Here is a 60,948-nt window from a genome sequence, read left to right on the forward strand (position 1 = left end):
GAATATAACTACTATAATACTGCTCCTATGTACAGGAATATAACTACTATAATACTGCTCCTATGTACAAGAATATAACTACTATAATACTGCTCCTATGTACAAGGATATAACTACTATAATACTGCTCCTATGTACAAGAATATAACTACTATAATACTGCTCCTATGTACAAGAATACAACTGCTATAATACTGCTCCTATGTACAAGAATATAACTACTATAATACTGCTCCTATGTACAAGAATATAACTACTATAATACTGCTCCTATGTACAAGAATATAACTACTATAATACTGCCCCTATGTACAAGAATATAACTACTATAATACTGCTCCTATGTACAAGAATATAACTACTATAATACTGCTCCTATGTACAAGAATACAACTGCTATAATACTGCTCCTATGTACAAGAATATAACTACTATAATACTGCTCCTATGTACAAGAATATAACTACTATGGGGGGCGGAGCCTGACCGTGAAGCTGAATGGCAGCAGCTTCCTGAGCTCCTCACTCACACCGGTGATTTAACCCCTTTATAAGCTATAAAAGCGCACACTAATGGGGAAAACTGGCAAAGACCGACCCAAGGATCATCTGGAACTAACTCCTGCCCGCTCCAAGCAACCAGATATGGAGCAATACCTTAAAAAACAAGCGAAATCGCGCCCTGCCGAGATCTCCAAGATGGCGCCGCGCGCGCCACAGCCATCAGACGCTGAAGACCCGTCAGAGGCGGGAAGCGCTTCGGAGGCATCGGTTTGCAGACTCCCTCGGAGACGCTCGAATCTGTCTAAAGAAGTCCTCAAGGAATTGCTGGAATCCGCTTTGGCTCCTCTGAAGAAGGACCTGGAGGACATTAAGGACGATCTTCGTGGCCTAGGCCATAGAGTCATGGCGCTTGAAACCGCGCAAGACGCTATCCTTCAGCATGAAGGGAAAACCTGCCAAGCCCTACATACTCACCGGGACCTGATTAACGACGCTCTCCTCAGAATCGAGGACCAGGAAAACCGGAGTAGGCGCCGGAATCTGCGAATCAGAGGCCTACCTGAATCTATCGCAGCAGAGGCCCTCCGCAAAGTAGCTTCCGAACTTTTCTCCCAGCTACTAGGCCCAGACCGGGCAGCTGCAGTGGTGGTGGAGCGCATCCACCGCGCATTACGCCCGAGACCGAAGCCCTCGGACCCGCCGCGCGACGTGATATGCGGCCTACTCAGCTTCGTGGACACAGCGGACCTATTACGGGCAAGCAGAGAAGCAGAGGACTTGAGGTATGAGGACGCCCCTCTCCTGTTCTTTCAAGACCTAGCGCCCACTACGCTGGCAAAGCGGCGTATCCTCCGACCGTTGTTGGAAGCCCTTAAACTGTCTGCCACGCCATTTAGGTGGCTGTACCCGTTCGGCCTAGCCATACTGAAAAATGGAAAGCAGCTTACAGTTCGCACGCCGGCTGACCTGAAATCCATCTGGGGCCCGCTCGGCCTGTCCCCTATTGAAGTGCCCTCCTGGATGCCTGCGGACCAGGGGGACCCCTTACCGGTTCCGCCGAGAGTTGATGCCTGGGTCGATGTCTCCCCAGGGAAAGCTGACAGAGCTAGAAGGGTCCGGCATAATACCTGAAAGTAGCAGTTACTAAGCTTTTACCACGTTTGAAGGGATTAACCCTTCCTGCATTGCACAGTCGCTGTACCTGTGCTTTAGGCCATTGGGCCTTGTGTGCCCGTATCTCCAAGTTCTGCATATCCACACAAGTGGAGAGGCCCATACTTGTGTATTGAGTTCTACACCCCTTGTGGTTTCAGGGGCGCTGGTTAATAGAAGAACAATCACTATCGTTCCTGCGGACTGCTGCACTTACCAGTTTATGTCCTGTTGTCCTGGTCGGGACTTTTTTCTCCTGCATCGCTATTCCGCCCCAGATAGTCCAGTTGTGGGGTTTCACCGGTTCTTCAACATGTGATGTTCATCCCCCCTCTGAAAGCCTCTCAGTGGCTCTCAGCTGTCCCATGGGAGGCCCCCCCTGACGGATCCCGGCTTGACGTCGTTATGGAAAAGGGTCCTAATTACGTCAGGTGTCTCATGGGACTCCTTTTGTGTACCTTAGAATGTTGGTTGCCATCTAACATTCATTTGTTCTTAATATGTCTTTGTATTCTGTTGTTGTCCCTCCCTGTCTCTTTGTATGTCTCTTCCCTTTTGTTCTCCATCCCTGCTCTGTTGGACTCTGCCATGTATTCTCAGAATGTATCCTTCCAGGGTCATATGCTCTTCCTCCCGTTCTGTGATTGGTCACCATGACTTCCTTTGTTGTATCCTCACTAAATGTCCGGGGTCTGAACGAGCCATGTAAGAGATCTCAGGTATTGTCACTCCTGCAAAAAGATAAAACTTCCATAGCTTACTTTCAGGAAACACACTTTAAAACAGGGAAGATACCGAAGTTGCCATCCGCAAAATTCTCCCAATGGTACCATAGCACCCATTCGTCAGCCAGCAGAGGGGTCAGCATTGCAATACACAAAAGCATCCCATTTACTCAGAGGGCGACCTCTGCAGACTCCGAGGGGCGCTTTCTGTTTGTAAAGGGCCTCATTGCAGATACCCCTGTCACACTGGCGAATGTATATGCCCCCAATAGGGGTCAGGTCCCATGGCTCGTTCAGACCCTTAGACAGTTGAGCTCCTTTACTGAGGGATTGCTGGTACTAGGCGGGGATTTTAATGTAGCCATAGAGCCCTCTTTAGATTCCTCGTCAGGCAGGTCGTCTGTTACCCACAGGCTTCTGAGGCGCCTTAAGGTTTCTTTGAAGAGACTGGGGGTACTAGACATGTGGCGGATATTGCACCCTTCTGGAAGGGATTACTCGTTTTACTCTCATGCAAAGAATTCTTACCACAGGATAGACTATCTTTTCCTTTCAGGTGCCCACGCCCCATTAGTCTCTAGTGCTAGAATAGGGAACATTGTACTCTCAGACCATGCCCCAATCTTCCTAACCCTCTCGTTGACCGGCCTCCCAAAGAAAGACTGGACATGGCGACTGAATGACACACTTATACAGGACCCTGATCACGTTTCCAAACTTTCAGCCTCACTGTCTGAGTTTTTTAAGATCAATACATCTGGCCCATCCCCCCCGTCTATCCCCATTGTCTGGGAGACACATAAGGCCGTGATTAGGGGTGAATTTATTGCTCTTGGCTCTTATGTAAAGAAAAAGCGGTCTCAAGCTCAGAACCTGTTAATGTCCCGTATCGCAGCTCTTGAGCTCACCCACAAACAGTCCCAGGCTTCCCAAGTGGCAGAGGAATTATATAAAGCTAGGAACGACCTTAAAAACCTTAACTTCGGCCAAGTTACTGTTTCGGTCTAAGTTTAGGTCCTATGCCCATGGCGATCAGGGAAATAAGCTGATGTCGGCGCTCTGTAAACAGCAACAAGCAAGTTCCTTTATCCCGGGTATTAGGGATGCGGCGGGTAATGTGCACAAGACGACACCCGAGATAGCAAAGGCGTTTTGCGCCTTCTACTCTAACCTATATAACTTACCATCTCCGAACCAAGCCACTCCGGAGTCTATAGCTGCTGCAACTGATCAATTCCTTAAAACGCTCGATCTCCCCTCCATAAGCCCCACGCAAGCTTCCCAGCTCACCTCTCCAATCACAGACGAGGAGATACTTAAAGTTCTTTCATCCATCCCTTCAGGGAAGAGCCCTGGTCCTGACGGCCTGAACATCTCGTATTATAAAACTTTTAAGGATATATTGCTCCCACATTTTAAATCCCTTTGCAATTATTTACTAAACGGGGGGTCCTTGCCTCCACAATCCTTAATGGCCCATGTCACCATCCTTCATAAGGAAAATAAAGACCCTCTGGAATGTGGCAGCTACCGTCCCATTTCTCTATTGAATGTGGATGTTAAGTGGTGGGCGAAGATATTGTCCCAACGCCTTCAGCTACTGCTTCCTGACATAGTACACGGTGAGCAGGTTGGCTTTGTCCCTGGCAGACGGGGCAATGAGAATACAGTCCGTTTGCTGCACTTGATGTCTTGGGCGCAAACTAAGGGGCTGCCGGTAGCATTACTGAGCACCGACGCAGAAAAGGCATTTGACAGGGTGAACTGGTCTTTTATGGCCAAGACTTTGTCAAAGTTTGGTATACCTGAGCAATTTATCTCTGCCATTTTCTCATTATACCTAGCCCCTTCTGCCAGGGTCAAAGTCAATGGGACCCTATCCCCATCATTCGGCATTTCCAATGGTACGCGTCAGGGGTGTCCACTCTCCCCGTCTCTCTTCGTTTTGGTGATGGAGACTCTGCTGAGTAAAATCCGTCAGTCACCTGGGATTGAGGGAATCACCATTGGGTCTCAAGATCATATTACGGCGGCTTTTGCTGACGATCTACTGGTGATGACTTCAAACCCTAGGGTATCCTTCCCCACACTGCTTACCATTTTTGAAGATTTTGGTTTCATCTCCAACTTTAAAATCAATTATTCTAAATCTATGGCTCTTAATGTGTCCTGCCCTAGAAACATAGTGCAGCTTTTAAAAGATTCTACTCCTTTTAAGTGGGCCTCTAAAGAAATACCTTTTTTAGGTATCAAGGTAACTGCGGACCCTAAGGAATTATTTCCCTCCAATTACCTTTCTTTACTTCAAGCTGTTAAAACACAGCTCCATTCACTAAAAATGCCTTTCATCTCTTGGATTGGGAGGAAGAATTATTTAAAAACCTATATACTTCCTAGGTTCTTGTACCTCCTGCAGACTTTGCCGATTTGGGTACCGCAGTCATATTTCACGGAAGTGCGCCGGATGATGTCCCTCTTTCTTTGGAGAGGCCGGTCCCCGAGGGTGGCCTACGCCATTCTAACCAGGGAAAAAAGGTTTGGAGGGTTTGGGTTGCCCGATGTCCATTTGTACTACAAAGCTAATCTTATGTGCAGAGGCGTGAGCCTCCTCTCAGGACATCCTATGACCATTTGCTCACAATTGGAACGGAAGCTACTCACTGACAATGAGAAATTAATTCTGTGGGGTGTCCGCCCATGTTCCCCCACGGCTTCTAAATTACCTTTACTGTGGAGAGGGGTGCTATTCACCTGGTCTATGCTTTACAGTGCAAAGTCGCTTAACTTCCCTAGTCCTGAGCTCCCGTTATATCTATTACAACGTCATATTCACCCCGAAATACTTGGGGCCACAGGGGTTTGGGCACTGCTTAAGAATCATACGCTGCAAGATGTGGTGTCAGCAGAGGGGAAGCTGGATTGGAAAGGGATCCTTGAATTGCCTAGAGTTAAATCAGTAGCTTTCTTGCATCTCCATAGTTTTAAGAGAGACATAGGAATCCTGCAACTACAAACGTCTCATCTGGCCTCCCCCACTTGGTTGGAGCAGAAGCTGATGTCGGCCCGGCCCTCCAGCAGACCCTTTTCCACGATGTATAAGGAGCTACTATCCTTTACTTGCCCAGAACCTCATTTCCTGAGCTCATGGGAGAAGGAACTATCCCTCAAATTGTCAGAACCGGAGAGAGCTTTTATTTTGGCCCAATCTCATGGTTTTAGCCGATGCATTAAAATTCAGGAGAACTCGTACAAGTTGCTGACCAGATGGTACAAGACTCCTGAGTTTCTTCATAGACTCAACCCGGAAGTCCCTGAGGTCTGCTGGAGGTGCGGGGCGGGTATCGGCTCTCTTTCACATATTTGGTGGGACTGCATCAGTATGCGCCCCTTCTGGAGCCAAGTGGAGACTTTAACTAACAAAATCTGCTCCATCTCTGTATCTTTGGATCAAAAGCTGATCCTACTCTGGTGCCCCAACTCTTCATTTACCCCAACCAAATCAGATTTACCTACTATATTACTTACCGCCGCTAGGCTTCTAGTCCCCTTGCTGTGGAAGCAGACTCTGCCTCCCACTATTTCGAGTTGGCTGGAAAAAGTGGACCAACTTTATAGATTTGAGGAGCTGGCACACTGGGAGACCCACACTCGTACGAAGTTCCTTAAGGTGTGGCTTCCTTGGAAGAAATTCAGGTTTCCTGACAGCTAGAGCAGTTCCCCCCTTCCCCCCCCCCCTTCCCTTCTTACCCTTGTCTTTATGTCTTTCTTAGTTTTACTGTTATAGTAGATCTCTATTGGATTCAATTTACAGATGTCCATTTGCTTGGATAGAGATGTCGTACTTGCCTCTTATTGATGATACAGACTGTGGCGCAGGATTACTGTATTGTGCATTATAGGCATTTGTCATGTTTCTCCTTATCTGATGTACATTGTCAATTGTGCTATTCATGTATCTTTTTCATGACATAACCAATAAACAGAGATTTGGTTAAGAATATAACTACTATAATACTGCTCCTATGTACAGGAATATAACTACTATAATACTGCTCCTATGTACAAGAATATAACTACTATAATACTGCTCCTATGTACAAGAATATAACTACTATAATACTGCTCCTATGTACAAGAATATAACTACTATAATACTGCCTCCTATGTACAAGGATATAACTACTATAATACTGCTCCTATATACAAGAATATAACTACTATAATACTGCTCCTATGTACAAGAATATAACTACTATAATACTGCTCCTATGTACAAGGATATAACTAGTAAAATACTGCTCCTATGTACAAGAATATAACTACTATAATACTGCTCCTATGTACAAGAATATAACTACTATAATACTGCTCCTATGTACAGGAATATAACTACTATAATACTGCCTCCTATGTACAAGAATATAACTACTATAATACTGCTCCTATGTACAAGAATATAACTACTATAATACTGCCTCCTATGTACAAGAATATAACTACTATAATACTGCTCCTATGTACAAGAATATAACTACTATAATACTGCTCCTATGTACAAGAATATAACTACTATAATACTGCTCCTATGTACAAGAATATAACTACTATAATACTGCTCCTATGTACAAGAATATAACTACTATAATACTGCTCCTATGTACAAGAATATAACTACTATAATACTGCTCCTATGTACAAGAATATAACTACTATAATACTGCCTCCTATGTACAAGAATATAACTACTATAATACTGCTCCTATGTACAAGAATATAACTACTATAATACTGCTCCTATGTACAAGAATAACTGCTCCTATGTACAAGAATATAACTACTATAATACTGCCTCCTATGTACAAGAATATAACTACTATAATACTGCTCCTATGTACAAGAATACAACTGCTATAATACTGCTCCTATGTACAAGAATATAACTACTATAATACTGCTCCTATGTACAAGAATATAACTACTATAATACTGCTCCTATGTACAGGAATATAACTACTATAATACTGCTCCTATGTACAAGAATATAACTACTATAATACTGCTCCTATGTACAAGGATATAACTAGTAAAATACTGCTCCTATGTACAAGAATATAACTACTATAATACTGCTCCTATGTACAAGAATATAACTACTATAATACTGCCTCCTATGTACAAGAATATAACTACTATAATACTGCTCCTATGTACAAGAATATAACTACTATAATACTGCCTCCTATGTACAAGAATATAACTACTATAATACTGCTCCTATGTACAAGAATATAACTACTATAATACTGCTCCTATGTACAAGAATATAACTACTATAATATTGCTCCTATGTACAAGGATATAACTAGTAAAATACTGCTCCTATGTACAAGAATATAACTACTATAATACTGCTCCTATGTACAAGAATATAACTACTATAATACTGCTCCTATGTACAAGAATATAACTACTATAATACTGCTCCTATGTACAGGAATATAACTACTATAATACTGCCTCCTATGTACAAGAATATAACTACTATAATACTGCTCCTATGTACAAGAATATAACTACTATAATACTGCTCCTATGTACAAGAATATACCTACTATAATACTGCTCCTATGTACAAGAATATAACTACTATAATACTGCCTCCTATGTACAAGAATATAACTACTATAATACTGCTCCTATGTACAAGAATATAACTACTATAATACTGCTCCTATGTACAAGAATATAACTACTATAATACTGCTCCTATGTACAGGAATATAACTACTATAATACTGCTCCTATGTACAAGAATATAACTACTATAATACTGCTCCTATGTACAAGAATATAACTGCTATAATACTGCTCCTATGTACAAGAATATAACTACTATAATACTGCTCCTATGTACAAGAATATAACTACTATAATACTGCTCCTATGTACCAGAATATAACTACTATAATACTGCCTCCTATGTACAAGAATATAACTACTATAATACTGCCTCCTATGTACAAGGATATAACTACTATAATACTGCTCCTATGTACAAGAATATAACTACTATAATACTGCTCCTATGTACAAGAATATAACTACTATAATACTGCCTCCTATGTACAAGAATATAACTACTATAATACTGCTCCTATGTACAGGAATATAACTACTATAATACTGCTCCTATGTACAAGAATATAACTACTATAATACTGCTCCTATGTACAAGAATATAACTACTATAATACTGCCTCCTATGTACAAGAATATAACTACTATAATACTGCTCCTATGTACAAGAATATTACTACTATAATACTGCTCCTATGTACAAGAATATAACTACTATAATACTGCTCCTATGAACAGGAATATAACTACTATAATACTGCTCCTATGTACAAGAATATAACTACTATAATACTGCTCCTATGTACAAGAATATAACTACTATAATACTGCTCCTATGTACAAGAATATAACTACTATAATACTGCTCCTTTGTACAAGAATATAACTACTATAATACTGCCTCCTATGTACAGGAATATAACTACTATAATACTGCTCCTATGTACAGGAATATAACTACTATATACTGCTCCTATGTACAGGGATATACCTACTATAATACTGCTCCTATGTACAAGAATATAACTACTATAATACTGCTCCTATGTACAAGAATATAACTACTATAATACTGCCTCCTATGTACAAGAATATAACTACTATAATACTGCTCCTATGTACAAGAATATAACTACTATAATACTGCCTCCTATGTACAAGAATATAACTACTATAATACTGCTCCTATGTACAAGAATATTACTACTATAATACTGCTCCTATGTACAAGAATATAACTACTATAATACTGCTCCTATGAACAGGAATATAACTACTATAATACTGCTCCTATGTACAAGAATATAACTACTATAATACTGCTCCTATGTACAAGAATATAACTACTATAATACTGCTCCTATGTACAAGAATATAACTACTATAATACTGCTCCTATGTACAAGAATATAACTACTATAATACTGCCTCCTATGTACAGGAATATAACTACTATAATACTGCTCCTATGTACAGGAATATAACTACTATAATACTGCTCCTATGTACAGGGATATACCTACTATAATACTGCTCCTATGTACAAGAATATAACTACTATAATACTGCTCCTATGTACAAGAATATAACTACTATAATACTGCCTCCTATGTACAAGAATATAACTACTATAATACTGCTCCTATGTACAAGAATATAACTACTATAATACTGCCCCATGTGCATAAATATTATGCCTACCACGAGTGATGTGGTCTGCAGAACCGTGTATGTAAGCTCAGTATGTGTGATACTGCTGACTTTACATTGGTCAGGGCAGTTTGCAGGCTGTGTTTTTGGGTGTGATGACCCTGGGCCGTCACGTGGACACACAAGTAGGATGTAGATTTCTTGCAGGTTTATACTCATGACCCCGATGCTACGATACAAACCACTTAGTTTCCACAGGACTCTTAGAAACACAGGAAAAATCTCCTTTACTACCCCTGCCCCCATATTGTGGAGGGCTCCGTCGCCACCCCAGTGACAATATCTAATGCTGCCACCCACCGTAACTGCTGCTGCTGCTGCGGGATCTGCGCTCACATTTCCCAAAGGGGAATCGTTGTAAAGTCCTTCTGAAAATGCACTGCTTTCTCCTGCTGGGCGTCCGCTCTGCAGCCATCACTGGGATTTCAGGAGCTCTGCCGCCCTCTCTTCCTGGATTACAACTTAGAAGGTGGAGTCACATTGTGACAGCCGACAGGAACAAAAACACCCAATTACCTGCTCTGTTATTATAGAGAACAAGGTGTGGGAGACAGGGAGAGACACACAGGTATACTGGGGGGAGGTTAAGAGAGCACAACAGAAAGAGACCGATGTGGGCTGGAATTGGAGGTCAAGAATCAGACACCAGAGAGAAGTACTCAGACATCCCTGTAGAGAGACAGAGACACAAAGATGGAGAGAGACAATATACTCGGAAGAGACAGAGGGAGTTATGAATAAACTAAAAGAGACAACATGGTTGGTAACAAAACAGACAGAGGAGAAAATAAAAAATAATGGAGACAGGGGAAAAACAGCAAAAACTAGAAATGAGAAGCAAAGAAGAGGAAGGAAGTGACTGCAGGGCGAGAAGAGGAAGACATCATCAGCAACTCCATAGCAAAAATATCATCGCTATGCCAAGACCATCTCCTAGTCATGCACGCCTGTCACCCAGAGACCCTACCCCTCTTCTACATCATTGTTGGTGACACCATAAAAACCTTGACCAGCTGGGGCAGTTGTGGACCCCATGGCGGTACCACACCCAACAGTGTTTACTATAGGGTGCATGAACACTCAGCGACGCATTGGGGACGCTAAGGGGTTAATGAAATGCCAACTGACTTTGAAAGGACCTTACAGCAGGGACAGGAGTGTCCTGGAGGAAATCTGGCAGATAACAATGTTTACAGGGCGCCACAGACTCAGAAATCTACATGTACGGCTGATAAATCCACCCTGAATAAACACATCGTAAAGCTTTCTGGTGTGACAGAGCTGACAATCTAATAGTCCATATTGTAATCAATATCTCAAGGACATACACGGAACATGGAGCATCTGACATAATGTGAGGATTTATCAGACCACGTAGTGCACCTAGTCCCATCTCTCCTCGGGTACTTGACACACAGAACCTGCCATCCACAGTAATGTGATTCATCAGACAAGGCTGGTGCCATCTCTTCTCCAGGTAACTGATGAACAAGCACCCGGCCGTCCACATAATGTAACGTGATTCATCAGACCAGGCCATCTTCTTCCCATACTGCACCTGGTGCCATCTTTTCCCCAGGTAAGTGAAGCACATGTCCCTGGCCGTCCACATGATGTAATGTGATTCATCAGACCAGGCCATCTTCTTCCCATACTGCCCCTGATGCCATCTCTTCCCCAGGTAAGTGAAGCACATGTCCCTGGCCGTCCACATGATGTAATGTGATTCATCAGACCAGGCCATCTTCTTCCCATACTGCACCTGGTGCCATCTCTTCTCCAGGTAACTGACGAACAAGCACCCGGCCGTCCACATAATGTAACGTGATTCATCAGACCAGGCCATCTTCTTCCCATACTGCACCTGGTGCCATCTTTTCCCCAGGTAAGTGAAGCACATGTACCTGGCTGTCCACATGATGTAACGTGATTCATCAGACCAGGCCATCTTCTTCCCATACTGCACCTGGTGCCATCTCTTCCCCAGGTAAGTGAAGCACATGTACCCGGCCGTCCACATGATGTAATGTGATTCATCAAACCAGGCCATCTTCTTCCCAAACTGCACCTGATGCCATCTCTTCCACAGGTAAGTGAAGGACATGTACCCGGCCGTCCACATAACGTAACGTGATTCATCAGACCAGGCCATCTTCTTCCCACACTGCCCCTGGTGCCATCTCTTCCCCAGGTAAGTGAAGCACATGTACCCGGCCGTCCACATGATGTAACGTGATTTATCAGACCAGGCCATCTTCTTCCCATACTGCCCCTGGTGCCATATCTTCCACAGGTAAGTGAAGCACATGTACCCGGCAGTCCACATGATGTAACGTGATTCATCAGACCAGACCATCTTCTTCAAACAATAAAACTGGGAAATAGGGATTATACTAAATTAAAGTGGTATTATACCTACTATAAATGATAATACCACCACTTTTGCCCTGAACAGTGTAGGCTTAGGTCAAGCCCAGGAGAGGCAGTTCTGTTAGTGTTAGCTACCTATCTGCAGAAACCACCTTGACGCTGGTAGATGGGCCCGACACATGTTTGATCAAAAATGTGCGCAAAGAGCTTCTATTTTTTTCATTTATAGTAGGTAATTTAGTATAATCCCTATTTCCCAGCTTTATTGTTTCTATGTGAAATGTTGTGCTGCCATACCTTTCTATCATTGTCAGCATTTTGCTCTACACTAGCTCCTCTGTAAGATCGGAGAAGGTGGGCTAGCCGTCACTCCCCACACACATCAATGAGCCCTGGGGCCTCCTTGGAGCACTTTCGGTAGCCACTAACCACTACATACTGGGAACATCCCACAAGACTCCGTCCTCCGCACATCACTATTTGGCACTTGCTCAAATCCTTACGCTTGCCAATTTTCCTGCTTCCAATACATCAACTTCATAAAAGGGACTGTCCACCTGCTGCCTGATCCACCTTCTTTAGGCAGCAGTCCTGTGTGGTGACCAGACATGTCAGTGGCTTTTATCAGAGGTCTGGTAATTAGTAACCAGTCCTAACGAGCGTAGTATTGTTACCTCCTTACTTTGTGTACAATCCATCGGGAGGTTAATGAACAAACCTGAGCCTCCTGTTTGCTCTGGACTTACACGCTGGGTTCAGACCAAGGCTATGTGACAAAGGAGCGAACAATGCGGAGAACAGCTATTGTCAGGCGAGGAGGGGCCGCGTCCTGCACATTATTATGGCATAGTGACGGGGCGCAGCCAGGTGTGGGGTCCCCGCTTCCAATCCAGAAATCCCAAGGGGAATGTAAAATCCTCACCCTGCATAGGAACTCCCCTTTACTAATGATAAACTGATGGCTTCTCTCACAACAGAGCAGTAAACATCTGCTTAAAGGGGAAGGCCACTTTTAGGGGTCTTCTTCTGACCTGTGATGTAGGCAGGCACAATGCAGGAGAACAAGAAACAGAGGCAGAATTTACAATATAAATATGACGTCACATTACTCCATGTAACATTGGCCTAAATATCAGCAGCGCAGGAGATGTCACCCCAGGATCTACACAGCCGGGAAAGGATATTGGTTTTAAGAATTACTGTGCCCCCTAGTGGCCAGTCATTTACTGCACAGCACTGCTCACCAGACCAGATCTGGAGTTACTATCAGGGTACAGGGATCAGCAACCTCCGGCGGCACTGCAACTCCCAGAATGCTTCATTACTTCCATGGGAGATAGAAGAACAGAAAAGCATGTTTGCTTACTGGGAGTTGTAGTTTCACAGCAGCTGATCCCTGGTATAACCTAGTGGATGTCTAATTAATCTCCCAGCAATCTCAGTGCTGTCACCGCTGATCTCTAGTGAATAGATCGGCGGCATTCTGAGTGATGTCACCGCTGATCTCTAGTGATGGATAGGCTGCATTCTCTGTGATGTCACCGCTGATCTCTAGTAAATGGATAGGCTGCATTCTCAGTGATGTCACCGCTGATCTCTAGTGATGGATAGGCTGCATTCTCAGTGATGTCACCGCTGATCTCTAGTGATGGATAGGCTGCATTCTCAGTGATGTCACCGCTGATCTCTAGTGATGGATAGGCTGCATTCTCAGTGATGTCACCGCTGATCTCTAGTGAATGGATAGGCTGCATTCTCAGTCATGTCACCACTGATCTCTAGTGATGGATAGGCTGCCTTCTCAGTGATGTCACCGCTGATCTCTAGTGATGGATAGGCTCCATTCTCAGTGATGTCACCGCTGATCTCTAGTGATGGATAGGCTGCATTCTCAGTGATGTCACCGCTGATCTCTAGTGATGGATAGGCTGCATTCTCAGTGATGTCACCGCTGATCTCTAGTGAATGGATAGGCTGCATTCTCAGTCATGTCACCACTGATCTCTAGTGATGGATAGGCTGCCTTCTCAGTGATGTCACCGCTGATCTCTAGTGATGGATAGGCTCCATTCTCAGTGATGTCACCGCTGATCTCTAGTGATGGATAGGCTGCATTCTCAGTGATGTCACCGCTGATCTCTAGTGATGGATAGGCTCCATTCTCAGTGATGTCACCGCTGATCTCTAGTGATGGATAGGCTGCATTCTCAGTGATGTCACCGCTGATCTCTAGTGATGGATAGGCTGCATTCTCAGTGATGTCACCGCTGATCTCTAGTGAATGGATAGGCTGCATTCTCAGTCATGTCACCACTGATCTCTAGTGATGGATAGGCTGCCTTCTCAGTGATGTCACCGCTGATCTCTAGTGATGGATAGGCTCCATTCTCAGTGATGTCACCGCTGATCTCTAGTGATGGATAGGCTCCATTCTCAGTGATGTCACTGCTGATTAGTGTTAAGCGAGCATGCTCAGCCAAACTACTGCTCGGCTCGAGCATTGCTATGCTCGGCACATGGAGGTATGTGGTCGAGTGACATGCTCGAGTCTCCTCCCCGCATGTTTCTATGCAGCCAATAAAAGTGCAGGTAAGTACTGCCCTCACTGTGATGCTAGTAGCCATGTTGGCTGCTGGCATTACAGTGATTGGCTGGCAGGAACACGTCATCAGGTTCTATATAGCACCCGATGACGCATGTTCGGCTCATTTGTAGTCAGGGAGCGCTGCGCTTAGGAAGGGGCAGAGAGTGTACGGAGTCTGATCACAATACATTCCGTAGAAAAACGTTTCAAAGACCCAAAAGTCCTTTTAACTCCTTCCCGACACATGACGTACTATTACGTCATGGAAGCCACCGCGTTCCTGCAATTTGACGTAATAGTACATCATGTTGATTAGGCGGGCACCAGAGCGGTGCGCGCCCGATTACTGCGGGCGTCCGGCAGTCTCGGGTAGCCTGGCCCCTGCTGTATCCACCGGCATCGCTGTAAAAGCCGATGCCGGCAGATAAACCCCTTCTATGCCGCAGTCCGCGCTGACCGAGACATAGAAGGTGTTTTTGTCTGGAGAGGGAGCGCATCGAGTCCCCGCGCTGCTGTGGCGAGGACTCGATGTGTCAGAAGGCAGCCCGATGCCGTGCAGAGGCTACCCAATGCCTTGCACGGCATCGGGACCTGCCTTCTATGGGTGCCGAGGAGATCCAGCCTCAGGCCCGTCTCCTAGGTTACCTGTCCAGCCTCAGGCCCGTCTCCTAGGTAACCTGTCCAGCCTCAGGTGTGTCTCCTAGGCAACCTGTCCAGCCTCAGGCCCGTATCCTAGGTAACCTGTCCAGCCTCAGGTCTGTCTCCTAGGCAACCTGTCCAGCCTCAGGTCTGTCTCCTAGGCAACCTGTCCAGCCTCAGGTCTGTCTCCTAGGTAACCTGTCCAGCCTCAGGCCCGTCTCCTACGCAACCTGTCCAGCCTCAGGCCCGTATCCTAGGTAACCTGTCCAGCCTCAGGCCCGTATCCTAGGTAACCTGTCCAGCCTCAGGCCCGTCTCCTAGATAACCTGTCCAGCCTCAGGCCCGTCTCCTAGGTAACCTGCCCAGCCTCAGGCCCGTCTCCTAGGTAACCTGTCCAGCCTCAGGCCCGTCTCCTAGGTAACCTGTCCAGCCTCAGGTGTGTCTCCTAGGTAACCTGTCCAACCTCAGGCCCCTCTCCTAGGTAACCTGTCCAGCCTCAGGCCCGTCTCCTAGGTAACCTGTCCAGCCTCAGGCCAGTCTCCTAGGTAACCTGTCCAGCCTCAGGCCAGTCTCCTAGGTAACCTGTCCAGCCTCAGGCCAGTCTCCTAGGTAACCTGTCCAGCCTCAGGCCCGTCTCCTAGGTAACCTGTCCAGCCTCAGGCCAGTCTCCTAGGTAACCTGTTAGTGTACTACTCACTGTAGTAAACAAATAGTAGCAGGCACACTTACATATGGAGTACAGATTTAATATTAAAAACCAATTACACTTGTGAATAGATAAAATTAGAATATAGGTAAGGAATAAATATTAGCAGCAAATATGAACCAAAGTTAATATCCAGTCAGGTAATCAAAAATGCCTCCATAGCAGCAGCAATAATGGGGAGTTTTCCAATTTCAAACAGAATGTATGGAGCTCTGATTTGAGTCAATGTCCTGGAATAGTTGTATCGACATGAAGTTGATGTAAAAAGTATCAAAACGTAAACCAACTGTAGGGCGATCAAACTGACGTGTGGTCGATATAATATTCAGCCCAAAATAATAATTCCCAATCAGCGCTTGTAAGTTATAGCAGAGGCAATTCACCACATATTCAGTGACAGGAAAATGAAAGCCTCAGCAACAGCCGGTTATTGAAGGACCTGGTACCTCAACGCGGCGTCCCGCGTATTCTCCGGTACTAACCCGGCGCTTACCTCTCCATAAGTTTTCTTTCTCCCTTCGCAGTCCTATAGGTTCCGTCTGTCTGTATGCAGGCTTTTCGGCGTTCCACGTGGAGTGAGGCAGCGCTCGTGGGCTCTGTCTGTGCGTCCACACAGTAAAAGTCATAAAGTGACACGTGTCAGATTTGCAAAAAAATGGCCTGGGCAGAAGAGCGAAAACTGGCCCGGGATAGAAGGGGTTAAGGACTAGTGTGTGTGGTGGCACGCTGGCAGTATTTTATAGCTACAGTACAAATTTTGTTTTTCCATCATTTTCAATACTTTCTCTATAGAGGGTGTCAGCTGTGACTTGTGACATCTGTCCAATACCTTCTGTGTGTCAGGGCCAGAGATTGGAGGAATATAAGTGAAAATTACATGATATTTTTTCCATCATTTTCAATACTTTCTCTATAGAGGGTGTCTGCAGTGACTAGAGACATCTGTATTATACTTTGTGTGTCAGGGCCAGAGATTAAAGAAGTATGACTGAAAATTACTATATTTTTTCCATCATTTTCAATACTTTCTCTATAGAGGGTGTCTGCAGTGACTTGTGACATCTGTCCAATACCTTCTGTGTGTCAGGGCCAGAAAAAGGAAAAATATAAGTGAAATCTATTTTCCTTTTCCCATATACTGTGCTTGCTGTGAACTGTGACATCCGTGCCACATCTTGTGTGTCAAGCGTGCATATAACATTTAATATGCGCAAGGCGAGCAGTAAGGGACGGGGAAGTGGCCTTGATGCTGATGGTTCACGCAGAGGCCGTGGCCCTGGGCGCGGTGAAACGTGCCTGCTGTCAGAGCAGAAGAAAAACAATCATCCACGATACCTAGCTTCATGTCCCAGTTTGCAGGGCGGCGCAGGACAAAACTCTTGAAGTCAGACCATTGCGACCAGCTGGTCGGTTGTATTTCAGCAGATAATGCTTCCAGTCGGTTAAGCTCCACCCTGTCTTCCATCAAGTCCAGTCTCAGTAGCCAAGAGTCTGGTCAACAGAATCCTCTCCCTGATCCTCCTTCCTTCCACCATTTAGAGTCGGAAACTCCGAGGAGCTCTTTTCATCACCATTACTTGATTTGGCCCTCTCGCCAAGCATGCTTGAAGAGGGACATAAGATCTTGTGCCCTGATTCCCAACCTCTTGAGCATCCACAGTCACAAGAACATGACGGCGGGAAACCGCAGTTAGTGTTTAATGAGGTGGATGATGATGAGACACAGTTGCCAATGAGTCAACCGCAATTACTGTCTCAAGCGGTTGATGAAGAGGATGAGACACAGTTGTCAATCACTGAGGTTGTGGTTAGGTCAACAAATCAAGAGGATGATCAGAGTGAGGAAGTGGAGGTGGTGGACGATGAGGTCACTGACCCAACCTGGTAAGGTGGAAAGCCGAGCGAGGACAGCAGTACAGAGGGGGAAGGATCTGCAGCACTGCAACAGGCTGGAAGAGGCAGTGGGGTGGCAAAAGAGAGAAGGCGGGCCACACCAAACAGGCCCACAACTGTTCCATGGAGCACCCCCTTGCGTAAATATCCCTTGCCAAGGGATAGGTGTTCTGCAGTATGGCGCTTTTTTTAAGGAAAGTACGGACGACAAAAGAATAGTAGTTTGCAACGTGTGCCACACCAAAATCAGCCGGGGCGTGAACACTAAACCTCACCACCACCAGCATGATCCGCCACATGGCATCCAAGCACCGTAATAAGTGGGATGAACGCCTGGGTCCACAATCTGTGTCTGCGAGTCACACCACTGCCTCCTCTTCCACTATGGTACGTGCTGGCCAATCGCCTGTCGAAGGCGAGGATGCCTCTAGCCCTGCATTTGCACCTTCGCAAGCACCATCAGCGACCAAATCCACTTCCCTGTCCCAGCACAGCGTCCAAATGTCATTACCCCAGGCATTTGAACGCAATCGCAAATACCCACCCACAGGGCATAGCACTAAATGCGAACCTTTTAAAATGATTGGCCCTGGAAATGTTGCCATTTAGGCTTGTGGACACTAAGGGCTTCAGCAGCCTGATGTCGGCGGTAGTCTGTCCCCAGCCACCACTATTTTTAGAGGTGTGCCGTTACCGCCTTACACCAACATGTGTCCCGAAACGTCACATGTGCCCTGACCAACGCAGTTACTGGGAAGGTCCACTTAACCACGCACACATGGACAAGTGCATTTCGCCAGGGATGCTACATTTCCCTGACGGCACACTGGGTAAACATTGTGGAGGCCGGGAACGAGTCATACCCTGGGATGGCACAGGTGCTACCGACGCCGAGGATTGCGGGCCCTAATTCCATCAGGGTTTCCGCCAGCACCTACGTTAGTGGTTCCAACCCCCACTTCTCCTCCTCCACTTCCACCTCCGAATTATACGCGTGCAGCACCAGTCAGCCGGTAGCTGGAAGCAATGTAGCACTGCAGTGGGGAAGGGTCAACAGGCCGTGCTGAAGGTGATATGCTTAGGGGACAAACAGGACACCGCCGCAGAGCTGTTGCAGGGGGATAATAGACCAGACTGAGATGTGGCTCTCGCCACTCAACCTACAACCAGGCATGGTTGTGTGTGATAATGGCCGTAACTTAGTGGCGGCTTTGGAGCTCTGCAAGCTCACACAAATCCCATGCCTAGCCCACGTCTTAACCCCTTAGTGACCAAACCTGTTTGGGCCTTTATGACCAAGCGTTTTTCTTCCTTTTTTCATGGTCTCGTTCCAAGAGCTATAACTTTTTTATTTTTTCGTCTATGTAGCTTTATGAGGGCTTGTTTTTTACGGGACAAGTTGTAGTTTTTAATGGAACCATTTTGGGGTACACATAACTTTCTGATTAACTTTTATTAACTCTTTCTGGGAGGGAGATGGGGGAAAATAGCAATACTGCCACTGCGTTTTTACATTATAAATTTTACGGCGTTCATTTTTCGGTACAAATAACATAATATCTTTATTCTCTGGGTCAGTACGATTACAGTGATACTAAATACTTATAATTTTTTTACGTTTTACTACTTTTTTTCCCAATAAAACCCCTTTTATTAACCCAAAAAATGATTTTGCATTGCCACTTCACAAGACCCATAACTCTTTTTTTCTTTTTCTATGGAGTTGTGTGAGGACTTGATTTTTGAGGGACAACTTGTATTTTTCATTGGTATAATTTTGGAGTAAATGGCGCTTTTTGATCGCTTGTTATTACGTTTTTTTCGGTGGAAACTAAGAATAAATTAGAAATTCTGTCTTTTTTTTATTTTTATTTTTTACGGCGTTCACCATAGGGGATAATTTATGTAATATTTATGTAGTCCAGGTCGTTACGGACGCGGCAATACCAAACATATGGGGGATATTTTCTTTTTGCAATTTTTTTCATTGAAAAGTGTATTTTAAATGAAAAAAAAAGCATATTTTTTTTATTTTATGGAATTTTTTTAATTTAATAAATGTGTATTTTTTTTTTACTACTTAAAAGTCCCACAAGGGGACTATAATATACAGTATTTTGATTGCTTTTAAAATGTAATGTATTATCTCTATCTCTATAAGGCATTACATTTCAATAGCAATGCTATTGAAACCTTGACCAGCAGGCTGCGCCAGAGAGGCGCAGCCTGCTGGAGATAACTGAAGACAGGCTCGGGGCCCTGAACGGAAGCAAGGTAAGCTTCCCAACACATCAGCACCCCGCGATCTTATTTTCGGGGGGGGGGGGGGGGGGTGATGGGAGACAGAGGGAGTCCGCTCCCTCTGTCACCACTTTACATGCAGCGGGCGCCATTGCACCCGGCATGTAAAGGGTTAAACAGCCCGGATCGGCACTCCTGCCGGTCCGGGCTGTTAGAGCAGGGTCCCGGCTCTCATGTGAGAGCTGGGTCCGTGCTCCCCGCTGCACGGGGGAGCCGTGCAGCGCTTAGACAGGGCCGCCGTAAAAACGCGGCGGCCCAGCCTAAGGCCCCTTAGTGACCGCCGTAAAAACACGTATGGGTGGTCACTAAGGGGTTAAACTTCGTGGTTCAGCGGTTTCTCAAAACCTACCCCAATTTGCCTGAGCTACTGGTGAAGGTGCGCCACGTGTGTGCATATTTCCACAAGTCATCGACAGCTTCAGCCGGTCTGTCAACGCTGCAGCAGCGCTTGAAATTTCCAGCTCACCGACTGTTGTGTGAAGTGAGCACGCGCTGGAACTCCACGTTCCACATGTTGGCCAGGCTTTGTGAGCATCAGAGGGCAGTAGTGAAATACCAGCAGCAACATGGTCGTCGTCTTTCCAATAAGCTTCCGCTAATCATAAGCGAGGAGTGGGCATGGATGTCTGACCTCTGTAAGGTTTAAAGAAACTTTGAGGAATCCACACAGATGGTGAGCGGCGATTCCGCTATTATCAGCGTAACCATCCCACTTCTGCGTCTACTCAAACGCTGGCTGCTCACAATTAAGGACGGCGCTTTCCATGTGCAAGAGGTGGAAATGGGGGAAGAAGACATTACACAGGGTGATAGCCAGACCACCCTTCGTCCGTCTCCTCAGTGCGAATTGGACGATAAAGAGGAGGAGCAGGAGACGGTTGTCTCCGCTATAGAGGATAGTACCCAGGGAAGTTTAATTCCATCTGTTTAGCGTGGGTGGGCAGAAGAGGAGGAAGAGGATGAGGAGATTGAGAGTGATCCTCCTGATGACGACAGCGAAGTCTTGCCTGTTGGTACTCTGGCACACATGGCTGACTTCATGTTAAGCTGCCTTTTACTCGATCCGTGGGTTATACGCATTTTAGACAACGCGGATTACTTGGTGCTCACCCTTCTCGACCCCCGCTACAAAGAGAACTTCTCATCTCTCATTCCTCAGGTGGAGAGGACGAGCAAAATGGTGCAATAACAGAAGGTCCTTGTTGAAAAATTACTCCAAAAATTTCCATCTGACAACGCTGGCGGCAGAGTCTGTAACCGAGGAGGGGAGACAAGGGGAACACACAGCAGTTCCAACAAAGGCAAGGCAACACTCTACAAGGCCTGGGACAGTTTCATGACACCCCACTAGCACCCTCACTCTGATGCGCGGCCTAGTGTCACAAGGAGGGAAAAGTTTTGGAAGATGAAGGAGTACGTAGCAGACCGTGTCAGCATCCTCAGTGATCCCTCAGTGCCTTACAACTACTGGGTGTCCAAGCTGGACACGTGGCACGAACTGGTGCTATAGGCCTTGGAGGTGCTGGCCTGCCCCGCCGCCAGCGTTTTGTCTTAGCGGGTATTTAGTGCTGCTGGGGGCATAACTGATAAGCGTATCCGTCTGTCAACTGAAAATGCTGACAGGTTGACTCTTATAAAAATCAACAAGGCCTGGATTGCCCCCGACTTCTCTACTCCACCAGAGGAAAGCGGATGAACAAAGGCACTTCAAATGTGTTGTTTAATGTACTCAATACACTGTATTCCCATGCACCCCTTCCACCACAAAAAAAGGGTATATGGTTAAATCTTCCTTTTCTCATGCTCCTCTTCCATCATATCAACATGCTTTTTTGTCGCATATAATTTTTTACAGGGGCAGCTCAACTACAGGCCCTCGCATATAATGTTTTACATGGTCAGCTCAACTGCAGACTCTCGCATATAATGTTTTACAGGGTCAGCTCACCTGCAGGCCCTCGCATGTAATGTTTTACAGGGTCAGCTCACCAGCAGGCCCTCACCTACAATCTTTTAGGGGCTCAGCTCACCTGCAGGCCCTCGCATATAATGTTTTACAGGGTCAGCTCAACTGCAGACTCTCGCATATAATGTTTTACAGGCTCAGCTCACCTGCAGGCCCTCGCATATAATGTTTTACAGGGTCAGCTCAACTGCAGACTCTCGCATATAATGTTTTACAGGGTCAGCTCACCTGCAGGCCCTCGCATGTAATGTTTTACAGGGTCAGCTCACCAGCAGGCCCTCACCTACAATCTTTTAGGGGCTCAGCTCACCTGCAGGCCCTCGCATATAATGTTTTACAGGGTCAGCTCAACTGCAGGCCCTCGCATATGTTTCACAGGGTCAGCTCACCTGCAGGCCCTCGCATATGTTTTATGAGTCAGCTCACCAGCAGGCCCTCACCTACAATATTTTAAAGGGCCAGTTCACCTGCAGGCCCTCGCATGTAATGTTTTAGAGGGCCAGCTCACCTGCAGGCCTTCGCATGCAATGTTTTAGAGTCAGCTCACCCGCAGGCCCTCGCCCCTAATGTTTTAGATGGTCAGATCAGCAGGCCCTTGCTCCAAATGTTTTTGAAGGTCACCAGCAGGCCATCGATCATAATTTTTAAAGGGTGTGTATGATACCCTCCTTTATGTGTAACAAAGGGTGTATTGGAGTGCCTGTTCCTTGTAATTTTTGGCAGCCCTTTCACTTAGTGCATAGGCTTTATGAGTGTAGGAGTCCCACTACCTGAACAATTGTACCACAATGTGAATGAGGCCCTCCTTTATGTGATATACAAGTTGTATCGGAGTGCCTCTTCCTTGTAATTTTTGGCAGCACTTGATATACAAGTAAATATACAGGAAAGAATGTTTCTTAACAATTTTTCCTCTAAAATTGATTTTTCTTTCAATTTTGTGCGTATTATTGTCAGTCTATAAAAGTGGCGCACTACTCGGACAACATGGTTCCCAGCAGCGACTTTGGAGTCCAAGATGCATGCAGACATCCTCCCCATGCTGTTCCCGAACCATTTCGGTGGTGTTTCCATCAATTTCTGACCTTTTCCTATGAACCAGACACCCTCAGGTTCTTCCATTGACTTCCATTATACTCGGGTGCTCGATAGAGCACCCAAGCATCCCGATGTGTTCGGCCAGAGCACTTTGGTGCTCAATCATCACTACTGCTGATCTCTAGTAAATGGATAGGCTGCATTCTCAGTGATGTCACTGCTGATCTCTAGTAAATGGATAGGCTGCATTCTCAGTGATGTCACTGCTGATCTCTAGTAAATGGATAGGCTCCATTTTCAGTGATGTCACTGCTGATCTCTAGTGATGGATAGGCAGCATTTTCAGTGATGTCACTGCTGATCTCTAGTGATGGATAGGCGGCATTCTCAGTGATGTCACTGCTGATCTCTAGTAAATGGATAAGCTGCATTCTCAGTGATGTCACCACTGATCTCTAGTGATGGATAGGCTGCATTCTCAGTGATGTCACCGCTGATCTCTAGTGATGGATAGGCGACATTCTCAGTGATGTCACTGCTGATCTCTAGTAAATGGATAGGCTGCATTCTCAGTGATGTCACCACTGATCTCTAGTGATGGATAGGCTGCATTCTCAGTGATGTCACTGCTGATCTCTAGTGATGGATAGGCGGCATTCTCAGTGATGTCACTGCTGATCTCTAGAGAATGGATAGGCTGCATTCTCAGTGATGCCACCGCTGATCTCTAGTGAACGGATAGGCTGCACTCTCAGTGATGTCACCGCAGATCTCTAGTGAATGGATAGGCTGCATTCTCAGTGATGTCACCACTGATCTCTAGTGATGGATAGGCTGCATTCTCAGTGATGTCACCGCTGATCTCTAGTGATGGATAGGCGACATTCTCAGTGATGTCACTGCTGATCTCTAGTAAATGGATAGGCTGCATTCTCAGTGATGTCACCACTGATCTCTAGTGATGGATAGGCTGCATTCTCAGTGATGTCACTGCTGATCTCTAGTGATGGATAGGCGGCATTCTCAGTGATGTCACTGCTGATCTCTAGAGAATGGATAGGCTGCATTCTCAGTGATGCCACCGCTGATCTCTAGTGAACGGATAGGCTGCACTCTCAGTGATGTCACCGCAGATCTCTAGTGAATGGATAGGCTGCATTCTCAGTGATGTCACCACTGATCTCTAGTGATGGATAGGCTGCATTCTCAGTGATGTCACTGCTGATCTCTAGTGATGGATAGGCGGCATTCTCAGTGATGTCACTGCTGATCTCTAGAGAATGGATAGGCTGCATTCTCAGTGATGCCACCGCTGATCTCTAGTGAACGGATAGGCTGCATTCTCAGTGATGTCACCGCTGATCTCTAGTGAATGGATAGGCTGCATTCTCTGTGATGTCACCGCTAATCTCTAGTGATTGATAAATGACATTCTCAGTGATGTCACTGCTGATCTCTAGTGAATGGATAGGCTGCATTCTTAGTGATGTCACCGCTGATCTCTAGTGAATGGATAAGCTCCATTCTCAGTGATGTCACCGCTGATCTCTAGTGAATGGATAGGCTCCATTCTCAGTGATGTCACTGCTGATCTCTAGAGAATGGATAGGCTGCATTCTCAGTGATGCCACCGCTGATCTCTAGTGAACGGATAGGCTGCACTCTCAGTGATGTCACCGCAGATCTCTAGTGAATGGATAGGCTGCATTCTCAGTGATGTCACCACTGATCTCTAGTGATGGATAGGCTGCATTCTCAGTGATGTCACCGCTGATCTCTAGTGATGGATAGGCGACATTCTCAGTGATGTCACTGCTGATCTCTAGTAAATGGATAGGCTGCATTCTCAGTGATGTCACCACTGATCTCTAGTGATGGATAGGCTGCATTCTCAGTGATGTCACTGCTGATCTCTAGTGATGGATAGGCGGCATTCTCAGTGATGTCACTGCTGATCTCTAGAGAATGGATAGGCTGCATTCTCAGTGATGCCACCGCTGATCTCTAGTGAACGGATAGGCTGCACTCTCAGTGATGTCACCGCAGATCTCTAGTGAATGGATAGGCTGCATTCTCAGTGATGTCACCACTGATCTCTAGTGATGGATAGGCTGCATTCTCAGTGATGTCACTGCTGATCTCTAGTGATGGATAGGCGGCATTCTCAGTGATGTCACTGCTGATCTCTAGAGAATGGATAGGCTGCATTCTCAGTGATGCCACCGCTGATCTCTAGTGAACGGATAGGCTGCACTCTCAGTGATGTCACCGCAGATCTCTAGTGAATGGATAGGCTGCATTCTCTGTGATGTCACCGCTAATCTCTAGTGATTGATAAATGACATTCTCAGTGATGTCACTGCTGATCTCTAGTGAATGGATAGGCTGCATTCTTAGTGATGTCACCGCTGATCTCTAGTGAATGGATAAGCTCCATTCTCAGTGATGTCACCGCTGATCTCTAGTGAATGGATAGGCTCCATTCTCAGTGATGTCACTGCAGATCTCTAGTGATGGATAGGCTGCATTCTCAGTGATGTCACCGCTGATCTCTAGTGATGGATAGGCTGCATTCTCAGTGATGTCACCGCTGATCTCTAGTGATGGATAGGCTGCATTATCAGTGATGTCACCGCTGATCTCTAGTGATGGATAGGCGGCATTCTCAGTGAAATCACTGCTGATCTCTAGTGAATGGATAGGCTCCATTCTCAGTGATGTCACTGCTGATCTCTAGTGATGGATAGGCGGCATTCTCAGTGATGTCACCGCTGATCTCTAGTGAATGGATAGGCTGCATTTTCAGTGATGTCACCGCTGATCTCTAGTGAATGGATAGGCTCCATTCTCAGTGATGTCACTGCTGATCTCTAGTGATGGATAGGCGGCATTCTCAGTGATGTCACTGCTGATCTCTAGTGAATGGATAGGCTGCATTCTCAGTGATGTCACCGCTGATCTCTAGTGACTGATAGGCTGAATTCTCAGTGATGTCACTGCTGATCTCTAGTGAATGGATAGGCGGCATTCTCAGTGATGTCACCGCTGATCTCTAGTGATGGATAGGCTGCATTCTCAGTGATGTCACCGCTGATCTCTAGTGATGGATAGGCGGCATTCTCAGTGATGTCACTGCTGATCTCTAGTGAATGGATAGGCTGCATTCTCAGTGATGTCACCGCTGATCTCTAGTGATGGATAGGCTGCATTCTCAGTGATGTCACCGCTGATCTCTAGTGAATAGATAGGCTGCATTCTCAGTGATGTCACCGCTGATCTCTAGTGATGGACAGGCTTCATTCTCAGTGATATCACCAATGATTTTTCTAAGTGATGTCACTGCTGATCTCTAGTGATGGATAGGCTGCATTCTCAGTGATGTCACCGCTGATCTCTAGTGATGGATAGGCTGCATTCTCAGTGATGTCACCGCTGATTTCTAGTGATGGATAGGCTGCATTCTCAGTGATGTCACTGCTGATCTCTAGTGATGGATAGGCTGCATTCTCAGTGATGTCACCGCTGATCTCTAGTGATGGATAGGCTGCATTCTCAGTGATGTCACCGCTGATCTCTAGTGATGGATAGGCTGCATTCTCAGTGATGTCACCGCTGATCTCTAGTGATGGATAGGCTGCATTCTCAGTGATGTCACCGCTGATCTCTAGTGATGGATGGGCTGCATTCTCAGTGATGTCACCGCTGATCTCTAGTGATAGGCTGCATTCTCAGTGATGTCACCGCTGATCTCTAGTGATGGATAGGCTGCATTCTCAGTGATGTCACCGCTGATCTCTAGTGATGGATAGGCTGCATTCTCAGTGATGTCACCGCTGATCTCTAGTGATGGATAGGCTGCATTCTCAGTGATGTCACCGCTGATCTCTAGTGATGGATAGGCTGCATTCTCAGTGATGTCACCGCTGATCTCTAGTGATGGATAGGCTGCATTCTCAGTGATGTCACCGCTGATCTCTAGTGATGGATAGGCTGCGTTCTCAGTGATGTCACCGCTGATCTCTAGCATTTCCACTACATGATTAGTATTACACGCGGAGCAGTCATGATCATTAATACATTTTATTCACATCTGGAGTCGCGGCTTCTAATAAATAATAACTAGTTGATGCTGTCGATCCGCAGAGAGTCAGAGGAGCCCCGGCATCAGGTAAGCCACAGCACAGACTGGCAGAGACAACATTTCGTTCATAGGGCTGTCAAAGGGTTAACCGTTGTCGCAACCTGCAATGTTCTTTAGCGTAATGATACCCTTCCCAAAATCACAAAGCCTGCAAGTCACGCATACTAATGAGCAGACATGATGGGACACGAGGAGATTACAGGATCCGCCAGTTCATGACGCATCGCGGCGCTGCTTCTGTCAGACGTTCCACCACACTGTGCTCAGTGCTTCTAAAATGATTTTCTTCCACAATCATTTGCCCACCAGGGGGCACCATTTTGCTCGTAACAGAAGAGTGTATACCGTTCCTATCAAGGATAGCCCACCGTACATGCACAGCAAGCCCTGATAGTGGTCAGTTAGACTGGTAGTCGCTTCCCTGCACGTCATGGCGATGGGAGGAGACCACCGTGTCACAAAAAGAGACAATTATAGACATTGGGGGTCATTATCATGATATCTGCAAAAGTAGAGAAGTGGCTTCATCCAAGGATCGGTGGTTGCTTGTAATGCCATGTATCGCTCACTACGCTAACCTACCGTTGGCTCAGGAGGTGAGGAGGCCATACTAACGTTACATACAGCGGTCTGTGATCAGTGCTGGGGTACAACCCTGCTTCCTAGAAAGACCATTTTCTCCGGCTCGATGACAAACATATAGTAGAGATTGCATATCAGCATGCTGAGCAAAGGCAGGAAGGTCAGGCCGTAACCGAAACCTCGGAACGATCGTCCAACGGCAAAGGATAGCCAGTAAATCAGCCTGCAACATGGAGAGAAAATAAGTCAGCTGCAGGCAAAACCACAGAAGATGTTTGTTATGAGAAACTTGACAGACGTTACGCTCAGTGGGGGCGTCCGGCTGCTGAGACCCTCACTGATCGCTAAAATAAAGGGGCAGAAGCCAACCGTCCCTTCAATCCTGATCAAGTCTCCTCAGAGCAAGCGGAATACTTCCCACGGATCTGGGGAGAGTTGATCAGAAACAAAGGAGCACAGCGCTCAGCCGACTGCGGGAGCACAGCGCTCAGCCGACTGCGGGAGCACAGCGCTCAGCCGACTGCGGGAGCACAGCGCTCAGCCGACTGCGGGAGCACAGCGCTCAGCCGACTGCGGGAGCACAGCGCTCAGCCGACACAGCGCTCAGCCGACTGCGGGAGCACAGCGCTCAGCCGACTGCGGGAGCACAGCGCTCAGCCGACTGCGGGAGCACAGCGCTCAGCCGACTGCGGGAGCACAGCGCTCAGCCGACTGCGGGAGCACAGCGCTCAGCCGACTGCGGGAGCACAGCGCTCAGCCGACTGCGGGAGCACAGCGCTCAGCCGACTGCGGGAGCACAGCGCTCAGCCGACTGCGGGAGCACAGCGCTCGGCCGATTGCCTCTACCCCTCGTTTTAGCAATCAGCGGGGTGTCAGCGCTGGACAAGGCCTCTGCTATGTCACAAGTTCAATTTTTTCCCTAGGAGAAGTTGAGCCCCATCTTATGCTACCATTGAGGAGGAGAGTCCACTTTATATACAAACTACAAAGCCGATCCCACCAAAGCTCCCAGCCCGTCTTCTCCCCTGGATTATCACCAACGACGTTTGGTGGAAACATGTCAGATTACACCAGAAACTCTGAACTCTTTAGAGTTACCCAAGTCTTCCACTTAGCAAAACTTCCCATGTCCCAGGAAATGGCTCAGCAGAATACACAACGTTTGAACAGAGAGGGGAATTCTCTCCCTTCTTTATTCTATTGTAAACTCGCCACGTTCTGATACCAGGCTGGCCTATATGCATGGCTGGGAGGTGGATTGGGGAGAGACCCTCACACTGGAGCAATGACACGTTGTACGACTATCAGCGATGGGAGCCGGCACCTAACACCCTCCGTGTTTGGTGGACGTGTCCCATAGTGAGATGGTTCTAGACCAACATCAAAAGAGGATTATTTGAAGTGTTTGGGAGACATCTCCAGAACCTGTATATTTGCTGGGGCTTAAACCACCAACTTATAAGCATATAGGCATCCACAATATATCCTGATATCCATGAGGATTCCTGTTGCGTCCAGGTGGAGGTCTCTCTCACTTTCTGTATCCGCAGTTACCTGTTGCGTCCAGGTGGAGGTCTCTCTCACTTTCTGTATCGGCAGTTACCTGTTGCATCCAGGTGGAGGTCTCCCTCACTTTCTGTATGGACAGTTACCTGTTGCGTCCAGGTGGAGGTCTCTCTCACTTTCTGTATCCGCAGTTACCTGTTGCATCCTGGTGGAGGTCTCCCTCACTTTCTGTATCCGCAGTTACCTGTTGCATCCTGGTGGAGGTCTCCCTCACTTTCTGTATCCGCAGTTACCTGTTGCATCCAGGTGGAGGTCTCCCTCACTTTCTGTATGGACAGTTACCTGTTGCGTCCAGGTGGAGGTCTCCCTCACTTTCTGTATGGACAGTTACCTGTTGCGTCCAGGTGGAGGTCTCTCTCACTTTCTGTATGGACAGTTACCTGTTGCATCCAGGTGGAGGTCTCCCTCACTTTCTGTATGGACAGTTACCTGTTACGTCCAGGTGGAGGTCTCTCTCACTTTCTGTATGGACAGTTACCTGTTGCATCCTGGCGGAGGTCTCCCTCACTTTCTGTTTCGGCAGTTACCTGTTGCATCCAGGTGGAGGTCTCCCTCACTTTCTGTATCCGCAGTTACCTGTTGCATCCAGATGGAGGTCTCCCTCACTTTCTGTATCCGCAGTTACCTGTTGCATCCAGATGGAGGTCTCCCTCACTTTCTGTATCGGCGGTTACCTGTTGCATCCAGATGGAGGTCTCCCTCACTTTCTGTATCCGCAGTTACCTGTTGCATCCAGGTGGAGGTCTCCCTCACTTTCTGTATCGGCGGTTACCTGTTGCATCCAGATGGAGGTCTCCCTCACTTTCTGTATCCGCAGTTACCTGTTGCATCCAGATGGAGGTCTCCCTCACTTTCTGTATCCGCAGTTACCTGTTGCATCCAGGTGGAGGTCTCCCTCACTTTCTGTATCCGCGGTTACCTGTTGCATCCAGATGGAGGTCTCCCTCACTTTCTGTATCGGCGGTTACCTGTTGCATCCAGATGGAGGTCTCCCTCACTTTCTGTATCCGCAGTTACCTGTTGCATCCAGATGGAGGTCTCCCTCACTTTCTGTATCAGCGGTTACCTGTTGCATCCAGATGGAGGTCTCCCTCACTTTCTGTATCCGCAGTTACCTGTTGCATCCAGATGGAGGTCTCCCTCACTTTCTGTATCCGCAGTTACCTGTTGCATCCTGGTGGAGGTCTCCCTCACTTTCTGTATCCGCAGTTACCTGTTGCATCCTGGTGGAGGTCTCTCTCACTTTCTGTATCCGCAGTTACCTGTTGCATCCAGGTGGAGGTCTCCCTCACTTTCTGTATCCGCAGTTACCTGTTGCATCCAGGTGGAGGTCTCCCTCACTTTCTGTATCCGCAGTTACCTGTTGCGTCCAGGTGGAGGTCTCCCTCACTTTCTGTATGGACAGTTACCTGTTGCATCCAGGTGGAGGTCTCCCTCACTTTCTGTATCGGCGGTTACCTGTTGCATCCAGGTGGAGGTCTCCCTCACTTTCTGTATCCGCAGTTACCTGTTGCATCCTGGTGGAGGTCTCCCTCACTTTCTGTATCGGCGGTTACCTGTTGCATCCTGGTGGAGGTCTCCCTCACTTTCTGTATCCGCAGTTACCTGTTGCATCCTGGTGGAGGTCTCTCTCACTTTCTGTATCCGCAGTTACCTGTTGCATCCAGGTGGAGGTCTCCCTCACTTTCTGTATCGGCGGTTACCTGTTGCATCCTGGTGGAGGTCTCCCTCACTTTCTGTATCCGCAGTTACCTGTTGCATCCAGGTGGAGGTCTCCCTCACTTTCTGTATCCGCAGTTACCTGTTGCATCCTGGTGGAGGTCTCCCTCACTTTCTGTATCGGCGGTTACCTGTTGCATCCTGGTGGAGGTCTCCCTCACTTTCTGTATCCGCAGTTACCTGTTGCATCCAGGTGGAGGTCTCCCTCACTTTCTGTATCCGCACTTACCTGTTGCATCCAGGTGGAGGTCTCCCTCACTTTCTGTATCAGCGGTTACCTGTTGCATCCTGGTGGAGGTCTCCCTCACTTTCTGTATCCGCAGTTACCTGTTGCATCCAGGTGGAGGTCTCCCTCACTTTCTGTATCCGCAGTTACCTGTTGCATCCTGGTGGAGGTCTCCCTCACTTTCTGTATCGGCGGTTACCTGTTGCATCCTGGTGGAGGTCTCCCTCACTTTCTGTATCCGCAGTTACCTGTTGCATCCAGGTGGAGGTCTCCCTCACTTTCTGTATCCGCACTTACCTGTTGCATCCAGGTGGAGGTCTCCCTCACTTTCTGTATCAGCGGTTACCTGTTGCATCCTGGTGGAGGTCTCCCTCACTTTCTGTATCCGCAGTTACCTGTTGCATCCAGGTGGAGGTCTCCCTCACTTTCTGTATCCGCAGTTACCTGTTGCATCCAGGTGGAGGTCTCCCTCACTTTCTGTATCCGCACTTACCTGTTGCATCCTGGTGGAGGTCTCCCTCACTTTCTGTATGGGCAGTTACCTGTTGCGTCCAGGTGGAGGTCTCCCTCACTTTCTGTATCGGCGGTTACCTGTTGCTTCCAGGTGGAGGTCTCCCTCACTTTCTGTATCGGCGGTTACCTGTTGCGTCCAGGTGGAGGTCTCCCTCACTTTCTGTATCCGCAGTTACCTGTTGCATCCTGGTGGAGGTCTCCCTCACTTTCTGTATCCGCAGTTACCTGTTGCATCCTGGTGGAGGTCTCCCTCACTTTCTGTATCGGCAGTTACCTGTTGCGTCCAGGTGGAGGTCTCCCTCACTTTCTGATATAGGCCGGGAGAGTGGTGAGAGTTGAGCTGTTCTACGTGTCTTCTATTTTACTTCATGCCTCTACAAACTATATTTGGTGTCATCCACTAATATTAGCCAATGTTCACTTCTGCTGTATTTCTTCTATCCAGCCAATGGCTATGACCAAGAAGATCCCTGCTAGACTGGTGTACAACAGCACCCCTTGTGGGCAATGCAGGAAAACACCACTACATTTGTTTTTATAGATTTTTGGGGGTTTTCTCCTGTATTGTACATATTTCCTACAGTGTGTAACAGGACACAAATGGCCTGTAGTGTTATGATTTACATATTTAGTACCAGGAAATAAAAGGGAATTAGTCATGCATGTGATTTCTTTAGAAGGAGTTTTCCAGGATTACAAAAACATGGCTGCACTCATCCAAAAACAAACGCCACACCTATCCACAGGTCGTATCCTTGAAGACGCCAGGCACAGCCCATGGACAGGTGTGGTGCGGTTTCTGGAAGGAAGCTGCCATGTTTTTGTAATCTTGTGCAATGCCGTTAAGCAAAAAGGTGTGGGGTGGGCACTTACTGGGACAAGGAGAAGAGACAGGTGAGGAGTGGGATAAACTTCAGATGTTTCTGGGGCAGGTAAGTGGCCAGCACTGAGAGGTTGAAGAAGAACAAGACGAAGAGGAAGGTGCTCTGCTTCACGAAGCGTCTGTGGATGGTCACCTCTCGCTCCCGAGGTTTGAATGGATCGTAGGAAGAGGCGCAGAGACGTGAGATCCCGTGGATTATAACGCCTGGAGGGACATGGAAACACAAAATAATTTAGGGACGTCCCGCAGAAACCACCTCCCATATAATCTACGCTTAGCCCTGATTAATATTCGGCATACAAGTAAAGGACATTTTATACAATAGTTTTATTACATCCTTCATGAAGTGACTGGAGAAGGATTCTGGCCCCAGTCCTAGAAGACGAGCCGAGGCTGGAGACGCCCTCAGTTCACAGAAGGAAGATTTGCTGCACAAATGTCTGTGGCTTTCCCATTCATCTCAATAGGGCTTGCAGAGATCCGTGTGCTTCTGCCAGTACAACCCATTTAGAAGCAGGAAAACAAATCTGCCGCATGTGAATGTACCCTAAGCCTGAAGTTACACAATCCTGTCCTTCTTCTCACGGAACATGTCCTGCATCAATAATACCGCTCTATACTAGACAGGGATGGAAATGTACTAAAACTATGACCACATCTCCACCTATTACCAAAAATACTGATTTGTGGGAGAAGATTACCTGTGGATTTGTGCAGGTGTTATCCGCAGCAGGTTACGGTATCAGGAAAGTGGATGAGATATTACAAGCATGCCGTGGATTTATACTGTGCATTTCACCGCTCTCAATGGAGTAGGGGTGAAATCCGCAGCAAAGTTTGCACGTAACAAAGAAAGATTTTGCTGCAAAGGGGGGTCCGACAGCACATCCCAAGGTCCTACACTGAACATCAGGCAGGACCAGGCACCATATTACATGTATGGGGGTATCCCCACTGTCCCCAAATGGCAGATGTTGGAGGAATCAAGAGTCGGGAAAGATGGATCCTTTGTTCTCAGAGTAAATACGCTGCTGTCATGTGCACGCTTGGCTTGGTTCAGCAGGAATGGCCGAACATTCAGTGCACCAACACCTTAACGGTGCTGTTTAGGATTTGACTATTGATGGCCTATCCTCAGGACAGGTTATGAACACCTGAACGGTGAGGTTCTTATACCCCGTCAATCTGCGGTTGCAACTCTGGTGCTGGAATGACACCGTTTAGTCCACTGTGGACTGAGCTGACCGCTACAACGCTGCTCCCAGTCATACAGGCGCTGGAGCTGTGTATTCCCAGGGGGTGCCGGACGATGGACCTTCACCGATCAGATATTGATGGCTTATCTAGAGGATAGGCCTTCGGTATAAAATCCAAGCAATACCCCTAGAAGCCGACAAGAAACCAGCAGACTTGTGAATGCTCCTTTAGGCCTCATGCACACGGACACACTGTCAGTTTTTCATGGCCATTTTGCATCAGTGTGTGCATCCATTTTCTGGCCATGTGTCTGTTTCTAATGGATGAATTTGATTGGCAGTTATTTCTAGACCCACCCTTCTGAGAACACCCACAGGATGCTAGGCCCCCAGCTAAAATAATGTCCTCCATGTAGGCCCCCAGCTAAAATAATGTCCCCCATGTAGGCCCCCAGCTAAAATAATGTCCTCCATGTAGGCCCCCAGCTAAAATAATGTCCCCCATGTAGGCCCCCAGCTAAAATAATGTCCCCATGTAGGCCCCCAGCTAAAATAATGTCCCCCATGTAGGCCCCCAGCTAAAATAATGTCCCCCATGTAGGCCCCCAGCTAAAATAATGTCCCCCATGTAGGCCCCCAGCTAAAATAATGTCCCCCATGTAGGCCCCCAGCTAAAATAATGTCCCCCATGTAGGCCCCCAGCTAAAATAATGTCCCCCATGTAGGCCCCCAGCTAAAATAATGTCCACCATGTAGGCCCCCAGCTAAAATAATGTCCTCCATGTAGGCCCCCAGCTAAAATAATGTCCCCCATGTAGGCCCCCAGCTAAAATAATGTCCCCCATGTAGGCCCCCAGCTAAAATAATGTCCTCCATGTAGGCCCCCAGCTAAAATAATGTCCCCCATGTAGGCCCCCAGCTAAAATAATGTCCTCCATGTAGGCCCCCAGCTAAAATAATGTCCTCCATGTAGGCGCCCAGCTAAAATAATGTCCTCCATGTAGGCCCCCAGCTAAAATAATGTCCCCCATGTAGGCCCCCAGCTAAAATAATGTCCCCCATGTAGGCCCCCAGCTAAAATAATGTCCTCCATGTAGGCCCCCAGCTAAAATAATGTCCCCCATGTAGGCCCCCAGCTAAAATAATGTCCCCCATGTAGGCCCCCAGCTAAAATAATGTCCCCCATGTAGGCCCCCAGCTAAAATAATGTCCTCCATGTAGGCCCCCAGCTAAAATAATGTCCTCCATGTAGGCCCCCAGCTAAAATAATGTCCTCCATGTAGGCCCCCAGCTAAAATAATGTCCTCCATGTAGGCCCCCAGCTAAAATAATGTCCCCCATGTAGGCCCCCAGCTAAAATAATGTCCCCCATGTAGGCCCCCAGCTAAAATAATGCCCCCATGTAGGCCCCCAGCTAAAATAATGTCCCCCATGTAGGCCCCCAGCTAAAATAATGTCCCCCATGTAGGCCCCCAGCTAAAATAATGTCCCCCATGTAGGCCCCCAGCTAAAATAATGTCCTCCATGTAGGCCCCCAGCTAAAATAATGTCCTCCATGTAGGCCCCCAGCTAAAATAATGTCCCCCATGTAGGCCCCCCAGCTAAAATAATGTCCTCCATGTAGGCCCCCAGCTAAAATAATGTCCCCCATGTAGGCCCCCAGCTAAAATAATGTCCTCCATGTAGGCCCCCAGCTAAAATAATGTCCTCCATGTAGGCCCCCAGCTAAAATAATGTCCCCCATGTAGGCCCCCAGCTAAAATAATGTCCCCCATGTAGGCCCCCAGCTAAAATAATGTCCTCCATGTAGGCCCCCAGCTAAAATAATGTCCCCCATGTAGGCCCCCAGCTAAAATAATGTCCTCCATGTAGGCCCCCAGCTAAAATAATGTCCTCCATGTAGGCCCCCAGCTAAAATAATGTCCTCCATGTAGGCCCCCAGCTAAAATAATGTCCTCCATGTAGGCCCCCAGCTAAAATAATGTCCCCCATGTAGGCCCCCAGCTAAAATAATGTCCCCCATGTAGGCCCCCAGCTAAAATAATGCCCCCATGTAGGCCCCCAGCTAAAATAATGTCCCCCATGTAGGCCCCCAGCTAAAATAATGTCCCCCATGTAGGCCCCCAGCTAAAATAATGCTAAAATAATGCCCCCACGGTGTATATTATCTTTTTAACCGCCCCCAGCTAAAATAATGTCCCCCATAGTGTGTGCTTTTTTTTTTTTTTTAGGGCCCCCAGTTTTATAATGTCCCCCATGGTTTATATAATGCCCCCATAGAGTTCCAAAGCCCAAAAAAAAAAAAAACTCACCTTATCCACTTGCTCGCGCTGCAGCAGAACGGGACCTGCTGAAGGTGCGCGATGACGTCACTGCGCACTCCCACGTGTTTACGTCACCGCGCAGATTGCAGGTCCTGCTCAATGAAGAGAGAATAGACAAGCAAGTGGATGAGGTGAGTTTTTTTTAACCCCTAAATGGCCTGTGTACCCGTTTTTAACAGCCGTTAGACGGGTGCACTCCTGTCAATCGGCCGTTAAAAACGGTCCCATTGATTTCAATGGGGTCCATCCGGCCATAAAAACGGCCAAAAGCAGGACATGTCCTATTTTTGGATGGACGCTATTCACTGGCCGTTAAAATAACAGCCATGTGAATAGCTTTATAGACTTTCACTGGTACTAAAAATGGCCGTTACTTAGACGGCCGTTACACGGCCATTTTTCACTGTCTTGTGCATATAGCCTTAGACTAAACTATTTCGTAGCCTTTTTTATTTCACTGTTGTGTGAATGTAGCCTTAGAGGTCACTGGAGTAGAAGACATTATAGAACTTAGGGCTGTATGACAATAACAGATTATCTGATCAATATCTGTTCAATCAGACTAATAGTTGGTGTGTACAATAAAAGATCTGTGTGTGTAATGGACCATCTGACCAATAATTGGTCTGTCGGTGTAATACAGCCCTTACAAACAACCCAAAGTATTTACAACCTCACAGCGCATAAAACCTGTGACACAAAGGTCTAAGAAAATAGTAAAGATCAGATGGTGGAGGAGACCTCCTATACCACAACAGGAATCATTTCTTACCCAGTACGATGGGGAATGAGGCAAAGGCCGAACATCGCAGAGTGTACACCAGTCTGGTCGGCACATCCGGGATGAGTGGGGCATCAAATGGCAGCCATGCGTACGCCGCCAAAAGGAAGGCTGGGAAAATAATCATGGCGAGGACAAACGAGCCAACAAGTTTCAGGCAGGCTTTGTGGCACTGACAAAAGCCTGGATATACGGGCTCTTTTTCCACTGACCTTCGGGCGAGGCGCATTAGGGGCTCACTCTCAGGATCTCCTTTTTCCACGTCCACCTTATCATACTCAACCATCCGGACGTTCTTCTGTTCCTCCAGAGCAGGGTGTTCAACAAAAAATGCCGTATTAATAACCACCTGTGAAATCTTATCCTCGTCTCCAGTCTTCCCTGGGCGCTCTTCACTTGGGTCGTATAAGCCTGCGTTGCTCAGCCTTGCAATACACTCAGGTGGTTCGTTCTTATCAGGGTAGGGTAGTGTCACCTGGGCATCTTCACACCTGGTGCCCAAAAAATCATCTTCAGAGGAGTCTGTGTGTCTGGAGGTATCTGAGACCCTTCTGCTTCTTACTGAAGTACGGTCTACACCTGGTGTGGCCTCATCTTTCTTCTCTTCATCAACCAGTGGTTCTTCAGCGTTTTCTCTCACATTCCCTGCCTTGTCTTTCTTCTCTTCGTCCACATTTGGTTCTTCAGTGGTATCTCTCAGATTCACTGCCTTGTCTTTCTTCTCTTCGTCCACATTTGGTTCTTCAGTGGTATCTCTCAGATTCAAGTAATTTTCTACACACTCCTTGCACGGACATGTTGGGCTACTCTTTATCCTACAGAGTTTCGGTGATGATGGTTGAGTCTGGTCAAAGTAGTTGGAAGACTCTTTGTTTTCTTGAGGTTGATTGCTCTGCGCACTGTCCACGTCCTTCTTGTCTTCTAGATTTTCTCTGTCCTTATCTTCTGTAACTTCACACCTCACATTGCTGGTGGTCTTGGGCTCCTCTAAGTCATTTTTTACAACATCCAGTTCATAGAAGTCGACACTTCTTACCTTTTTTTTGTCTTCTGGAGTCTTCCGTGAAGCAAGAAAGCCTACAGGATCGATGTGTTTGCCCTCTAAAGAGTCCGGTTTAAGGTTTACCTTCAGAGATCCCGCCATTTTTGGTTTACAGTTCACTCCGGCTCTTGAAGGCCATTTACACCATACATCCGAATATCATTGAATATCTCCAATATCTCCAATGTCTTGGAACAGGCATCAATTCAAAATGATTTCTTAATATTATAACCCACGAATCTTCACAACGGCTGAACTGGTAACAAAATAAATAAGAAAAGTATTAATGTGGAGCCTTATAAATGACAAACGCTGGTTTACAACTGATTATCAAGAATCAGTGACAGTAACTTATTGATTTTCCTAGTCTACGACGTAAAGTCATAGTTTTATTAAAGACACGGAGGCGAGTATTGCTATCTCTTCCTTTACTGTTCCACCAATAGCAGCAAAGAAAATTTACATACTGAACATTGTAACCATGACAACCGTAGTCCCACCCCCATATAGCCCCTATAACAGGCAACTCCTCCTCTGGGTCTTCCTCTTTCTTTGGACCTGACACCAACACCGGACAGCAACCGGAACCGCCCAACAAGAAAACCGGAACTGGAAGCGAAACCGCACCGCTCCAAGCGAACTCCACAAACGAAGCCAACCGGGCTAACACTCCTGAGGAGAAAACAGAAGGACGTAGATCCCAAGCTTCAGCGGGAGCTCAACCTAGAAGAAACAAAGAGTATGGCAAGCGTAAATAACAGGTCAGACCCACAAGTCGGCAGTCCGAAAACGGCAGAGAAAACCGTCAAGAGACCAATAAACAAAATATGACAAGGAATAACATTATCATTAATATAATAATAATAATAATAATAATAATAACAATAATAATAATAACAATAAATAAGCATAATAATAATAATAAGAGCCGGCATGTAAAAACAGCAAACCACCCTCCTCCGAAAAATAGAGAACAACACCAGGGCGGGCAACACAGGGCGGGCAATACTCGCCTCCGTGTCTTTAATAAAACTATGACTTTACGTCGTAGACTAGGAAAATCAATAAGTTTTACATCAAGACACGGAGGCTCCTATTGCTAGTTCAAAGCTGCGCAATCACGGAAGCGAACAAATGAGGAGGAGGACGAAAATAATACTCCCTGAAGGTCGTGACCCTAGACCAGTCCGCCAGACGTAAGATATCCTCCATACGAGCCCCTGAAATAGCCAAAGAGGTGGCCGATGCGCCCCTGGCCGAATGCGCCGTAAAAACGGAAGTATCGATCCCCGCAAGGGACATAACCCACTTCATCCAACGAGCCAAAGTCGGACTAGATACCGGACCGAAGGGATGACGAATAGAGAGGGAAAGCTGTGGGACCGCAGGAGAGCGGTAGGCCCTCGTCCGAGATTCGTATTCCCGCAAACAAGCCACCGGACAAAGAGCCGGAGAGGACGGGAAACAAGGATAAGACACAGTCGTGATATGGGTCTTGGTGCGTCTCGAGATATTGAAGGAGACCCCCTCAGGCGTGAAGGATCTGGCGTCGTGATCCAACGCCCGCACATCCGACACCCGCTTACAAGAAATAAGACAGAAGAGCACTAGCAACTTAGCAGACAGCTGACGCAAAGAAAGGTCCGAATTGTCAGGCCAAGCCGCCAAAAACGACAAGACCAAAGAGACGTCCCAAGTGGTAGTAAACCGAGGGCGCGGAGGGCGAGTAAGGCGAGAGCCACGCAGGAGGCGGCAAACCAAGGGGTGTTGGCCCGCAGGGGTACCCTCGAACCCCTGGTGAGTAGAGGAAATGGCCGAACGAAAAAGATTGATCGTCCTATAAGCCTTACCGGCCTCAAACAAAGAGGTAAGAAATTGCAAAAGATCACTCACAGGTGCCGAAACGGGATCCAAGTCCCGTGCCATGCACCAACTAGACCAAGATCCCCAAGCTGCCCGATAAGATTTTCTGGTGCCGGGAGCCCATGCATTGTCCAGGAGTCGTCTAGCTGAGTCCGAAATGCCCTCGACCTCTCCAGGGATCCGGAGACCCGACATGCCAGCAGCTGAAGAGTCCCGTCCAGCAGAAGGGGGTGGCACAACCCCCTGGGGTCGCAAAGAAGATCCGCGAGGTCCGGGAGAAGAAATGGTACGTCCACCAGGAGCTCCAAGAGAGCCGGGAACCAACTCTGAGTCCCCCAAAAGGGGACCACCACCACCAACTCGGCCATCTGGCGGCGAACCTGCAGGAGCATCCTCGGGATCATCGCGAACGGGGGAAACGCATACAGAAGTGATCTCGACCAATCCTGCAGAAAGGCATCCACCGCTTCCGCCCCCAGATCCGGGCGCCAGCTGAAGAACCGAGGGAGCTGGGCGTTGAGCCTCGAAGCAAACAGATCCACCGCAAAGGGGCCCCAGACGTCCGAGATCGCGGAAAATATCCTCGGGGCCAACCTCCAATCGCTGCCGTCCGTGAAACAACGTGAACTCTGATCCGCTCGAGTGTTGTGGAGACCGGGAAGGTATTCCGCCTGGACCACAATGTCCTTGGAGAGGCAGTAGGACCAAAACTCCTTCGCAAGACGAGCCAGCGTCGCCGACCGGGTACCACCCAAGCGGTTGACGTAGCGGACCGCCGAAACGTTGTCCATACGCAAAAGAATGCAAGCATGAGCCATCCCGTTGGTGAAACTCCGAATGGCAAAGGACCCCGCCAACAGTTCCAACGCATTGATGTGCAAACTCGATTCCTCCGACGTCCAGCGACCGCCCGTGGAAACGCCATTGCAGTGGGCGCCCCAGCCTTGCAGGCTCGCATCCGACTCCACCGTAAACTCTGGCTGGAGACCGAAGATCGCCTTGCCATTCCACGCCTCCAAGTTGGTGATCCACCAATGAAGCTCCTCTCTGGCCTCCGAATCCAGCTTCACTGAGTCCGCAAAGGCCGCACCGGAGCGGAGATGCGCAATCTTGAGTCGCTGAAGGGCACGATAGTGCAACGGGGCCGGAAATACTGCCTGAATGGATGAGGCTAGCAGGCCGATGATGCGGGCCAGGTGGCGTAAGGTTAACTGAGGGGACGACAGGGCGTGCCTCAATTCCTTCCGAATGGCTCGTAGTTTGGCTGAAGGGAGGCTGAGGGACTCGGACACAGAGTCCACCGTGAATCCCAGAAAATCCATCCTCTGCAGAGGGGTCAAGCACGACTTCTCCTGGTTCAGAAGAAAACCGAGGCGCGACAGCAGATCCGATGTCCAGCGTAGATGGTCCAGCAAGGTCGACCTGGAATGATGCATGATAAGGATGTCGTCCAGATATATGATTAGACGAACACCCCGACTTCGGAGCCAGGCCATGGCTGGTCGCATTAGTTTGGTGAAGCACCAGGGAGCCGAGGACAGACCGAATGGGAGACAAGTGAAGCGCCATGCTTCCCCCCCCCCATAGAAAACAGAGAAGGTCCCTGGACGAAGGATCGATGGGAACCGTCAGGTAAGCGTCCTTTAGGTCCAATTTCACCATCCAATGCCCCGGAAGGAGCAGATCCCTGAGAAGGTGAATCCCCTCCATCTTGAAGTGGCGATAGCGCACTATGGAGTTCAGCGATCGAAGATTTATCACAGGGCGCATTTGTCCGCCCTTCTTTTGGACCAGAAAGATATTGCTGACGACTCTCCCAGGGGACGGAGGAGCCCGTTCTATCGCACCTTTTTGGAAAAGTGACCTCAGTTCTATATCCACCAGGGAGCGATCCGGCCTGGAAAGCAGAAAGGGGGAGGGAGGAGGGAGCCGGAAGGGGGAGTCTACTAGTTCGATCAGGAAACCCCTTACGGTGGACAATATCCACGGGTCTGAAGAAATCTCCGACCAAGCACAGAAAAAATGTCGGAGTCTGCCCCCTATGTAAAGGGGAGAAGAAACCCCCGCTAAGGGAAGACTTACCGAAAGGTCGTCTTGAGTTGGGGTTCCCACGGAAGGACCTGGAACGCCAATTGCCGCCTCTGGCCGGGAAGAAAGTCGAGGAGCTCCTCTGATCCTGGAAAGGAGGTCTTTGGTGAAAGGAGCCTCGGCCCACGCCTCGAGCGTGGAAGGTAGATCGGCCGGACAGGCGGCCCCTGGTACTGCCGGCCCTGTTGGAGACCCGTCCCTGAAACACTCTGCGCATAGAGGATTGGGCCTTATCCAATGCAGTGAATGCGCCAACATAACGGCCGAGGTCCTTAATAAAGGAGTCGCCGAATAGCAGTCCCTGTGCCTCCTTACCTGCCTCTGTCAGGGCAAGGTTAGCCAGCTTAGGGTCAATCTTAAAGAGAATGGCCTTACGCCGTTCAATAGATAGGGACGTGTTGGCATTACCAGCGACACAAATCGCTCTTTGAGCCCAGCCCCGAAGCTCCTCGGGATCAATACTGGAGCCATCTGCTCTGGCAGATTCTGCCAATTCTAGCAATTTTGTGAGGGGACCAAACACATCCAGGAGCTTATCCTGGCAGCTCCTCAAGGCGGAGTCTAACCCTTTACGTGGGTTCCAGCCCGTTTTGGACAAAAACTGGGTCATCTTGGGGTCGACCACAGGGGTATCGCAGACCTTATTAGGGACCAGGGGCCTAGGGCATTCAGCCCGGAGCTTATTGCGAGCATCCTTACTTAGCGGGTGGCGAACCCGAGCTTCCAGATATTTACCCACATGGTCGGATGGGAGCCATTCCGCCGACCTAGGGTGATGGAGTGTATCAGGGTCGAACATAAGTTCGCCGGAAGGGTCCGCCAATGCAGACGTCAAATCGACCGCTGGAGGAGCAGAGCCGACCGCAAAGGAAGTGGAAGGGACAGGGCTCCTAGCGGAGGGAGTCTGATCCTGGGTTTCCTCATCAGAGGGGTAATCCAGATCCTCCAACGCCTCTAAGTCTGAGCCTGGATCCGAATCAGGATCGGCACCTGGTTGTGCTCTGGCACATTTCCACGTGCGCGCCTTTTCTGCCTGGCGCGGTAAGGCTCTCTTGCGTGAACGTTGCACGCTCTCATGGGTGGCCGCACGCACACCAATTCTATCATCCTGTGAAACAGGAGCATCAATGGCATCAGACGGCGTCACTATAGCAGGGGCAGGCTGCAGGGACTCCCTAGGGGGGTGTGCAGCCAGGGCCTGAGAAATGGTTGTAGCCAGCATAGTGGACATGGACCCCATAGCGGATATTATGGCACTAGATACAGACTGTTGTATTGCCAAGGTACGAGGGTCATCCCTCTCAACCTCCATCTCCCCAGCAGGCGCTGGGCAGGCCTGGCTGGAGGGTAACTCGGCAGTGGACATTATGGGACAATAAGTCACGCGAGGACCGGGATAATAAAGGTCTAATATGGGCCAAAATACCTATCTAGCGCGCAAGGGTTAATCACCCAGGAGCGATGAGGCAGGAGCGAGCGCGGCAGAGGGAGCGCAGAGGGATGCGACCGATCCGGACGGAAACCAGGCGGGGACTAAGATGGCCGCCGAAATCCCGCGATAGTAGAGGAGCAAGATGGCCGCCGGGATCTCGCGAGACTACGCGATAGCCCGGCAGCGCGCGAAAGCAGATCCGGACGCGGGAAGCGCAAGGATCTCCGGCGTGACCACAAGCAAGGTAAACAAAACAGAGGGGGAAAAATGTGGAAACAGAGATAATAACCCGGCGGGGTGGGAGAGAAGCGCGACGGCGCTAACAAGGGAAAACCACAGGGAACCACAAAAACAGAGAGGGGAAGAAACCCCCACAATGAGCAAACCGGGTGAAATAAACCCCCCATATAAACCATAAGGGCCGAAGCCCAGAGAAACAGGTGTAAACAAACCCACTACATATGCAGAGGGACAATAGCTAGGAGAAAGCGCATTAAATAAAACCAATAATAGGATTAAACCAAAACGAAACAATGCAAAAGCACAAGGTAAAATTTGCAGCACTTATCTGGTGGCAGCAGCAAAGAAAGAGGAAGACCCAGAGGAGGAGTTGCCTGTTATAGGGGCTATATGGGGGTGGGACTACGGTTGTCATGGTTACAATGTTCAGTATGTAAATTTTCTTTGCTGCTATTGGTGGAACAGTAAAGGAAGAGATAGCAATAGGAGCCTCCGTGTCTTGATGTAAAACAAGTGATTACATGTCATTGTCATCATCCCTCCCATTAAACCTCATGAAGAGGCAGAGATTTCACCTCTGGTAACTGGTTGGGCTCATCAAGCTCATTAAAACCTTTTTTCGTCTCTATGTTCAATAGCTAACGAGATTTCTACTTTATTATTTATATGCAAATGAGCAAATTTAAGCCCCAATGGGCTGTTGGAGCCAATTAGAGCATCGCTATTGCAATACCCCTGTGATCTGCACCTTCCCCCACTACCTGACCGGGCGAGTCCTCTCTACCCTGTATTCTCACGTCTTACTGAGCTCACCAGAACCATTACACCGAATCTCTGAGCTAACGAGGCCCCGGCGCAATGGATCTAGTGAGCTTAGGAAGCAGCATCAGATCCACAAGTGCCAAGACACTGAGCTGACTGTGTGCAGGCGCGAGAAAATAGGGCTAGACGAGAAGGCTAGCCTTGTCAAGAGAGTGAAGCAGCGTGCAGAGCAACAGTGGTGCTCTGAGGGCAACGGCCAGCCCCTATAATACTGATCCTATGTAGAAGAATATTACTACTATAATACTGCTCCTATGTGCAAGAATATAACTACTATAATACTACCTCCTATGTACAAGAATATAACTACTATAATACTGCTCCTATGTGCAAGAATATAACTACTATAATACTGCTCCTATGTACAAGAATATAACTACTATAATACTGCTCCTATGTACAAGAATATAACTACTATAATACTGCTCCTATGTGCAAGAATATAACTACTATAATACTGCTCCTATGTGCAAGAATATAACTACTATAATACTGCTCCTATGTACAAGAATATAACTACTATAATACTGCTCCTATGTGCAAGAATATAACTACTATAATACTGCTCCTATGTGCAAGAATATAACTACTATAATACTGCTCCTATGTACAAGAATATAACTACTATAATACTGCTCCTATGTACAAGAATATAACTACTATAATACTGCCTCCTATGTACAGGAATATAACTACTATAATACTGCCCCCTATGTACAAGAATATAACTACTATAATACTGCTCCTATGTACAGGAATATAACTACTATAATACTGCTCCTATGTACAAGAATATAACTACTATAATACTGCTCCTATGTACAAGAATATAACTACTATACTACTGCTCCTATGTACAAGGATATAACTACTATAATACTGCCTCCTATGTACAAGAATATAACTACTATAATACTGCTCCTATATACAAGAATATAACTACTATAATACTGCTTCCTATGTACAAGAATATAACTACTATAATACTGCCTCCTATGTACAAGAATAACTACTATAATACTGCTCCTATGTACAAGAATATAACTACTATAATACTGCTCCTATGTACAAGAATATAACTACTATAATACTGCCTCCTGTGTACAAGAATATAACTACTATAATACTGCTCCTCTGTACAAGAATATAACTACTATAATACTGCCTCCTATGTACAAGAATATAACTACTATAATACTGCTCCTATGTACAAGAATATAACTACTATAATACTGCTCCTATGTACAAGAATATAACTACTATAATACTGCTCCTATATACAAGAATATAACTACTATAATACTGCTCCTATGTACAAGAATATACCTACTATAATACTGCTCCTATGTACAAGAATATAACTACTATAATACTGCTCCTATGTACAAGAATATAACTACTATAATACTGCTCCTATGTACAAGAATATAACTACTATAATACTGCATCCTATGTACAAGAATATAACTACTATAATACTGCCTCCTATGTACAAGAATATAACTACTATAATACTGCTCCTATGTACAAGAATATAACTACTATAATACTGCTCCTATGTACAAGAATATAACTACTATAATACTGCCCCTATATACAAGAATATAACTACTATAATACTGCTCCTATGTACAAGAATATAACTACTATAATACTGCTCCTATGTACAAGAATATAACTACAATAATACTGCCCCTATGTACAAGAATATAGCTACTATAATACTGCTCCTATGTACAAGAATATAACTACTATAATACTGCTCCTATGTACAGGAATATAACTACTATAATACTGCTCCTATGTACAGGAATATAACTACTATAATACTGCTCCTATGTACAAGAATATAACCACTATAATACTGCTCCTATGTACAAGAATATAACTACTATAATACTGCCTCCTATGTACAAGAATATAACTACTATAATACTGCTCCTATGTACAAGGATATAACTACTATAATACTGCCTCCTATGTACAAGGATATAACTACTATAATACTGCTCCTATGTACAAGAATATAACTACTATAATACTGCCTCCTATGTACAAGAATATAACTACTATAATACTGCTCCTATGTGCAAGAATATAACTACTATAATACTGCTCCTATGTACAAGAATATAACTACTATAGGGGGCGGGGCTTGACCGGCGTCCTGAACGGCCGCATGTGAAGAGAGCTCCCTTCTCCAAAACCCTATAAAGTGGTTTATCTCGCACCCTACTTGATTTAAGATGGGGAAAATCGGCAAATACCTGCCTAAAGATAAGACTGAACCTCTCAAGCAAGACAGAGGATCCTCCGACATGGAGAAATACTTCAACAAGCGATCTGCAGCTTCGGCACCTGAGCGGCCTAAGATGGCGCCTGCAGACCCCGAGGAGGGCATTGAGGATGCTGAGAGAGCTGACAGCCCCTGCACGGAGGAGTCCTTGAGCTCGCAAGCAGAAGCACTGGAGCCTATCTCAAAGACATTCCTACAGCAGGCGCTTACATCGGCATTGTACCCGGTGATGCAGGAACTAAATGAGATCAAAGGGGACGTGAAACATATCGGCCATAGAGTCGAGAGATTGGAACAGACGCAGGGAGCCATAATAGAACATGCCCGCACGCTGGGAGATAACTCCTCCGCATACTTGTCTTCCCTGGATCACGCGTACGCCCTGATAGAGGATCAGGAAAATAGGAGCCGACGGAAAAACGTGCGGTTTAGAGGCTTACCGGAGACGGTGTCTCACGAGCAGTTGCCCGAGGCGGCGGCCGCCATCTTTGAACTCCTGTTAGGCCCAGAGTGCGCTTCTCAGATTGCGATAGAGCGCATTCACCGAGCGCTACGCCCAAAGCCTAAAGAAAGTGATCCTCCTAGAGATGTCGTTTGTGGCCTCCTGAGATACACGGACACAGCAGCCTTGTTCAAAGCAGCAAGAGAAAAGGGGGACATTAAGTATGACAGCTCTAAAATCTTATTGTTCCAGGATCTGGCGCCTACTACTTTAAGCAAGAGGAGAGCCCTGCGCCCGGTTACGGAAATCCTGAAGCGGAATAAAATCCCGTTCAAATGGCTCTTCCCTTTTGGCCTTACATTTTCTGCGGACGGAAGGAGGTGCACTATACGGACCCCAAGTGACCTGCCGGCGGTGTGGGAGCTGCTGAATACCTCGCCACAAGATATACCGTCATGGCTACCCTCGGCGGACACTGGAGTCCCACTCCCAGAACTTCCAGAATGCTCCAGATGGTCCAAAGTTCCCTCAAGAAAAGGTCTGGGAGCCAAGCAAAGAATCACCTGAACTGTCGCTACAGGTTGTATGTTCCCTTCGCATACAAGAGTCTCCTAGGTTCGGTTTTATATAGGAGCACCTTGAGACTTACGGGATAGTGGCATCTTATCTAGATGAGTGGTTGAGAGGGTCGGAAGAGATTGCCACTATGGAAGTCACAATGCTCGGTGCTTCCCTGATAATATGCGGGACGTTTTGCATTACCACATTAGGTTTGATCCCAATGCAAATGTTTGGTTCAGTCGGAGCTTGCACACTAGTTAGGGGATAATGTTAACATGTATGTACTACAATGCACACTTTATAGGGTAGGGGTTCCAGATTGTGGTACTGGGTGCAGTGCTGACGATGTCTTACACGTGGGCCTGCGCTCAATTGACCGCTAGAGGCCCCTATTTCATGTTCTGATGTTTTCCCGCCTCAGCCGGGATCCTCCTACGCAGCGCTCTGCACATTCTGTTCATACTGGCGATAGGGCCGCGGAGGGTCTCGTCTGTTCCGGGGAAACGCCTGAGCTCCATCTTATGTTCGTTGTTATGTTTTATTTACCCGGTTTACCTATCCATGACCAAGAGTGGAGGCGCATATGTGTTTTCATGTAAATCGAATTGCTGATGGCTACTGTGAATTGCACCACGTTCAATGTACGGGGTTTTAACACCCCTCAAAAACGCTCACAAGTGATAAGGCTCCTGAAGAAACAACACACTAATATTTGTTTCTTTCAGGAATTGCATTTTAAATTGGGCCATATCCCTAAACTCTCTCAATCCTATTTCCAGCACTGGTTCATCAGCGCTCATGCCAAGGCTTCCAGGGGTGCGGGGATCGCCATATCTAAAGGGACTCCCTTTTCCCTTACTGCATCTTTAGCTGATCGGGAGGGCCGGTACATGTTTGTCAAAGGTAAGCTGGGGACGGTCTCGGTGACACTTGCAAGTTTATATAGTCCTAACAGGGGGCAAGGCCAATGGCTTAAAGCAACCTTAAAGACACTGACTTCCTTTGCAGAGGGCGTGTGGCTGGTGGGGGGTGATCTGAATGTGGCTCTAAACCCTTTAGTGGACGCGTCAGACCATTCTTCGCAACTGACCCATGTAGCTCTTAGCAGAATTAATAAACACTTAACAGGGGCGCAGTTATTAGATACGTGGAGACTGATACATCCCACTGACCTGGACTACACATTTTTCTCGTCCCCACATAAGGTCTATAGCAGGTTGGACTACATTTTTATCTCCACTAATCATGCAGGACTAGTGAGTGACTCCACCATCAACCCTATGACGGTGTCTGACCATGCGCCGGTGACGACATCAGTGGTGTTCTCGGAACTACCTCAGCGCTCACGGCAATGGAGACTTAATGAGACTCTGTTGGATGATATTGAGGAGGTGAGGAGTATAGAGGTTAAGCTGCAACAGTTTTTTCGGGAGAACACCACGGATGACGTCTCCATAGTTACAGTGTGGGAAACACACAAGGCTGTCCTTAGAGGAGAGTTGATAGCCCTTGGCAGCAGGAAGAAGAAGGAAAGGATGGCTACCTTTCATTCTTTGATAGAGAAAATCTCATCCCTGGAGTCGCTTCATAAAAAATCCAAGTCCATAGAGGCCCAAAAAGAGCTTAAACTGACAAGAATAAAGCTGAAGGATCACCTCAATTATCACCATGCTAGGTCGTACCAATATGCCCAATTCCGCTTTTACGCTCACGGTGATAAAGGCACTAGGCTAATGGCCTCGTTGCTTAAACAGAAGAAAGATGCGTCATATATTCATGGGATACGGGACAACTTGGGGCAATTGAAGCATGAGACCTCGGAGATTGCAACGGAATTTAAAAACTTCTACAGCGAACTGTATGGGCTAAAATGTGCGGATAATGACTCGGAGGCAGAGGTGGCTCAGGCAGCAGACGCGTTTCTGGCTAACCTTACACTACCCACACTCACACCTGAGGAGAAGGAGCAGCTCCTTACACCAGTTACGGAGAAGGAATTGGCTGGCATTTTGGGCTCTATGCCGTTAGGGAAGAGCCCAGGCCCTGATGGGTTCTCCGTGGGATACTACAAAACGCTGTCGGCTACATTATTACCACATATGACCAACTGGTGTAACGCTCTGCTGGGGGGTTCTATTTTACATAAGCAAGCATTAGAAGCGACGGTTACGATCCTGCCAAAACCGGGGAAAGATCCCAACCAATGCGGCAGCTATAGACCAATATCACTCCTTAATGTAGATATCAAAATATGGGCCAAAGTCTTAGCCTCGCGCCTTGCCACATTGTTACCACGGTTAATCCATCCTGACCAGTCAGGGTTCGTACCTGGGCGGGAGGGTTGTCAGAATTCATGCAGAGTTTTATCGGCGATGCAACTGGCCAAAAAAAGAGGGGTACCACTGGTACTGCTGGGTGTGGATGCGGAAAAGGCCTTCGACAGGGTGAGTTGGAGCTATATGAGAAAAACATTGCACAAATTTGGAATCCCTGAGAAGTTCCAAGATGCTATCCTGTCCCTATATAGTGACCCTAGTGCCCGCATCCGGGTTAATGGTACTCTGTCGCAGTCATTCCCAATTACGAACGGGACTCGTCAGGGTTGCCCTCTATCTCCTACTCTGTATATTATGGTAATGGAGACGTTGTTGCAAGCAATTAGAGAACACCCCAACATAAAAGGAGTTAAGGCCCATGAGAGTTCCCCCGAGTTCGTCACTGCTGCGTACGCAGACGACCTGTTAGTGATGCTAGCCAACCCTGTCGAGGCCTTTCCGCATCTTCTATCCCTTTTTAACAACTATGGGAGGATCTCCAATTTTAAAGCCAATTATACGAAATCGGAGGCTATGAATGTTTCGGCGCCGAAACCTATGGTTCATATGGCAGTCCTCTCACCTTTCTTATCTAGGGGTCAAACTCCCAGCTGGTTTGGATCGGATTTTCTCTCTGAATTATAGCCCTCTACTTAAAGAGATACAGACGCAGCTCCACTCGCTCAAAATCCCGTATGTGTCGTGGATGGGGAGGAAAAATCTTTTAAAAGCCTTTATAATGCCTAGGCTCCTGTATGTCCTTCAGATGCTACCCATATTTATCCCCATGTCCTTTTTTAACAATGTTAGGAGGCTGTTTAGAGCATTCTTGTGGGGAGGAAAGACTGCTAGGATAGCCCATAGTAGGCTGATACAGAGGAGGAACACGGGGGGATTTGGGCTGCCGGATGCGCATCTTTACTACCAGGCTATACACTTGAAAAGGTGGATTCAATTACATGCACCTAAATGTCGCATTTGGGGAAGTGAGATGGAACTTACGCAACTTACAGCAGTACAGAGGGCGGGTCTCTGGGGCCTGAATACCTCCAACCTTAGGTCACAAGTGTTACTTGGGGGAACGGCATCGGTAATACAACAGCTGAACAAAACGCATAATCTCCTGAATAATCCTTCCCCTTCCATGCCAGCAGATCTGCTCCCTTTCGCCACACGCCCAAAAGCGAGGCAAGTTGCACCGGTATGGCTTAAACTTTGTAAATATAGGGCGGAGGAATTTCTGTCCATGGCGTCTGGAGACCTAGAGGAAGATCACCCGCTTCATTCCCTTAAGCGGTCATGCAACTTCCTGGAGCTGATTGAGCTTAACTCTGTCTCTAAACTGATTATAGGGAGCAATAGCAATAGTACGACACAGACATGGTTTGAGAAATTGCTGGTGGCCGAGACCGTCCCTCGCAAACTGATATCCTTGTGTTACTTGGCCTTGGTTAGTCCCCGCACTCCTGGAATACCGCAATATGCGAGGCACTGGGCGACTGAGCTGAATTTAGAATTGAGTGAAACGGACATCATGCGTATGCACGCACATTCGCATGGGTTCTCTAACTGCACCAGGATTCAGGAACATTCCTACAAGGTTATGACCCAATGGTACCAAACTCCGAAACAGCTATATGTCAGAGGTATGAGACAGGATGACCGGTGTTGGAGGTGTCTGGAGGACACGGGCACATTGTCACATATCTTCTGGTTCTGCCCGAAGATTCGCCCATATTGGGAGGGAGTTCTGTCCAACATACGGAAGATTACGGGGAGCACGGTTGAGGCCCCTCCTACCCTGGTACTTCTCTGGCTCCCAACTCCTTCGTTTTCGCCCTCGAGGAGATGTTTGACCACTCAACTGCTCCAAGCGGCCAGAGTGATTATCCCACAACAGTGGCTAAGCACCGAGCCTCCTACAGTAGAGGCATGGCTGACAAAAGTGGATCACATATGCCGCATGGAGGAGCTGGCGAGTTGGGAGGCTAGGAGCCACGCCAAATACATGAAACTGTGGACCCCTTGGTTCATGTTTAGGGGAGTCAAGTAGCAAGCTTTGGGTTCACAGGGCAGCTGTGGAGGTATGTAGATGACTTGCCCGGGGACCCGACTCGGCTGCGAGCGGACTTTACACTTACCGCGTGCTTACCTGCAAGTAGCGATCGGCATAGTGTCAGCGATCTTTGTCAGAGGTATTGCGATTGTGTAACACATGAAAATTTCAGTTGTCTATACTTCGTGGATAGGTTCTTGTTCTTGTTGTTCTCCTTATGGTTTCCTCCCTGCCCTTTTCCCTTATTCCTTCTCCCCTAGCCCTGACCCTACTTTTCCTCTTCTTTCCACCCCCCCTCGTTCTCTTCTATTCTACTGCTTCTACTGCAGATCATCGCGCTGCAACTTTTGGAGCGTCAAGAGCCATGTGTGTATCTGTTTCAAGGCTGCAGCTCCAGCTTAGGAGCATACTGATTGTATGTAATAAAGTATCTCATGATGTATATTTACAGGTGTTGGTCAACACTGCGATATACGCCTTAGTGTGGTTAAGCATATGTGACTGTGCAGGTTATCAGGTGTATGATGTAAGCTGATGTATGTACTGCTTATTCAGTGATGGTATGCTTTTGCTGCTTTTGTTCTTTAATAAAAAGAAAATTGTCAAAGAATATAACTACTATAATACTGCCCTATGTACAAGAATATAACTACTATAATACTGCTCCTATGTACATAACTACTATAATACTGCTCCTATGTACAAGAATATAACTACTATAATACTGCTCCTATGTACAGAATATAACTACTATAATACTGCTCCTATGTACAAGAATATAACTACTATAATACTGCTCCTATGTACAGGAATATAACTACTATAATACTGCTCCTATGATACAAGAATATAACTACTATAATACTGCTCCTATGTACGAGAATATAACTACTATAATACTGCTCCTATGTACAAGAATATAACTACTATAATACTGCTCCTATGTACAAGAATATAACTACTATAATACTGCTCCTATGTGCAAGAATATAACTACTATAATACTGCTCCTATGTACAGAGAATATAACTACTATAATACTGCTCCTATGTACAAGAATATAACTACTATAATACTGCTCCTATGTACAAGAATATAACTACTATAATACTGCCCCTATGTACAGGAATATAACTACTATAATACTGCTCCTATGTACAAGAATATAACTACTATAATACTGCTCCTATGTACAAGAATATAACTACTATAATACTGCTCCTATGTACAAGAATATAACTACTATAATACTGCTCCTATGTACAAGAATATAATACTATAATACTGCTCCTATGTACAAGAATATAACTACTATAATACTGCCTCCTATGTACAAGAATATAACTACTATAATACTGCCTCCTATGTACAAGAATATAACTACTATAATACTGCTCCTATGTACAAGAATATAACTACTATAATACTGCTCCTATGTACAAGAATATAACTACTATAATACTGCTCCTATGTACAAGAATATAACTACTATAATACTGCTCCTATGTACAAGAATATAACTACTATAATACTGCTCCTATGTACAAGAATATAACTACTATAATACTGCTCCTATGTACAAGAATATAACTACTATAATACTGCCTCCTATGTACAAGAATATAACTACTATAATACTGCCTCCTATGTACAAGAATATAACTACTATAATACTGCTCCTATGTACAAGAATATAACTACTATAATACTGCCTCCTATGTACAAGAATATAACTACTATAATACTGCTCCTATGTACAAGAATATAACTACTATAATACTGCCTCCTATGTACAAGAATATAACTACTATAATACTGCCCCTATGTACAAGAATATAACTACTATAATACTGCTCCTATGTACAAGAATATAACTACTATAATACTGCCTCCTATGTACAAGAATATAACTACTATAATACTGCTCCTATGTACAAGAATATAACTACTATAATACTGCTCCTATGTACAAGAATATAACTACTATAATACTGCCTCCTATGTACAAGAATATAACTACTATAATACTGCCCCTATGTACAAGAATATAACTACTATAATACTGCTCCTATGTACAAGAATATAACTACTATAATACTGCCTCCTATGTACAAGAATATAACTACTATAATACTGCTCCTATGTACAAGAATATAACTACTATAATACTGCCTCCTATGTACAAGAATATAACTACTATAATACTGCTCCTATGTACAAGAATATAACTACTATAATACTGCCTCCTATGTACAAGAATATAACTACTATAATATTGCTCCTATGTACAAGAATATAACTACTATAATACTTCTCCCTATGTACAAGAATTTCACTTTTTGGGCAGATTTTCCATTTTAATATTTTTTTTTCCAGTTACAAAGCAAGGGTTAACAGCCAAACAAACTCAATATTTATGGCCCTGATTCTGAAGTTTACAGAAACACCCCATATGTGGTCGTAAACTGCTGTATGGGCACACGGAAAGGAACGCTTATGGTTTTTGGAAGGCAGATTTCACTGCGATAATTTTAAGTTGCTATGTCACATTTGAAGACCCCCTCAAATCCCCCCCTAGAGTAGAAACTCCCAAAAAAGACCCCATTTTGGAAACTACTAGTTTAGGGTACAGATGATTTTTGGTTGCTCTATATTGCACTTTTTGTGAGGCAAAATAACAAAAAATAGCTGTTTTGGCACCATTTTTTTTTTGGGTTATTTACAATGTTCATCTGACAGGTTAGATCATGTGGTATTTTTATAGAGCAGGTTGTTACGGACGCGACAATACCAAATATGACAACTTTTTTGGTTGTTTGTTTTAGTTTTACATAATAAAGCATTTTTGAAAAAAAATCATGTTTTAGTATCTCCATAGTCTGAGAGCCATAGTTTTTTCAGCTTTTGGGCGATTCTCTTAGGTAGGGTATACCTTCCCTGCCATGGGGTCCCCGTCACAGCCGCACGGGGACCCGATGGCCACCCCGCACACGTCTGAAGTCTGCACATGCCGCGATCAGCGCTGACCGCGGCCGTGATTTTACCAATGCCAATGCATACAGCAGGGGTCGGCTATCAGTGACTGCCGGACCCCTGCCACGGATTGGGCGGACGCAGCTGTACATGTACGGCGCTGGGCATTAAGGAGTTAATCCCCCAGCTTTACTCCAGCTTCTGTTTACCTTGGTGCATCTCATCCGGTGCCGCACAGTGACGGCCTCAGCAGTGACGGCTGTATGAACGGCATGAGATCAGGGATCACCAGAACAGTGTCGCTGGAGCATCAGGGGATTATAACGCTGAGTAATTTATTTATTTTTTAAAGCATTCCCTCCTGTTAGAGTAAACATGACATCCTGGACAATCCCTTTAAATATGTGACTCTTTGCGGATCACTTCTCTGCACCCCCTCCCATGCCTCGTCTATAGTCATATCCATCTTCATATTACATGGAATTATCTTGGATGACGTTACAAACTTGAATAATTGCAGGAAACAGCCACCTGTCACCGGGAGAATATCTGGAGGAGTTCTTGGCCCATTTGAGTCAGACAGAAGATTACATAGAAGTTACCCTCCCGCTGCTGCAATCCGCACCAGGCGAAGGCGTCGATACCCTGCAGAAGCCGCCACGCCTTACTGAAATGGCCGTGCAGATCTAATTATAATCCTAATAAGTGGTAACGACTAGAAGTCCCACATGGTTATATATAATATACTCTGCACTGCGCGATCTGGATCTTTCTACACAGCCATCTTCCTTTGAAGCCCCTTTCTGTATGTCCAGTTAGGGCACATGGAGGCAGCGAGGGGACCCCAGCTCTAATGACCCCTTCACCATACATCACATGTGGATTCACGGGTCAGTTTCCCAGCCATCTCCTACTGCACCACAGTCTACTGAAGCTCCATTTGGAAGGGCGCTGAGAGGCACATGAAGTGACAGTGTGCTACGTCTCTCAGACCCCGCGGAAAGCTGCATGGGCCCCCTATGTAGAAAGGATGGGCACATTAGGACTTCTTAGATTTTAGGCTGCCATATAACGATTTCCGGGGAGAAGCCCCCAGCCCGTCATCAGGGAAAAATGTAAAATGAATGATGTCATGAAAGGAACGCTTCCTGTGACTGCTGTGATAAACTGGTATTACCAGTCACTCACTGCACATCCAGCATCTCGGTACGACACAGCGACCTGACCGCACATTACCAAACGCTGCTGGACAACGTCAGCCATCAATAGGAGGGTGGAAGCCCAGCGGCTGGGGGATCAGCGGCTACACTTAGGCTATGGACACAAGTTCATGTTTTTTGAAGAAAAGTCTGTTCTTAATATTTCCTCTCCTTTCCTATGTGGCTGTACCCTTAGACTGCAAGCTTCAGAGACAAGGCGAGCATCACTACAGCTCTAGTAACACCCCATACTCTTGACATCAATGCTATTTCACTGAAGATAAGCAGCAACCTGACACTTCAGACCTGATGCCGCTTATCTCAGGGTTAAACACAGGATCAGACCCATAACTACCCGCGGCACCTGCAGCTCTTACGGGTATCTACACAGTGCCCAGTGACACTGGCTGGACAGACCTACCTCACACCGGAGTCCTGGCACAGTCACAGCGTCTTCCTCCAGTAGAGCACTTCCGCTTTAAGGTTTATTTACCTGCCAGAGGTGTGTACAAAGGGCAGGGCTGATCTGTGCAGTGGGCCGGTCCGTCAGGTTTAACTCTTCTCTTCCTGGAGACCTGGATGGAAATAAACAGTAAGTGAGTGGACGTAGCATTCAGAGACTTTCTAATCTTACACCTCAGGGACCTGTAATTATACATAGGTGCAGATAACAGAGAGCAGCAGCAGGCACCACAACGAGGGGGGAAGCTCACACCAGGCAATGACCAGCGGTATGCTGTCTCTGAATATAAGAAGGATCCTGAACTACCAGGTGCCATTCCTATACCACATGGCAGAAGGACCTCTGGGCACATGTACGACCCTGCTGCCCCCATAGCTACCGTGCCCAAACATTAAATCTGCTGATTTTATTGGGAGCTGACCGTAACTGGCAGATGTCAGGGGCAGAAGCGTCCGCTATGTTGGATGTCTGGCAGCAATTATGTCTCCACGTCCTATGCTGAGCATGCATGTACATGGGGGGGGCAGGAGGACAGCTGTCTTAACTGCAAGACCAGCTTCAATAGGGTGTCTCATCTGAGGCATTGGTGGCAGATCACTAGGAGGGGTGGGTCCAGTACCCATCTCTAGAACGGGGTCCACACAGTGCAAGTGCAGCCGCCTCTCCGTTCTCTATGGGAGTCCTGGCTTGGACGAGCATGCACGTACTGCCCATAAGCTGCGGCCAGACACCTCTGGGAACAGGAAAGGATCAAGCATGCTGGACTCCCACTACACCTTCCTTCCATGCACGGTGCATGCTGGCGGCTCCCATGTGTCAGCAGGGTCCAATGTGTGGGCAGCCACGCTTCTCCTCACCCCGTACCCATTACTGTGCTGTCAGCCAGGGCCTCTGTTTTGGGACCGCCCGACAAGCTAATGTCCATGGGGAGCTCCCATGGGAGAGAGATATTTTTCGCTCACTGCAGTTCTTTATGCCGGTCTTTGCTTCCCCCTTGTGCAGTCCTCGCCCCGGCTGGCGTCGTTTGTGCCGCACTCTCCTGGGTGATAAGCGGCTGCCAGAAACGCCTCTCCCCACTGATAACACACACACCCTCAGATGAAGGGAGAGCTACCTGCACACGATGCTGAGTCTGCAGCCTGGTACAGTACCAGCATGGGTAGGAGATAAGACATACACTTCAGTTATTTGTCAGTTATGAAGCCTCCACAGAGATCAGGTATAAACCGTACAATCACTGATGGAAGTAACTGAAGTGTGAACCCAGCCTTACTTTTAACTGTAAAGGGGAGGCAGGAGAGGTAGCGCTGGCCAGCAGCTAGTGCAAGCGCATGGGCGGCAGCTTATTTGGGTTGGACATACTGAAATCCAACATGTCCGACTCATTTTTCGCCAGACATTCACCATCAGAGGAAAGTTTGGAGGCCTAACATATGGTGGGTATGGGGAGGGCTGCATGGAGCCCATCACCCCTCGTGGGGTGGGGCACGCTCCCTCCTATCTGTCCTATGTAGAGCGGCCTTGTCCTCACACACAATGACAAAGGCAAACAGGTGCATTCAATGGGATTAACCCGCGTGGGGGCCGCAAACACTAATCACCTACATCCTGTCACCCAACACGTACGGTGACAACACTGGGCCATTCGTTTATTGATTGAGCATCCTGTATGAACTAGGACAGTGCGGGGACCCTTTAAGAACATTTCCCCATCATTAGGCCATGGGGTGACCTTGGCCTTTAACCATAAGAACAGGATAGCTGCGGCACCTGGATGCGGCTTCACACATTTAGAATCCTGCAATTTAAAGGGCTATTCCAGTTATCCCTTGTTCACAAGTTGGTGGTGGTCCTACCGCTGGGATCCCAAGAACAGGGGCCCCCCTAAAATGGACAGAGTGGTTAGTCGGAAAAGTGCGCCACCGCTCCATTTGTTTCTATGGGTGTGCCGGAGATAACTGTGCGCTGCGCTCTGCTATCTTTGGCGCTCCCATAGCAGCAGGGTGCTTTTCCGACTAACCGATCCGTCCGTTTCAGGGGGCCCCCCATTCTCGTGATCTGTGGGGTTCCCACAGGTAGAGCCCCCACTGATCTGATAGTTATCCCCTATCCTGTGGATCGGAATAACTTGATATACCCAGAATCAGGGTGGATTTGATTTAAATCACGATTTAAAGGGAGTCTGTCACCAGACTTTGACCTTATAGACCGCTTACATAGCGCTCTAGCGTAGCAGTCTATCATTCTAATGGTACCTCTAAAGTTTTCTTGTGAAGTTCCCCCAAGGCAAAAACTGACTTTTATTCATATGTAAATTAGGGCTCGCAAGTGCCAGGGGCGGCGTTCACCTCGTTGGTGCCCAGGCTGTTCTGCCTCTTTTCGTCATATCCCCGCCCCAGCCTCTTCCTCTGCCCACCCCGCTCTTCCTTTGCGTCCTGCAGCGAGATTCCGCGCCTGCGCTGCCGGGGCATGTGCACTGTGATGACCATTGTGGGCACGGCATCGCAGTAGCTACTGCGCATGCCCCGGCCAAGCAATGGAGAGCGCAGGCGCGGGATCTCACTGCAGAGATCTTGAGAAGGAGGATGCAAAGGAAGAGCGGGGCATGCGCAGTAGCTACTGCGATGCCGTGCCCACAATGGGCGTCGCAGAGCACATGCCCCGGCAAAGCTATGGATAGCGCAGGCGCGGGATCTCGCTGCAGAGAAGGAGGACGTAAAGGAAGAGCGGGGTGGGCAGAGGAAGAGGCTGGGGCGGGGATATGACGAAAAGAGGCAGAACAGCCTGGGCACCAACGAGGTGAACGCCGCCCTGGGCACTTGCGAGCCCTAATTTACATATGAATAAAAGTCCGTTTTTGCCTTGGGGGAACTTCACAAGAAAACATCAGAGGTACCATTAGAATGATAGACTGCTACGCTAGAGCGCTGTGTAAGCGGTCTATAAGGTCACAATCTGGTGACAGACTCCCTTTAAATCCTAGTTTTCTACATAAAGACTAATTCTTCTAGTATAACTTATAATATGCAAGTAGATGAAGATTTTTAGAATAACAACTTTTCATATTAGTTTGATTAGGTTAATTCTGCATTCATAGGTTTGTAGAAGTTAGGATTAAGGTATTTTTCTCAACTCTTACATTTTTGCTGTGAAGACGAGGCCTGTGATCTCTGCCGAGTCAAATTCCGTTTTGAGAACTGCAAAAGTAAACCAAGCATCTGTGATAATATCTTGTAGGCAGAGAAACTGCCCAATAATCTTACAAAAACCTCTGGAAGAGCAGGACATTGTGAATGGATTAATGGAATTTATTTACCCCAAAAATTAGAAACCTAGAATGTGTCGGCAGATAAGAACCATTTGGCCCATCTAGTCTGCCCAATATACTGAATACTATGGATAGCCCCGGCCCTATCTTATATGAAGGATGGCCTTATGCCTATCCCATGCATGCTTAACCTCCTCCACTGTATTTGCAGCTACCACTTCTGCAGGAAGGCTATTCCATGCATCCACTACTCTCTCAGTAAAGTAATACTTCCTGATATTACTATTAACCCTTTGCCCCTCTGATGTAACACTATGTCCTCTTGTAGCAGTTTTTCTTCTTGTAAATCTTCTCTCCTCCTTTCCCTTGTTGATTCCCTTTATGTATTTAGCAGTCTCTCTCATCTCCCCTCTGTCTCGTCTTTCTTCCAAGCTCTACATGTTAAGGTCCTTTCATCTTTCCTGGTAAGTTTTATCCTGCAATCCATGGACCAGTTTAGTAGCTCTTCTCTGAACTCTCTCCGAAGTATCACTATCCTGGAGATATGGTCTCCAGTACTTCGCACAATACTCCCAATGAGGTCTCACTAGTGCTCTGTAGAGCGGCATGAGCGCCTCCCTCTGTCTACTGGTATTTCCTCTCCCTATACACCCAGCATTCTGCTAGAATCTCCTGCTGCTCTATGACATGGTCTGCCTACCTTTAAGTCTTCTGAAATAATGACCCCTAAATC

At 46.9% G+C, this 60,948-nt stretch overlaps 1 protein-coding gene across 3 annotated transcripts; it reads right to left on the reverse strand.

Moving 5' to 3' along the window:
• Positions 1-27,288: 27,288 nt before the first annotated feature.
• On the reverse strand, positions 27,289-60,252 carry TMEM79 (transmembrane protein 79). Of its 3 annotated transcripts, none has more exons than XM_044272895.1 (5): positions 60,087-60,252; positions 56,906-57,059; positions 37,368-38,453; positions 32,845-33,058; positions 27,289-28,170 (listed from the first exon to the last, which is right to left on the reverse strand). In XM_044272895.1, the coding sequence occupies exons 3-5, from the start codon at positions 38,297-38,299 to the stop codon at positions 27,982-27,984; spliced, it is 1,335 nt and encodes a 444-aa protein (XP_044128830.1). In that variant the 5' UTR covers positions 38,300-38,453; positions 56,906-57,059; positions 60,087-60,252; the 3' UTR covers positions 27,289-27,981. The 3 variants fall into 3 exon arrangements, with proteins under 3 accessions (XP_044128830.1, XP_044128829.1, XP_044128828.1); XM_044272894.1 differs by lacking the exon at positions 60,087-60,252 and having other exon boundaries at positions 37,147-37,860; positions 37,921-38,453; XM_044272893.1 differs by lacking the exon at positions 60,087-60,252 and having other exon boundaries at positions 37,147-38,453.
• Between the last annotated feature and the right edge of the window lie 696 nt (positions 60,253-60,948).

This window comes from Bufo gargarizans, unplaced genomic scaffold (assembly GCF_014858855.1).
Source record: "Bufo gargarizans isolate SCDJY-AF-19 unplaced genomic scaffold, ASM1485885v1 fragScaff_scaffold_187_pilon, whole genome shotgun sequence".
Taxonomy (NCBI): Eukaryota; Metazoa; Chordata; class Amphibia; order Anura; family Bufonidae; genus Bufo; species Bufo gargarizans.

Bases quoted from the DNA above. Each gene is read 5' to 3' on its own strand.
- TMEM79 (XM_044272893.1), bottom strand. From the start codon at position 38,299: ATGGCGGGATCTCTGAAGGTAAACCTTAAACCGGACTCTTTAGAGGGC. The intron at 33,059-37,146 runs GTAAGAAATGAT...ATGTCCCTCCAG, and splicing joins CTCATTCCCCATCGTACTGG to GCGTTATAATCCACGGGATC. The intron at 28,171-32,844 runs GTAAGTGCCCAC...TCCATGTTGCAG, and splicing joins TGTCTCTTCTCCTTGTCCCA to GCTGATTTACTGGCTATCCT.